Here is a 72089-nt window from a genome sequence, read left to right on the forward strand (position 1 = left end):
ATGGCGCGGGGGTTCCGGGGCCGGAAGCGGAACAAAGGAGGTCCGGGGGGGGAGAGAGGCCAGCCCGCCGATCGGTGAGCCCCGATCGCGGGCCAGACCCCATCGGAGGCCCCCCCCCCCGGTGAAGGAGCGCTTTTCCCCGCCCCGCAGGCCACCCCCCGACCCTATGTGCAGAGTTCCCGCCGGCAGCGACCAGGGGTGATCGGCGCCGGCGGGACTCTGCCGTTTCCACACGGCCGCTCGGCCCATCCGGGCTGGAGAATGGGCGGCCCCGCCGATTCCAGCGGCCCGCGGCCGGCACCGCACCAAACGCGCCGGCGCAAATGGCGCCGATTCTCCGCACCTCGGAGAATCGCGCGCGGGCGTTGGGGTGGCGTGGCGCTGCTGCGGCGATTCTCCGGCACGGCGCGGGGCTCGGAGAATCGCGCCCTGACCCTCATCTATGCCTTTGTTACCTCTAAGCATGACCAATTCAATACTCTCCCAGCTCACTTCCCACCTTGCACCCCTTGCTGAATTAGAGAAGCTGGGAGCACAGTCTCTGGCCCTATTGAGCCATTTTCGTTCTTCTTGCAAGTTAAGTTAGACAGTCTACTCCAGACACTTGCTGCAGCCAGAATACGTTGCCCCTTTAATTCGCACAGAATTAGGCCCCCTGCTGAGGCAAGCAGCCACTTAACAGCACAGTTTAGCAGGCTGCGATCATTAATTCAGCAGGAAGGACGATGTTTGCAATGGACGAACACGGGTTATACAGGCATCACGACCTGCCTGTCTGTTTTTCGGGCTCGTCCAATTTTTCCCTCTGAATTAGCAATGGAACAAAGAAACTAACAAACTTCCTTGGAACATCTATTGGGAATATATGTTGATTGTCGATTACCTAACAGGTTTCCCACTGTATTAACAGATAAGAAAGGTATTGCATTGTTAATGATAATTAGGCATCATTGTCAGATATGGATATCAGGAAGGAGCGAGGAACATGTAATTGTCAGAACTGGAATGGAAATAGGGGAATGCTGAAAATCCAAAGCAAATTAGTCAGTTCTGTGAAGGGAAAAAAACTTAATAGATCTTCTGTCGAACACTCACTCAACATTGAATGATAGCCAAGCGTTTTAATAGATTAAGAAGCAAAAGTAGGTGAAATGGGAAAGACAATGACAAAACAACAGATCATTCAAAGGATGTGAATGGGTTAAACCTGCTTCTCAGGCAAGTAGGAAATTGTTAGCTGATATAATAAATCACCTCTACGAGGGGCTGGGATTTATTTCAGCAAACTAGTGAATGCGTAAATGGCCAGGAATAACGACAGAACAACCAACCAAAAATGATGGCAGGATGGAGGATTTTTTTTTTAAATACCACAAAATGGCTTGTGTGGAATAGTGCAGGTAGATCAACTCTCAGAGGTCAGGGTGGGAAAGAGTGGTGGAATGCCAGAGGCAGAATGGAGGAATTTGGCAATGTGGTCACCTAACCAACATTTAAAGTTGTTACGATCCCAGGTGATATTACAGGGGGAAGATCCCAGAATGGAACCCTGGCTCAAAAGACCAAACTTTTACTTTCTTTCGAATGCATGGAGGAAAAAAGTCACATAACTGTCAATTAGCTTTTAACACCAAACAAAATTATTAAGCATTAAGTTTGACTATAATACAAAACTCCTTCATTCCTGCTTATCTTCACTAAAGTACATAGATTTCAAGGATAACACAGGTTACATAATATAGGTTATACTATAATGTTCTCAATAAACATACAGTCCCTGTAACCCAACAGGCTAACTGAGGTCAAATACACCCCACTCTGAAACAAAGTGGCAGATGCCACTCAATCGATTTTCCGTGGGTCTCTCCTCAATTTCCCCCCCCCAGGTGATTGCCCCAAAAATGTTTCCAAACTCTACTCTCAAAAAGTCATGCTTTGAAATCTTTCAAGCCATGTTGTTCCTCAGCTATTTTAGTCAAGGATACATTTCCAGTTTTTCCAACTGTCCTTTCAGGCCAGGCTTGCTTTCATGTGTTTAATACAGGTATACAGGGCCTCGGTGAGACTGCACCTGGAGTATTACATGCAATTTTGGTCTCCCTACCTAAGAAAAGATATACTTGCCACAGAGGGAGTGCAGCGGATAGCCACTAAGCTGATAGCGGGTTGGCGGGATTGTCCTATGATGAAAGATTGATTTGACTGGGCCTGTATCACTAGAGTTCAGAAGGAGGAGAGGAGATCAGATTGAAGTACATAAAGTTCTAACACGGCTGGACAGACTAGATGAAGGGAGGATGTTTTCCTTGGTCAACTAGGGGACACAGTCTCAGGATACGGTGTAGACCAATCATGACTGGGATGAGGAAAGTTTTCTTCACTCAAAGGGTAGTGAACCTGTAGAATTCTCTACCACAGAAAGCTGTGAAGGCTAAGTCACTGAATGCATTTAAGAAAGAGATAGATACTTATTTTTAGATTTTAATGGCATCAAAGGGTATGGGGAGAAAGTGGGAATATGGCTTTGAGATAGTGGATCAGCCATGATCATATTAAATGGTGGAACAGGCTCAAAGGGCCGAATGGCCCACTCCTGCTCTTTGTTTCTCTGTTGAGCAAAGATCCACCACCAGGTTTTCTAACTCTCCTGTCCGTATTCCTTTACCTTGAATTATTTTAAGCTTTTACACAACTCTCAGATACTCGGTCCCCATCTGAAATTCCAAGTTGGAAGTAAGGACCCATGCTTTTTTATTGCTTCAGATATGTGGCTTTTCTGAAGCCAACCTCATGAACTCTTCTCTTCCCAGGTCTGACTTTAACTTCAATGAACAGTACCCTGTTCCAATGGCAGTTCCTCTTTGTTCCTTTTTTGCTTCAATATTCCTGGTTTCTGGAACCAAATGTCCTTTAGCTTCCCTGGAGCTTGTTTTTGTACACACTATTTCGAACAGAGCTGAGAGCTGTTCCCCCACTCGCTTCCTACCTCCAACTGCCTGGATCCAATTAAACACTAAAACTCAAAAGCTCTTCTCCCTAAAAGTGGCCCCTGGTTGCTAAGCAACAGCTCATTCTTTCCCCAAGCTTGTGTTTACTTTTCCCATCGTAAACTCTCTCTCAGCACAACAGAAATGCAGTTTGAACTGAAACCAAAATCCCCATTCATGCAAGTAACTTTGTTTAACATTAAACTAACTAAAGTTGTACCCTTTCCTACACAAAATGCTAAATTAAACCCACTTCAATCTATACCTTATTTCTTATATTTAACAGTACAAATATAGACTTAAACCAATCTCTGTTTTCTGACAAAGTCTTGATGCAAAGGAAGGTGTTCCTCATGCGGTGGTTACTGCGACATGAGAAGTTCACAGAAGTTGCTGTTTCACAAGAAAGGAAAACTGGGGGCACTAGGCCTTTGGAGTAGAGTAAACCTTTAACTTTTCAACCCACAATTCTTGAGCTTGTTGCGTTTACCAACACTATTTTTCACAATTCCCCAGCTGCTCTGTCAGGTAGAGCTAAATCTCCCACGTCACCAGAGAATCCCTACAGTGCAGAAGGAGGCCATTCAGCTGATTGGGTCTGCATTGACCCTCTGAAAGGGCAGCCCCACCGAGGCCCAATCCCCTGCCCCACCCCCGAGATCCCACCAACTTGTTGATCCCTGGACACTAAGGGGCAATTTTAGCGTGGACAATCCACCTAACCTGCACATGGGCAGCACGACAGCACAGTGGTTAGCACTGTTGCGTCACAGCTCCAGGGTCCCAGGTTCGATTCCCGGCTTGGGTCACTGTCTGTGCGGAGTCTGCACGTTGTCTGCGTGGGTTTCCTCCGGGTGCTCCGGATTCCTCCCACAAGTCCCAAAAGAAGTGCTGTTAGGTGAATTGGACATTCTGAATTCTCCCTCTGTGTAGAACAGGTGCCGGAATGTGGCGACTAGGGAATTTTCACAATAACTTCATTGCAGTGTTGATGTAAGCCTACTTGTGACAATAAAAGATTATTATTATCTGTGGGAGGAAACCGGAGCACCCAGAAGAAACCCACGCAGACACAGGGAGAATGTGCAAACTCCACACAGACAGTCATCCGAGGCTGGAATCGAACCGGGGACCCTGGCGCTACGAGACAGCATTACTAACCACTGTGCCACCCATAACTTCAAAGAAAAGCAGAGGAGTTCTCCCTGGTATCCTGGCTAATGATAAATCCTTCAATGAACATCACAAAAACAGATTATCTGGAGACTTCTGGTGACGTGGATGTGCTGAGCAGTCGTTCACAAGAACACAGCAAAATACACTTTTGACCAAATTAAGTCTGGAAAATGGGACTCATTCAGCCCCTCACCCAGAAAGACAACAGGGAGGAAAAGAATGCCAGGACGCAGTAGCTCGAGAGGCCTCAGGGAAGCCAGAAACTGCGGAAAAGGGCAGGAGCAGCGAGCTAGCGGGTCGGCGGACCCACGTGGTGAGGGGTCACCTGCCACCCGCGAGAGAGGGAGACCGCTGACCCGATAGCAGGCTTCCTCCCCCGCCCCTCCCCCAACCGCCCCCCCAACCCCCACCTCCCCAACCCCCACCACCCCAACCCCTGCCCCCCAACCCCTGCCTCCCAAGCCCTGCCCCCCCAATCCCCGCCCCCCCAACCCCTGCCCCCCCAACACCCGCCCCCCCAACCCCCGCCCCCTCCAACCCCCGCTCCCCCAATCCCCTACCCCCCCAACCCCTGCCCCCATAACCCCCGCCCCCCAACACTCCGTCCCCCAACCCCCGCCCCCCCAACCCCTGCCCCCCAACCCCCGCCCCCCAACTCCCGCCACCCCAACCCCTGTCCCCCGCCCCCCCAACCCCTGCCCCCAATCCCTGCCCCGCCCAACTCCCGCCCCTCCAACCCCTGCTCCCCCAACCCCCGACCCCCCAACCCCAGCCCCCATAACCCCTGCCACCCAACCCCCCGTCCCCCCAACCCCCGCCCCCAACCCCTGCCCCCAACCCCCCAACCCCCACCCCCCCAAACCCTGCCCCCCAGCCCCTGCCCCCCCAACCCCCGTCCCCCCAACCCCACCCCCCTACCCCTGCCCCCCAACCCCCCACCGCCCCAACCCCCCGCCCCCCAACCCCCGCCCCCCCAACACCCGCCCCCCAACCCCTGCCCCTCAACCCCTGCCCCCCAACCCCTGCCCCCCAACCCCTGCCCCCCCAACCCCTGCCCCCCCAACCCCCACCCCCCCAACCCCCACCCCCCAACCCCTGCCCCCCAGAGCGAGTGTAGGAACGGGGGGGGGCAGAGCAATTCCGGGGAGCGGGCCACCATAGGAAGAGCTAGGGACGGAAACCGAATGGGGACTCTGGAGCGAAGCACTGAGCAGGGCCAACTCCACCCCCTCCAGCGCAAGGCTCAGCCTCATGCAGCTCAAAGCGTTTCGAAGAGCACACTTGACCAGAACCCAAATAAGCAGGTTCTTCCCGGAGGTGGAGGATAAATGTGAGCGGTGCCAGGGAGGAATACAGGGACCAGAGGGCCCAACACAAGGCCACACGAAAGAGAATCCTCAAAAGCAGGCTGGCAACAGGGTGTGAAGAGAGGAGAAGAAGGGATGGCAGGCCGAGCGACAGGGAGAGGGAAGGGAGGAGGGCACTGCCCACAGATAAACACCGGAAAACCACCCGCGGTGAAGTAATGGGCCAAGGAAAGGACCCTAAAACAGCTAAAGAAGGGAGGTGGGTGGGAGGGAGGGGTGGGGGTGGAGTGGGGGGGTATGATACCGAAAAAGAACAACTTGTAAATTATAACCGTCTCACCTATCTTTACCGAACGTACAGTGGGAAAATGTAAAACCTTAATGAAAATATTTTTTATAAAACAGATTATCTGGTCATTATGGCATTGCTGTTTGTGGGAGCTTGCTGTGCACAAATTGGCTGCTGCGTTTACTATGTTACAACAGTGATCAAGTTACAAAGAGTATTTCATTAGCCGCCAGGTACTTTGGGATGTCCTGTGGTCACGTAAGATGCTCCATAAACGCATCTTTATTTTACAAAATTTTTATTATATGTTTCGCTGCAATTATTCGCAATTTAAATATTGCAAAATGAAGAATTATCATAGGAAATAATAGCAGGGCCATTCAAAGCACCCTGTAATTTTGCAAACTGGTAATCTGTCCAATACACTGAAATAACTCAAACCATTTCACAGATTTATACATCTGCTAACATCCTTACAAGCACATTGCAAAGCCGTGCTTAACAAGTGAGGTGAAATGTGAAACCCATTAACAGCAGCTTAGAAAGCCAATTATGCTTCGGCAAGCATACAACACTGGCACAGATAGATATAATGGGTTGGGTACATTTAAACTGCACAAGTGAGAGTGTGTCTGAAAATGTCACGGTCAGAGGGACACAATATAGTTAATTGAAGTCATTCAGAGAAGCACAGTTATCATGTTATCGACTCTTATCATTATATCAGTGAGGATGTCATCTCCATTATGTCTCTGGGGACCTGTACAATTTCCGACTGAAAATAGAGAGATGCCTGAGAGCTTTGAAAAATGCAGATGAAAATTTCACAATCTTTCTGTATGGAATGCCAGACTGGTGTGAAGACGTATGGTTATGGTGTTTCAAGAATCTTTCAAAATATCCAGATAGTTCGGGTGGCACGGTGGCGCAGTGGTTAGCACTGCTGCCTCACGGCACCAAAGACCCGGGTCCAATCCCAGTCCCGGGTCACTGTCCGTGTGGAGTTTGCACATTCTCCCCGTGTCTGCGTGGGTCTCACCCCCACAACCCAAAGATGTGCAGGGTAGGTGGATTGGCCACGCTAAATTGCCCCTTAGTTGGACACAAAATTCCAGATAATCATTTATTTTTGCCAGAAGATACACATTTGCAAGCCTCTCGCTCCAATCAGCCCAAACCAGTAGCCATGCTCCACTCGAGTCTCCGCCCATCTTTCCTGACCTAACCCTGTCAGAATATTCCCTATTCCCTTCTCCAACATATAGCTCAGTGGGCTAGACAGCTGGTTTGTGATGCAGAACAAGGCCGGCAGCGCGGGTTCAATTCCTGTACCGGCTTACCTGAACAGGTGCCGGAATGTGATGACTAGGGGCTTTTCACAATAACTTCATACTTGTGATGATATAAGATTATCTTATCTTATCAATTATCCAGCCTCCCCTAAAATACTATTCACCTCAGCCACTACCTGTGGTAGTGAGTTCCACATTCTCACCATTCTCTGGGTAAAAAAGCTTCTTATGAATTCCCTCTTCCCTAAAAGGTTATCGGGTGAGGCAGGAATATGGAGCTGAGGTTACAACCAGATCAGCCATGATCTTATTGAATGGTGGAGCGGGCTTGAATGACCTACTCCTGCTCCCAATTTGTATGTTGGATTTCTTGGTGATTATCTTATACTGATGGACTTCAGTTACGCTCTTCCCCACAACAGGAAGTGAGCTGGATTCTCCGCCGCCCGCCGCAGCTAGCGGGAGTTCCCAATTGGGCGGAAAATCCAGCAGCAGGGAAAAAATGGGATTGCCGAACGTTTCCGTCCTCCAGTCCTCCGTTGGCATCGGGATTGAGGTCCGCACACCGCGCCAGCGGGAGGATGTAAATGGGTCATCAAGACTCATTGGCATCCAATTAACCGGCTGGGCACCAAATACTTTGTGCCCTCCTGATTTTCCGACTCTCTGAGCTGCGAATCACCTGGGCAATGATTGGTGTAGGTGTACCTGACACAATGGGTCTCACAGTGGGACAAGGGGGTAACTCTTTCAGGGAGTTGCCCCCAAAGTCCATTGAAAGGCCACCCTACCCCCCACCAGACACCCCAACCGACCACACCCCCACTAGAGACCACCTAATTAGAGACCCCCCCAGAGATCCCCTGAATAAAGAGACCCCCCCAGAGACCCCCTAATTAAAGTGAGACTCCCAGAGACACCCCAAATAAAGAGACCCCCCCACAGAGACCCCCAAAAAGAGCGACTCCCATCGGGAAGCCCGCCAGAAGAGGGACCCCTGTCTAGAGGATGCCCGGAAGAGAGATCCCTGTGTGGAAGCTAGAAAGTAGTCCAGACAGAGGCAGTGAAAAAAAATCACTGCTTTAAAACCTACCTTTATAACACACCTGCTGGTTCAGGCAGAGGAAGCAGCACCTGTAAATTCCTGGAAAGAGAAAACCAGTCAGCTGGTTTAAACCCCCTCAGATCTTTGATCTCCAAGCCAGTCATTCATTTCTCTTTGATATTGATTTTACTAGGCTGTGATTGTCAGCATCCACACACCACAGCTGTCAGCATGGTTCCAGTCATCTCCCTTCAAGCTTGAGTGATTTTGAAGTAGCCAGCTGTGAAACTAACAGCAATGTTAAGAAACATCAAGCTTTGATTGACAGCTCCTGGACCACATCAAAGAGAGTTAAGTGCTTTCTGTTAGTTCCACTGTTGACTACTTCAAAGTCACTCAAGCATGAAGGGAGATGTATGGAGAGGATGGAGTTTGGAATGGCCGGAAGAAACAATGGCTTCAGTCTTTTCAATATTTAATTGGAGTAAATGTCTACTCAACTGGCATAGATAATTTGACAAAGGTGATTGCAATGATTGAGATCAGAAGAGCTCTCCTGTCTCCACAAAATGATTCTTTTAAAGAAAAGTTTGTTTCGTAAAAAATTGTCTTTCATTGGCAACCACAGAGGTTACTGCAGTGACCATGCAGCTTAGTCATGACATTGGCCCTGCTCATTGCTGTCAAATTATCTGTCTTAGGCAACAGCCCTAAATCAATGCCATTGATTTCTCTTCCTCCCATTCTACACTGTGACATAAACTTTCAATCGATGTCTGAATTCCGTCCATCTCCCTGAAGGCAGAAGGGAAAAACATTGCATCAGTTCGACAGCTCCTGTATCGATTCCATCACCCACCAAAACCACAGCTATCACATCTATCACATACAGATCCTCATCCACCCCATTCACCCAGGCACCCATTAATACTATCGTGATTACATTCATTTCACATCCTCAACCAATTTCCTTGGGGTGGGAAGAACAGAGGGAAGGAGGGAGTATTTGTGCCTTGCCCCTTACACACAGGACATCCCAAAGTGCTTCCCATACAAGGTTAGTTTGGACTGCAGTCTGGGAGATTAAAACCCCATCGTACATGCCTTCGCAATGCGTCCTTGAGTCACCGAGGAAATACAATTTGTTATGGAGAAGGAACTCTCCTATTCAACTTGAAATCAAATTAAATGAAAAATGAAAATCGCTTATTGTCACAAGTAGGCTTCAATGAAGTTACTGTGAAAAGCCCCTAGTCGCCACATTCCGGCGCCTGTTCGGGGAGGCTGTTACGGGAATTGAACCGTGCTGCTGGCCTGCCTTGGTCTGCTTTCAGACAATTTTTCATGAATCTTCTCTGTCGTGTAATCAGTGTGAAGGCCAATCACAGCTGGGGTTTCGCCATTATTTGCGGTGTGTGCTGAAAGGTGTAAAATCAATATTAGAAAGAGACGTCACTGCTTACGGTCTTCTGTGCAATATCGCATCTACTTTGCATCCAACTGGCAACCAGCATTAGTTTTGCCTCTTGCTTCTGTAGATTAAAGGGAGTCCAAGGATATGGGGCAGCACGGTAGCATTGTGGATAGCACAATTGCTTCACAGCTCCAGGGTCCCATGTTCGATTCAGGCTTGGGTCACTGTCTGTGCGGAGTCTGCACATCCTCCCCGTGTGTGCGTGGATTTCCTCCGGGCGCTCCGGTTTTCTCCCACAGTCCAAAGGTGTGCAGGTTAGGTGGATTGGTCAAGATAAATTGCCCTTAGTGTCCAAAATTGCCCTTAGTGTTGGGTGGGGTTACTGGGTTATGGGGATAGGGTGGAGGTGTTGACCTTGGGCAGGGTGCTCTTTCCAAGAGCCGGTGCAGACTCGATGGGACGAATGGCCTCCTTCTGCACTGATTTCTATGATAATCTATGATTTGTTTATTTTTAAATTTACTTCAGGACAAAAATTTATCATTCTCATAACTCCTGCTATATTACATTTAAGTGCATGTTTGTGGCGTTATAGAGAATTATTGAGGCCTCGGAATTTCACTGAAAACACATTTTGTCCGTGAATTGGTTTGATCGAGTAAATAAGGAGGAACTGCCTCCAGTGGTAGAAGTGTCAGTAAACCAGAGGACACTGGTCTAAGGTGATTGGCGAGCGACGTGAGGAAACCTTTTTTCTTTTAGAACAGCAAGTTGGGAGGGACGGTAGCACAGTGGTTAGCTTCACAGAGTCCCCAATTCCTGACTTGGGTCACTATCTGTGCGGAGTCTGCATGTTCCCCCCCGTGGCTGCGTGGGTTTCCTCCGTGTGCTCCGGTTTCCTCCCACAAGTCCCAAAAGACTGCTTGTTAGGTGAATTGGACATTCTGAATTCTCCCTCAGTGTACCCGAACAGAATGTGTTGACTAGGGGCTTTTCACAGTAACTTCATTGCAGTGTTAATGTAAGCCTACTTGTGCCAATAAAGATTTTGTTTTGTTGGAATGTGGAATACATAACCTGAGAGGGCGGTAGGAGCAGACGCAAAGGTAACTTTAGTACAGGTAAATTCTAAAGAGTAGCAATAGGAAGAGAAGAGAGTAAGTACTTGACGGAAAATCATTTATAGAGCTATGTATGGGGTGGAGTACGATTAATTGGAAAGCCCAACTAAAGGGCCAGTACAGGCAGCTTGGGCCGAATAGCCTCCTTGTGTGCTGTATGATTAGATAAGGCCTGTCACCCTGCACCAATCAGCAAATCAGACAGGAGGGCAACACGGTGCTGCAGTTGTTAGCACTGGGACAACGGCGCTGAGGACCAGGGTTCGAATCCCGGCTCTGGGTCACTGTCCTTGTGGAGTTTGCACATTCTCCTGGTGTCTGCGTGGATTTCGCCCTCACAACCCAAAAGATGTGCAGGTTAGCTGGATTGGCCACGCTAAATTGCCCCTTAATTGGAAATAAATTATAATTGGGTACTCTAAATTTATTTTAAAAAGCAACGCAGACAGGGAAAAGTAACAAAATCCTTCATCAGTATCGGTGGTAAAGGCAAAATCTGATGTGCATTCGCGTTTAGTTGGCAAAGGAAATACATGCTTATATAAATCCTACCTAACTCCCTTCAAATTGAGCAAGATAGGAGATCCTTCCTAAGATTTTGTCTATTACCATGAGGACATCAAAAAAAAGTACAGCAAGCCCCAAGAGTGAGAGAATAATCTGAAAGGATGCATATGTAATCATTTAGACAATTCTGTCTACCTTGCTGCAAAGGTCTATGATATATAACACCTTTCACAGCAGAAGTGTAAAAATGTGCCAGTAATTTTGTTCAGGTTTGTCAGTGCAGGCAATGATTAGGCCTTAATTGATCTAATTAGTTCATTCTCTCCGGGGAACATACTGTCCTCAGCAGTGTAACCGACAATTTTACATGGCTCCTATTTGTTTCTAAGTTTGTATGGATTGATATCAGACAGGAATGAAACTAATACAAATCCAGAGTATTTGTTCATTATCTACACTTTGCAGCCATGTAATCCTTCAATTCAGTTCTAAATCCAGCGATGCATTTCAAGATTATTGTAACCTGGATAGGATGATTGGTGGGTTTTTTTTAGCTGTAGACACACTCGTGGTAACCAAGCTAAAATTGCAAGGCAATGCAACGCAGACCTGGAAGATTCCTGGATCTTCTCCCATCGTAACCTCTCTGCTTCTCGATACACATACGGCAGCTCATTGGAAGCAGCTCCGAGGAAGATTAAGGGTGTTTAGTGTGTGCTGTGTGTTGTGTTCTCTATTTTGCTTTACCTGGATGACTCGGTTGCATCGTGTTGAATAAAGAACACAAAGCTTTGTTAACGAACAAAGCTATAAACTTAATGATACCAATCAATCCAGTCGAAACGGTAGTTAACAAGAACTGTGGTTTTAATCAGCTAGAATGTGCCCACCAGTAGCTCCTCCCACACTGAGAGGCTGTCCCGGATCGATGGGTTGTATACCTTCTCAGAGGGGCGGAGCCAACAACAACATCAACGCAACAACAGTAACAGTGAGTAAATACAATAATATATACAACAGCCATACGTGGCCCACCACATTCACCCCCTGTTAAAAAAAAGTCCAGCGGGGGTGAAGTGGACTCACAGGTTCAGTCTCACAGGAGGGTGGATTGTCCGCTGTGAACGTCGCAGTGTCGGCGTTGGCGTCGAGACCTTCGACTCCGGGAGCACGTCATCCTCACAACAGGGTCCCGGACAGGGTGACGGCGCAGGGCCGGTGCTAATGGACCCCGGATGAGTTGATGGGGTAGATGGGGAGGTAGAAGGAAGTGGTGAGGTGATGGTGGGCGCAGGGGTACCAGTTGATGGGGTAGGTGGGGAGGTAGAAGGAAGCGGTGAGGTGATGGTGGGCGCAGGATACCAGTTGATGGGGTAGGTGGGGAGGTAGAAGGAAGCGGTGAGGTGATGGAGGGTGCAGGGGTACCAGTTGATGGGGTAGGGTAGGAGGTAGAAGGAAGCGGTGAGGTGATGGTGGGCGCAGGATACCAGTTGATGGGGTAGGTGGGGAGGTAGAAGGAAGTGGTGAGGTGATGGTGGGCGCAGGGGTACCAGTTGATGGGGTATGTGGGGAGGTAGAAGGAAGCGGTGAGGTGATGGTGGGTGCAGGGGTACCCGCGGGGGCCAGGTCCCTGAGGGAGACTGTGTCCTGCCGCCCGTCGCGGTGTGTCACGTATGCGTACTGAGGGTTCGCATGGAGGAGGTGAACCCTCTCGACCAAGGGGTCGGCCTTATGGCTCCTCACAGCTTCCGGAGGAATACCAGCCCAGGAGTCGTGAGCCAGGTGGGAAGCGAGACCCCGGAGATCGACGTCCTGGGAAAGAGAAAGAGACAGTCGTGACGGGTCTCGATAGTGGCAGTAAACAGTGACCGGATGGAGTGGAGCGCGTCAGGGAGGACCTCCTGCCAGCGGGCGACTGGGAGACTTCTAGACCGTAGGGCCAGAAGGACGGCCTTCCAGACCGTAGCATTCTCCCTCTCCACCTGCCCGTTTCCCCTGGGGTTGCAGCTGGTAGTCCTGCTCGAGGCGATGCCCTTACTGAGCAGGTACTGACGCAGCTCATCGCTCATGAATGAGGATCCCCGATCGCTGTGAATATAAGTGGGGAAACTGCGTGGTCGGATGGGAAGGCATCCAGGCTCTGGAAGGCCACTTCCAGCGAGGTAGCCAGCTTCACAGTCTCCTCGAGGTCGAGGGGCCCCTTTTCTAGAAGCCGCTGCCGGATGCAGCTGGACCGGACACCTGCCACATAGGTGTCCCGGACCATCAGCGCCGCGTTATATACCTTCTCAGAGGGGCGGAGCCACAGGCGGAGCCAACAACAACATCAACGCAACAACAGTAACAGTGAGTAAATACAATAAGATATACAACAGCCATACGTGGCCCACCACACTTAATTACACTACTAACTAAGATTTGTTCACATTCCCAAAGTAGAAGGTTTCTATATTGAACTATGCTATCTCTAACTGCAGAACTCTCAAGTACACAACTGCTCTCTCTCTCTTATGCCTCACTATCTTCTGTCTGCTGCTCTTCAACTTCATCATCATTATCTGACCCATCCCTTATACACTTATGGGACTAGCTTCCTCTAGTGGCTGTCTGTATACATTTCATTAACTCTTGCATTGCCTTCATTTATGATAATACCACACTGTTTATGCTCAAATGACCCCCAAATAGGAGTTGCTGTGGAGTGAATGCGCACATTGTGTCCTGTTTGCTGTGGTCACGTCATTATCAGGATTATTCACACCTTGTGGACAGCACAGTGAGAAGAATATTTGTGTACAGGTGAACCTTAAAGGGAAGCGGACTGTTTGACAGTGATAGACAAACAAAAGGCAGCCAAGCTGGGTAGCAGGTGCACACCAGTCACCTCTTGGTACCCACAGTTGCATGCAAATACGCCTGCCTCCCACAGACGCATGCACAGGGCTCACTAACAGAACCTGTTACCTATGGCAATGGGATTCCCCTGACTGGCCAGGGAGCCAGTAGCAGAAAAGGTAAGGTGGTAATGGTAAGCTGGACCAGCATAAGTAGTGCTTTATATTGATAACAGTTCAGTTTCAGCTTACTAAACCCTGTCTGCACACTTGCACCATCCTTAAAATTTGGATCTGTCAATCTGTGGCCAAACGCTCAGGATTTAGGTAAATTACCGCAGGAGGACAATAGTTTAGATTGGGGAACAGAGGTATGTCAGATAGCAGATTGAAGAAATTAAGAAGGGTGTCCGACCTTCGGCTGTTGAAGCAAAGATAACATAGATACAAAGAAAATAGAAGCAGGAGTAGGCCATTCAGCCCTTCGAGCTAGCTCTGCCATTCAACATGATCAACGCCATACTCCAACTCTCTCCCGAGACCCCTTGGCATCCTTCGGGCTGGATTCTCCGTTTCTGGGACTATGTCCCTCATGCCGTCGGGAAAACTGTGGTCTTTTACACCGGGAAAACTGGCGTCAAAAGGCCACAGATTCCCCATTTTGCTGGGGGCTAGCAGGCAGCTGTCGTACAACTCGCAGCTCCAGTTGCCAATACGCCCCCCCCCCCCCGCACTTTCGGATCAGGGGCCTCGCATGCGCATGGCGGCGGCCTCCAGGGACCGCGTTATGCTCCATAGCGGACTCAGCCTACGGACCTGGACTGGCCGAAAAAGTGCACCACATCGGCCGCTCGCGTGTTAGAACCACGGCGTCGGGAATTCAGCCGGTCAGGAACGGAGCATCGTGCGGCGGGCCTCAGGCAATGGCCTCAGGCGGCGGATACTCGGCGCGGCGTACTCCACAAGTACGCCGATTATTGGGGGGGCGGAGAATTGCGAAACCGGCGCCTGTCCTGTTTTCGTGCCCCAAAACGGATTCTCCGCCCTGTCACCAAACGTGATTTTGGCGCGGGGGGTGGGGGGGGGGGGGGGGGGGGGGGGGGGCAGAGAATCAAGCCCCTAGAGTCTAGGGGCGGGATTCTCCGCTATCCGGGGGGGCGGGCTGAACCGGTGCCTTCAGGGGCTAGGCCGGCGCCGGCAGGGTGGCGCCGCGCCAACCGGCGCTAAAGGGCCTCCGCCGGCCGGCGCGAGTTGCCGCATGTGCGGCAGTGCCAACTTGATCTGGTGTGATCCCAGCGCATGCGCAGGGCGGCTCTTCTCTGCACCAGTCATGGCGCGGCCGGCGCAGAGGGAAAGAGTGCCCCCCACGGCACAGGCCCGCCCGCAGTTCGGTGAGCCCTGATCGCGGGCCAGGTCACCGCCCCCCCCCCGTGGACTCCGCAGGCTGCCCGCAGAGCCACGTCCCGCCGGTAAGGACCTTGTCTGATTTACGCCGGCAGGACTGGCCAAAAACGGGCGGCCACTCGGCCCATCGCGGAGCGGGGAATCGGCGGGAGGGGGGGGGGGTCACTGCCAATGGCCCCCGACCGGCGCGACCCGATTCCCGCCCTCGCCGAAAAACCGACTGCGGAGAATCAGGCAGCAGGGTCGGGGCGGGATTGACGCCGTCCCCCCAGCAATTCTCCGGCCCGCGGCGGGGGGGGTCAGAGAATCCCATCCTAGATCTACCTATTTCCTCCTCAAGTATATTGGCTGACTTGGCCTCCACACCCTTCTGTGGTAGAGAACTCCACAGATTCAGCACCCTCTGAGTGAAGACATTTCTCCTCACCTCAGCCCTAAATGACCTATCCTGTATTTTGAAACTGTGACCCCTTTTTCTGGACACTTTACTTAGAATGCATCCAGTCTGTCCGGCCCTGTCAGAATTTTACATGTTTCAATTAGATGCCCTCTCATTCGTCTATATTCCAGTGAATAATAATAATAATCTTCATTGTCACAAGTAGGCTTACATTAACACTGCAATGAAGTTACTGTGAAAAGCCCCTAGTCGCCACATTCCGGCGCCTGTTCCGGTACACGGAGGCAGAATTCCAATCCACCTAACCTGCACATCTTTGGACTGTGGGAGGAAACCGGAGCACCCGGAGGAAACCCACGCACACACGGGGAGGATGTGCAGACTCCGCACAGACAGTGACCCAAGCCGGGAATCGAAACTGGGACCCTGGAGCTGTGAAGCAAAAGTGCTAACCACTGTGCTGCTGTGCTGCCCACCTGGCAGGCCCAGTTGACCCAATCTCTCCCCACACAAAACTCCTGCCAACCCTGGAATCAGTCTGATGAACCTTCACTGCACTCTCTCTATGGTAAGTATATCCTTTCTTAGAATACAAAACCAATACTGCACACAAATCTCCAGGTGTGTTCTCACCAAGGGCCTGTACAGCAGCAGTAAGACATCCTTGCTCCTGTACTCTAGTCCACTACAATGAAGGCCAACAGACCATTCGCCTTCCTGCACGTTTGTTCTTAGTGACTGGTGTACTAGGAAACACAGGTCCCCCTGCACATCAACATTCCCCAATCTATCGCCATTTAAATAGTACTCTGCCATTCTGTTTCTCCTACCAAAGTGGATAACTTCACATCTATCTACATTATACTGCATCAGCCATGTATTTGGTGCCATGTATTGGGGCAGCGCGGTGGCACAGTGGTTAGCACGGCTGTCTCACAGCACCAGGGGCCCGGGATCAATTCCGGCCTTGGGTCACTGTCTGTGCGGAGTTTGCACTTTCTCCCCGTGTCTGCGTGGGTTTCCTCCGGGTGCTCCGGTGTCCTCCCACAGCCTAAAGATGTGCAGGTTAGGTGGATTGGCCACGCTAAATTTAGATTTAGATTTATTGTCACGTGTACCAAGGTACAGTGAAAAGTATTGTTCTGTGTACAGTCCAGGCAGATTATTCCATACAGCAAAAACATAGGACGTACATAAATACACAATGTAAATACATAGTCATGGACATCGGATGAAGCATTCGGAGTGTAGTACTATTCCGGAGAAGCTATGTGTAAAGAGATCAGTTCAGTCCATAAGAGGGTCAGCCAGGAGTCTGGTAACAGCGGGGAAGAAGCTGCTTTTGAACCCGGTCGAGTGTTTTCTCAGACTTTTGTATCTCCTGTCTGGTGGAAGAGGTTGGAAGAGAGAATAACCCAGGTGGGAGGGGTCTTTGATTATGCTGCCCGCCTTCCCAAGGCAGCGAAAGGTGTAGACAGAATCAATGGATATCAGATGGATTTGCGTGATGGACTGGGCGATGTTTACGACTCTCTGTAGTTTCTTACGGTCTTGGGCCGAGCAGTTGCCACACCAGGCTGTGATGCAGCCCGATAGGATGCTTTCTATGGTGCATCTCAAAAAATTGGTAAAAGTCAATGTGGACATGCCGAATTTCCTTAGTTTCCTGAGGAAGTATAGGCGCTGTTGTGCTTTCTTGGTCGTAGCTTCGACAGGAATGGACCAGGACAGATTATTGGTGGTGTGCACCAATCTTTGAAGCTGTCAACCATCTCCACCTCGGCACCATTGATGCAGACAGGGCAGAAATTCACCTTTAGTGTCCAAGGATGCGTAGATGGGGTTGTGGGTATAGGGGCGGGCGAGTGCAGACTTAATGGGCTGAATGGCCTCCTTCTGCAGTGTAGGAATTCTATGGTTCTATATGCCCACTCACTCAACTTGTCTAAAACACTTTAAAGCCTCTATTTAAAAAAATATTTTTATTCGATTATTTTCATTTCATACACAATACAAAGACAAAGCAACACAACCAATCAGAAAAGCAACTCGCCGATCCCGCCTACCACCTCACCAAACCCTAGCCCTATCCCTCCCAAAACATCTAACTCCTCCCCCTTCCTCCCCACCACCCCCACCCCTTAGCAACCAACAGTGACCAGCTCTTTGAAATAGAAAATAAACAGCTGCCATCTTCGATAAGACCCCTTAATTGTTCCCCTCACGGTGTACTAGACTTTCTCGAGGTTTAGGAACTCCATCAGATCTCCCAGCCACACTGAGGCACTGGGTGGAGAAGCTGACCTCCATCCCATCATCACTTGCCTCTCGGCAATCAGCCAGGCAAAGGTCAGGACATCGGTCCCGCGCCCGTCTGCAGTCCCGGCCAGTCCGACACCCCAAATATGGTCACCAAGGGCCAGGGCTCCAGCTCAGAATCGGCGACATGGTGCTAAAGGAGAAGACCCAGAATCCCACAAGCTTGGAACACGACCAGAACATGTGGCCATGGTTGGCCGGACCCCCTGCACAGCGCTCGCACTTATCCTCCACCCCTGCAAAGCATCGACTCATCTGGGACCTAGTCAGGTGAGTCCTATACACCACTTTCAGTTGCACTAAGCCAAGCCTTGAACACGAGGATGTGGAGTTTACCCTTCGCAGGGCCTCACATCACACCTCCTCATGCAACAGTGACACCAATTCTTCCCCACACGTGGCCTTAACCCCCTCCACGATACTGAATCCTCCAACATAATCCATCCATAGATACCAGAAGCACTCAATTCCTCCGACTCTGTGAGCAAAAGAACGCTCTCCATTAGCGAGGCTGGCAGCACCATGGGGAATGTCGGGAAGATCGGTTTAGCAAAATTGCAAACTTGGAAATACCTCGACAAGTCAGATCGCTGGAGCCCAAACATCTCCGACAGTTCCTCTAAGCTGACAAACCGGCCCTCCAGGAACAGATCCCCCATCTTTCTACACCTTTCCTCTCCTCTTCTTTTTGGGACGGCACGGTAGCACAGTGGTTAGCAGCTGCTGCCTCACAGCACCAGGGACACATGTTCAATTCCGGCCTCGGGTGACTGTCTGCGTGGAGTATGCACTCTCTCCACGTGTCTGCGTGGGTTTCCTCCGGGCGCTCCGGTTTCCTCCCACAGTCGAAAGGTGTGCAGGTCAAGAGGATTGGTCATGTTAAATTGCCCTTTAGTGTCTAAAGGTTAGGAGGGGTTATGGGGATAGGGTGGGGGAGTGGGCATTGGTGCGGTGCTCTTTCAGATGGTTGGTGCAGACTTGATGGGCCAAATGGTCTCCTTCTGCATTGTAGACATTCTATGCTTCAATGGAGAATGGGAACGAAGCCTTCACTAATTACACAGACCCTCTATGTAACTTTGATTCCATTTGCTCCCGGGTCACTACACCAACCCAACACCTTCTGTGTTCACGGGCCAATAATAATGTATCAGGCTCAGTAGCGCCTAGCCCCCTGGCTGTCCTACTGAAGGACTGTCTTACAAATACTCGCAGTCCTGCCTGCCCATATAAAGGACGTGATCAATTTTTCGACTCCCCCAAAAATGAATTGCGGAAGGAAAACTGACAACACGGGAACAGACACAAAAATCTCGGGAAAATGTTTATTTTGACTGACTCGTCCCTGTCCGCCAAGGACAGAGGAAGATTGTCCCACCTCGGCAAATCAGTCCTGACCCTACCCACTGAGCTCGTATAGTTTAGCTTACGGAGCCAGGCCCAAGCCCGGGCCACCTGAACCCCAGATGCTTAAAGTTCGAACCAGCCACCCGGAACTGCAGCAACCCCAGCACTCAAGCGTGTGATTGCAATGCACTTACCGCTCTTTGACGTGGTTGATGTTTGTAAACATTGGGGTTTTAGCACTTAGAATCACTCATCCATGAAGGGAGATGAATGAATCAAGGTGCAGCTGTTTGGTGGAAGCTGTCAATCAAAGCCCACTACCAGAAATTAATGAATGAATTTCAGCTACAGGATTTAAGGGGTCTCTCTAAGGAGGTCCCTTTTTCTACGTGGGGATGAAAGGGTGCATATATGTTGTTGTTCGGGCTAAGCTGAGGTGCCAGGCATTGTTGATAAACCTGACAACACAGTCAAAGCTCATTCATGAACGTCTGATGTTAGTGTAAATCCAGTGATAACAGATGCAGACTCCTGCGGGTAAATAAAAAAACGAACATTAGTCATCATAAAACATTGGATTTAATCAGCAAATCAATTGCGGAAGGAACTAAGAAGATGCATTGAAGACAATAAAGAATAATAAAGTCCTCCTCAAATTAGATTGTTAACTAAAATTGGCAAGCATCCTCAGCGCCTCTTCTCCACGGATCTTTGTTCAGCAATCTGTACATTACACGGCTAACTGAGCACATACTCCACATGCATGATGCCTTTTCAATAGGGGCAGAGGCCAGAATGTCACGGGGGATAAGTGGCTGAGTATTGTACAGTTTACCAAGCATGATATTTCCAGGTTTTAGCACTAATTCTTTATTTACGATTTAGGATTTGTTTATTGTCACGTGTACCGAGGTACAGTGAAAAGTATTTTTCTGCGAGCAGCTCAAACAGATCATTACTTACATGAAAAGAAAAGAAAAAGAAAATACATAATATGGCAACACAAGGTACACAATGTAACTACATAGACACCGGCATCAGATGAAGCATACAGGAGTGGAGTATTAATCAGATCAGTCCATAAGAGGGTCATTTAGGAGTCTGGTAACAGTGGGGAAGAAGCTGTTTTTGAGTCTGTTCGTGCGTGTTCTCAGACTTTTGTATCTCCTGCCCGATGGAAGAAGTTGGAAGAGTGAGTAAGCTGGGTGGGAGGGGTCTTTGATTATGCTGCCCACTTTCCCCAGGCAGCGGGAGGTGTAGATGGAGTCAATGGCTGGGAGGCAGGTTTGTGTGATGGACTGGGCGGTGTTCACGACTCTCTGAAGTTTCTTGCGGTCTTGGGCCGCACAGTTGCCATACCAGGCTGTGATGCAGCCAGATAGGATGCTTTGTAAAAGTTAGTAAGAGTTGGACATGATTTATTGGTTTTAGCTATAATCTGATTTGACCCTAAAACTAAAAGGCTTGTAAAGATGCCAAATGTAGGAAGATAGGTAAATGTACATTTGCCCCCTCCACCCTGCTGATCTACTTCAATGCCACCTTTCCACATATCTCCATATCTCTTGATGTCTTTCATATCTGGAAGAAATTCCTCCTCATCTCATTCCTAAATGAGCTACCCCATGTTCTGAGACTGCGTCCCCTGGATCTAGACCCCCCCCCCCCCCCCCCCCCCCCAGCCAGGGGGAACATACTTCCTGCATTGACCCTGTCAAACCCTGCAAGAATTCTGTACATTTCAATGAGATCACCTCTCATTCTTCTAAACTCCAGCGAATAAAGGCTCAGTCTATTTAATCTTTCCGAACAGGACATCCCACCCATCCCAGTGATTTGCCTGGTGACCCTCCGTTGCATTCCTTCGCTGGCAAATATATCCTACCTTAGATAAGGAGACCAAAACTGCCCACAATACTCCAGGTATGGTGTCACGAAGGTTCTAACCAATTGAAGCAAGCCAGCTTTATTCCTGAAGTCAAATCCTCTTGCGATAAAGGCCCAACATACCATTTGCCTTTCTAACTGCTTGCTGAACCTGGATAATCGCTTTCAGCAACTCATGAACAAGGACACCCTTCGGACATCAATACTTCCCAACCACTTGCCATTTAGAAAATACTCTCTATTTCTGCCTTCCCAACCAAAATTGATAACTTCACATTTTTCCACATTATTTTCCATCTGCCATGCTCTTGCCACTCACCTGGTCTGTCTAAATCCCCTTGAAGTCTCTTTGCTTCTTCCTCACAGCACACATTCCCACCTACTGTTGTGTCATCAGCAAACTATTACATTTGGTCCCCATACCCAAATTATTGATATAGATTGTGAATATCTGGAGCCCAAGCACTGATCCTTCTGGTACATCACTCGTCACAACCTGCCAACTTGAGAATAACTCACTTATGTCTGCTCTGTTTTTTGTCCCTTAACCAATTCTCATCTATGCCAGTGTATTACCTCCAAGCTGATACTCTCTGATTTTGTTTACTAACCTCTTGTTTGGGACTTTATTGAAAGTCTTCTGAAAATCCAAAAATATCGCATCCACAGGTTCCCCCTTATCTATTTTGCTAGTCAGATCCTCAGAAGTTTTCAACATGTTTGTCAACATGATTTCCCCTCCATAATTTGTTATAACCCGCACAAGACTTATGGGGTGGGAACAATCATGAGTCTCACCGAGTATGAACTCCCCCGTTAAGGGGGCGGGTAGCCCTAAATTAGTCATGGTTAGGAGTTGTATAAAGTCAGCCAAGAATGGAAACGACAGACAGACCTGGTTGGGATCTGCTGTATATTGTAACTAACGTTACGTTAAAATGAACCAAAACTTAATTTGCATCAAACTCGGTTTGGACTCTTTCATGGTGTACAAAACAAATCCATGCCGATTCTGCACAACCCTACCATTATTTTCTCAGTGTTCTGTCATCATATCCTTCATAACGGATTATAATGTTTTCTCTCCCACTGATATCAGGCTAACAGGTCTGTAGTTCCCTACTTTCTCTCTCCCCACTTTCTTAAACAATGGGGTGACATTTTCTACCTTCCAATCTGCAGGAACCACTCCAGAATCTATAGAATTTTGGAATATGATCTTCAATGTATCCACAATTTCTACAGCCACTTCTTTCAGCACCCTGGGATGTAGATCATCGGGTCCAGGAGATTTAGCAACTTTCAGTCCCTTTCATTCCTCAAGCATCACTCTTTTTGCCAATACTAATTTCTTTCAGCCCCTCATTCCCACTGGTCCTTTGGTTCTCTAGTATTTCTGGGAGGTTTTTTGCACCTTCCTGCATGAAGACTGGCACATAGTTTTTTTTTTACTTACTGTGCCATTTCCTAATGCCTCATTAGAAATGCTCCTGTCTCTTTCTGCATTGGACCTGCATTTCGGCTTGCTAATATAGACTTTTTTATGTACCACTTTTTCAGTCGGCTTTATGTTTCTACACTAATTTACCCTCATATTCTATTCTCCCTTTCTGCATCGTCTTTTAGTCCTCCTTTGCTGAATTCTAAAATGCTCCCAATCCCCAGGCTTACTACTTTTTTTGACAACTTTATTCTTCCTTTGATCTAATACAACCTTTAACTTCTCTCATTAGTTGGATCATTTTTCCTTTTGGGTTTTTGTGCCTCAAATGAATGTATATTTGTTGCAAACCACGTATTAATTATTTAAGTGCTAGTCATTGTATATCTACTGTCATACCTTTTGATGTAGCTTCCAAATCTACCACAACCAACTTGTGCCTCATACCTTCATGGTTTCCATTTTTAAGATTTGTGATCCAAGTTTTAGGTAGAACTACGTCACTTTCAAACTTAATGTTATGGTCACTCTTCCCTAAAGCCTCTTTTACAATGAGATTATTATCATTGTACAATAATAGATCAAAAACAGTCCCTCCCCAAGTTGATTCCTAAACATAGAGTTCTAGAAAAACAGTGTGTATACATTCCAGGAATTTGTCCTCCCTGGTATTAGTGCTAATTTAGTTTACCCAGTCTGTATGTAGATTGAAGTACCCTGTGATTACTGTATTACTCTTGTTATATTCTCTGATTTATACCACTGCCTACATTATCACTACTTGTTGGTATCAGTAACTTCCAACAATATTTATTGCCCTTTGCTGTTTTTTAGCTCCACCCAAACTGACTCTTCATTTTGATCTTATGATCTAAGATCCTCTCTCACTAATGTACTAATCTCATCCTTAATCAAGAGTGCTAAGCCACCTCCTTTCCCTTTTTACTTATCCTTCACCCGGCAGTCATATCTCAGTAATGGCAATTAGATCTAACTGTTTACTCTGCTATTTGTGCCATCAATTCATCTCCATTTTTTCAAATTGCTGCATGCATTCAGATAGAGTGCCTTTAACTCTGTTTTGACCCTATTTTATGCCATTTGTTTCAATTGCCTTCCAATTTTATTTACTGCTTTTCTTTCTACCATTACCAGCTTTGCTTCTCTCTTATCTGAATTCATCCTCTGGTTCCCATCTCCCTGCCAAGCTGATTTAAATCCTTCCCAGCAGCACTAGCAAGTCTCCCTGCAAAGACATTGGTCCCGGTCTTACTAAGGTGTAAACTGCCTGCCTTGAAATGTCGCACATGCTCCTGGAACATTCCCAGGAGGTGAAAAAACACCCCATGATGAAGTCTTCAAAGGAAAGAGAAGTAGAGCAAATTGCTGAAACCAGGGAAGATTCTAACTGAACTAAATGCAGTACAGGACTTAGCGTTGATTAAAATTGTGACATATGCTGAGACACTTCAATTGTTTAGAATACTAGGACCTACAGCGCAATCAACAATGAAAGTGGAGCTGCAGGAACAATGATCATGAAAGCTAATCGTGTCTGTGCTCAAGATAATTTCATAGGCATGGTTTATATTACTTTAAACAGATCGATAAACTCCTGCGGATTAGATGCACTAAGGCAGATATATGAATATATTTTACTGGTCTGTTACTTGTTTAATTTTACTTGTTGAATGAACAGCTTAAATCTATTCCATGCAAATTAAAAGAGGGTAATGAATTCAAATTCATTTTAACAGCCTTCAGATAGCTTCAAAAATTGTTGTGCATCATCGATAATTATATTTTATTTCACATTTTCCCATCCTTTGCATATTTAATGTACCAACGATTGATCCAAATATTTTTTTATTAGCTCTTAAATGCTTCTCATTCACCATGTGGTCCTTGTATTCTAAGATTTCTGAAATGCTTATCGTCATGTGTCGAAATACAAAGTACAGGACATCATTAGAAGTAATTATTGACTGCATGTTCTTTCCATGTATGGCTAAAAATTAGCTAATTAATATTCAGGAGCATGCAGGAAATGATGTCTCAAAGATACTGAATCAACACAAAACAAAATCTCTTACATATTAACATATTAAAGCAAACAAAAAAAGATTGTTTGAAACATAAGACTGTTTACTGATCTTAAAGCCACAATGATCTCCACGACCTTTCTTCGTTCATTAACAGGATGTGGGATTTTCTGGCTAGACCAGCATTCATTGCCCATCCGTAATTGCCCTTGAGAAGGTGGTGGTGAGCTGTCTTCTTGAACCGCTGCAGTCCATGTGGTGTAGGTACACCCATATTGCTGTTAGGGAGGGCGTTCCAGGATTTTGACCCAGCGCCAGTGAAGGAACAGCGATATATTTCCAAGTCAGGGTGGTGAGTGACTTGAAAGGGAACTTCCACATGGTGGTGTTCCCACATGTCTGCTGACATTGTCCTTCTAGATGTAGCAGTTGTGGATTCGGAAGGTGCTGTCTAAGGAGCCTTGGTGAGTTGCTGCAGTGCATCTTGTAGATGGTACACACGGCTGCCACTGTGCATCGATGGGGGGTGAGTGAATGTTTGTGAAAGTGTTGCCAATCAAGCGGGTTGCTTTGTCCTGGATGGTATCAAGCTTCTTGAGCGTTGTTGGAGCTGCACTCATCCAGGCAAGTGGAGAGTATTCCACCACACTCCTGACTTGTGCTTTGTAGATGACGGACAGGCTTTGAGGGTCAAAACGTGAGTTACTCTCCGCATGCTCCCTCGCCTCTGACCTGCTCTTGTAACCAAAATATTTATACGGTGAGTCCAGTTCAGTTTCTGGTCAATGGTAACCCCCAGGATCTTAAGTATGGAGGATTCAGTGATGGTAATGCCATTGAATATCATTGGGCAATGGTTAAATTCTCTCTTGTTGGAGATGGTCATTGTCTGGCACTTGTGTGGCGTGAATATTAACTTGCCACTTGTCAAGCCAAGCCTGGTATGGTCCAGGTTTTATTCCATTTAGATATGGACTGCTTCAGCATCTGAGGAAATGGTGCTGAACATTGTGCAGTCAACAGCGAACTTCCCTGCTTCTGGCATCATGATGGAAAGAAAGTCATTGATGAAGCAGCTGATGGTGGTTGAGCCTAGGACACTACTCTGAGGAACTCTTGCAGTGATGTCCTGGGCATATTGAGATTTTATATAATTATTGATGAACAGTTTGCATGGCAGATATAATTTTTGTCTGATCTATCTGTCTTTCCTGGTAGACATAGGTGGCATCCTTACTGAATCGAGGTATATTTACAGACAGAGTGTCAGGGGATAGAAGTTAAATAATGGGTACAACAGTTATTTAGGCAAAAGAAAGTCACTTAATTGCAGCCAGTCTGAGATCAAGAAAAGTAAGAGAGGAATTAGCTCAAGTATTGCAGCTTGTGTGGAAGGTGGGTTCAGTCAAAATTCAAGATCAAAGTGAAAAGATAAATCTGTCTCAAAGGGGATAATCATCACAAAACTTGAGAATGTTAATATATTTATCTAAGAGAAATAAGGTTGAGATTGTTTAAGGACTGAATAGTTTTAATCAGGCTTGTGAACTTGAGCTAATTGATATTTGCTGTTCAAAGCTATTAACTTGTAAGAATCTTAATGTAATCTCACTAATTTATAACCTTAGACACTGCTCATTGCAATAGCTAATATTCAGTATCCATTCGCCCTAATTTACAGTGATATACGGACTTGACTATGTAACCTTGTTACTCGTTTTATTGAGTAAATCTGCTCATTAGTGGTTTGCAACTCGATTGCTAAGCAACTCTGATTGCATTTATGTATGTCTATTAAATGTTCATGGATCCAACTGTAGCTCTAAGTTGTAAGTTATAAAAAGTGTTTAGTGCTGGACCATGATTTGGGTCATTGCTTGAGGATTTGGCAAGAAAGGATTAATGCACTCTTTACAGCAAATTAAGAAACCCCCACTCGATGGTTCAGCAGGGGTGGTTTAGCACAGTGGGCTAAACAGCTGGCTTGTAATGCAGAACAAGGCCAGCAGTGTGGGTTCAATTGCTGTACTGGCCTCCCCAAACAGGCGGCGGAATGTGGCGACTAGGGACTTTTCACAGTAACTTTGTTGAAGCCTACTTGTGACAATAAGCTATTATTATGGTTAGTAAATGAAATTCATTTATTTTTGAGCTGAGTTTAGCTAGGCATCACTCCTGCCCAGATCATGGCTGGGAGGTTAAACTCCCAGATGGGTCTTTGGTGAACAGTGAAAGAGAATAGTAAGGGTTTGTCTATTTCCTCGGTATTCAGTATCATCATCGCGATACTGAGATTCCGATTTTTGTTTTACAAAGATCGCCATAAATGTGAATCGCACCTTCTGGAACTGTTTAGACGTTATTCTGTTTTATTAGCGCCACATAAGAATAACTTGCAGGGGCCCAACCGCCACCAAAAGGTTCGCACTGAATCATCAACAAAATCATTTCAGCCTGATACAAATCATAATTACTCCCGAATGTCAACTTTTACCAGACTAGACAGATGCTATATGTTTACAGTAACTTTAAACACTGGCCCGAAACTTCTTAGCTGTGTTCAAGACCATTTAGCAGGAAGTACTTTTTTTAATAGGCAATTGATACCTACTTTCGACAACTGGGCAGCTTTTTGATCTTGGCATCAAATTTGGCAAGCCCGTTTACTCTTGCAGATGCAGAATAGAGGCTGGAATAGCAAATGTGGAAAGGCAGCATCCCAGACACTTCGCACTTCTCTCCTCACTCTCTGCTCTGGGTGACTGAATGAATGAATGAATGTATCATTCTAACGCCGACCATTTATCTCTGCCAGTTGTTAGTCCTGGCTCGCTGTCGCCTCCCGCCGGTCCCTCTCGGCTCCTGCCCAGTCTCCCGGACCCTCCCTCGGCCTCACTCCTGAGAGTGGCTGATATTTGCAAAACTAAATTTATTTATTTTTTAAACAGAAAAAATGTTAAAGTTGAGATTTGACTTGCCATTAAATGGCCCTCACTGTATTTTGCAACAAAAGCGCGTGTTGGAGCGACTCCCCGAGTCAGTGTGTAGATCCCCTCTCTTATAGTGAGAATGACACTAAAGGGGTGAGCAGATCCTATCAGAGTATCTCTCCCACTCACACTGTGCTGGTGTAGACAGTGGCAAACTCTCAATGAAGACACACACACACAATGGTTAATAATATGAACATATTTCCTAAAATATTATCAGTCCAATGAATCACAAGTCTGGGGCGGGTGGGGGTATTTACATATCGACGTCAGTCCAATGACAAGGAATGTGTGACCAGGTTTGAGACCTGATTAGAGAAAGCGGATTTAACCCTCTCTCCACCCACCCCGGGAGAAACATGAAGGCAGCAGCCGGGAATCCACTCTGCCCCCCAGCAGCTCAGTCACTCTGAGCCCCCTCCCTCCCCTGCCCGCTCCCCTCCTCTCCCTTCTCCCCCCCCCCCATCCTCTCCCTTCCCCCTCCCTCCCTCCCTCCTCCTCTCCCCCTCCCTCCCCCATACTCGCCCACCCCTACCTCCTCCCCTCCACCCCCTGCTCCCCACCCCTTCACCCCCCTCCCCTCCACCCTCTGCTCCCCTTCACCCCCCTCCCCTCCACCCTCTGCTCCCCTTCACCCCCTCCTCCCCTCTCCCCCCTCCTCCCCTCTCCCCCCATCCCTCCAACCCCCACACCTCCTCCCCTGTCTCCCCCCTCCTCCTCCCCTCCTCCTCTCCCTCCCTCTCGTCCTCTCCCCTCACCCCTCCCCTCCCTCCACCCCCTTCCCCTCCCCTTTCCCCTCCCCTCGTCCCCCTCCCCTTCCCCTCCCCCTCCCTCCCCTTCCCCCTCCCCTCCCCGCCCTCCCACGCCTCCCCCTCCCTCCCTCCCCCTCCTCCCCCTCCCTCTCCCCCTCCCTCCCACACCTCCCCTCCCTCCCTTCCACTCCCCCCCCTCCCTCCCTCCCACTCCTCCCCCTTCCCTCCCACTCGTCCCCCCCGCTCCTCCCTCCCTCCCCTCCCCTTTCCCTCCCTCTCTTCTCCCTCCTCCTCCTCCTCGCCTTCCCTCCCTCCTCAGCACCAAATCTTCCCATCCTTTTTCTCCTCCCAATCTGGACTCGTTCGCTGGCGTCACCGACTCAACAACTTCGTTCTCGTGTTTTTTTTCCCCAAACTTCTGCACGTCAATCTCCGCCAAGATAGAGATTGCCTTCCCTCCCCTCCTCTCCTGACTTATAAATAGCGACTCCTGCCAACCAGCAGCGAGTCCATCCCCCCCTCCCCCCTAAAAGAAGCAACTTCACCTCCGAGTGCAGCATCGAGGAGCAGCGCACGAACGGGTAGGATTCTGTCTCCGCTTGTAGTCTCAGTGGGCATTATTGTTGTTGCAAAACTCTAGTGTCGAGGTTACTAAATCAGATTTGTGGAGAGAGAAAAAGCCTTTCTGATATTCTAGAAATATAGAAACCAGCTAGGAAATTGACCTGTCCTGGGGCGACTAGGGAATGTTAACGCGAGGGACATCACTAACTTATTTCCCCCCAATAAATCCTTGTCCATATCCCTCAGCCGCTTGCGGGAGGGGGTGGGGGAGAATGATTTCCACCCCCTGACTGTTTGGCACCAGTCGCACTCCTGCTCTCTTTCTCAAACACTGAGGTTCTCTAGAGGTTTGAGTTAAGACTTATTCCAGAACATGCTCTCCCCGGAGTTAGCAAGTGCATGTTTATTAAGTGGAGTTTGGAGGCTAGCCGCCTTTTCCTTTGGAGCGTTCATTCAAAGCAGAAATTGTTGTGTGGAACGAAATCAGATCAGTGGATTGTTGGGGTTGGGAATTGAGTCCTTTTAAGTGACCCAGTCGAATGTTCAATGAGAATTTGACTGGTCGCCAATCTGTTGGTTCACACTGGGACCACAGTGAGATTTCTTAACGTGTCGCCAATGGTCCAGGTCCCACAAGGGGCGCTTGCGTTAACAGACTGTAACATCCATTTAAATTGTTCAATCAACAGACCAGATTTTCGATTAGTAAATGCCAAATCCAGTAGCAACATTCTGGTACAAACATGTGCAGAAAATATGACGCTGAAAGCTATGTGCAAGCCATCTCCAAATTAGGTGTTGATGGGCTTGCTCAGTGGCGAGCAATGTTTGCAAGAATGGATGAACGAGATCTCAACAGGGCATAAGCTTAATTCCATTCTTCATAGTGAATTGTCCAATTTGTGTAACATTCTGCTTTTGCACACGATCACTGAAAAAGGAAGAGTTGGCTGGAAGTATATGACTCGTAGGGGACGAGCGTGCAATGGTTTAGACACACAGTGAAGACCCACGGTAAGGAAGCCATGCTACCTTCACTTCATGCCTTTGTCTGGTATAACGGAAAGGTCGGTTCTTGCGCCAGTAGATGCAGAGTAAAGGTAGCACAAGAGCTCAATGAATCCTGACCTGTCCTTCCATCGAAAAAAGGCAGCATTGCAGGCAGAGCATTGCATATTGTATAAATGAGGAGAGCAGATGTGAATACTTCCAGCACAAAGGCAAAACACAGAAAACCTGCAATAAAAAAGGGCAAATGCTGGAAATACACAGCAGGGTCTGGAAACATCTGGCCAGAGGGAAATGGAGTTAATATTTAAGGTCAATGTCTTGTACTAAAACTGGAAATATTTAAGAGATGATAAGCAAATCCAGAGGTAGGGTAAAAGTGGAAGCGGGGGGCATCCAGAGGCAAGGTATGGGGGGTGGGGACAAATCCGGTAGGCAGCAGAGCTTAAATGATAAAAGGGATCACGATGGGTGGCAAAAGGAGATGGTAATGGGGCGGCATGGTAGCACAGTGATTAGCACTGTGGCTTCACAGCACCAAGGTCCCAGGTTCGACTCCCGGCTTGGGTCACTGCCTGTGCGGAGTCTGCACGTTCTCCCCGTGTCTGCGTGGGTTTCCTCCGGGTGCTCCGGTTTCCTCCCACAAGTCCCGAAAGACGCGCTGTTAGGTAATTTGGACATTCTGAATTCTCCCTCAGTGTATCCGAACAGGCGTCAGAGTGTGGCGACGAGGGGATTTTCACGGTGGCTTTGTTGCAGTGTTAATGTAAGCCTACTTATGACAATAAAGATTATTATGAAGTAAAGAAACAAAAGATGGGTCTTAAGGAGGTATAAATGGCAACTGCAGAATCGTTCGCAACAGCAAAATAATGGGTCAGTGGTTATCAGGGGAAAGTTGCTGAATTCAGTGTGAAGCGCCTGTGAGATTATATCAAACCTCAGCCTCATTAGAACAGTTCTGGAGGACAGGAGCCAAGACAAGAGTTTGCATATTTTCAAATACATTTATTTCAAAATATAAAACCACTCTTTGCGAATTGTGGTCTTCAGCAGGGCACTAAGGTGTCCAAATATTTACTTTATGGTGAGATATTAGAACGAGGAAGCTGAAGAGAGAAATGTTGTCACATAACTTGAATAAATATTACACTTGCCATAACAGAAGTGCACCGTTATAACCCTGTTGTTTGTGGTTTGCACCACAAATTCTTCAGTTTGTCTGTGCAGAATTGTGCCTGATGTGTATAATTTGCGAATTGTGATCAATGTTGAGGGCCAGAACATTCAAGCGGCAGGTGACCACAAGAGGGGGGGGGGGGGAAGAGACAACACCCTCTATACCCAAATGTTCCACAATGCGATCACCCAATATGAATTTGGTCTGCCCCGTGTAGAGAGCGCATCCTGAGCAGCGAACGCAAACTACGCTAACATTGAAGAGTGTTGGTGAATTGTTGTTTCACTCAAAAGAGTATTTGGGACCCTTAGATTGTGGGGAGGGAGGGGGTGAAAGTACAGGGGTCGCATCTCCTGGGAAGGTGCCTGGAACTGGCATTCCATTTCCCTGTCTGTAAGGTCGAAATTAAGTCGATGTTGCTGTCGACAGACCACAAAAGATGGGTCTTGAGGAGGTATAAATGGCAACTGCAGAATGGTTACCAGCCTCCCCGAACAGGCGCCGGAATGTGGCGACTAGGGGCTTTTCACAGTAACTTCATTTGAAGCCTACTTGTGACAATAAGCGATTTTCATTTCATTACACTTTATGTCATTCCAATGACAGATTGAAATGGACAACTTGGACTGAGTTGACTATTAATAATAACAACACTTATTGTCACAAGTAGGCTTCAATGCAGTTACTGTGAAATGCCCCTAGTCGCCACATTCCGGCGCCTGTTCGGGGAGGCTGGAACCCGCGCTGCTGGTCTTGTTCTGCATTATAAGCCAGCTGTCTTAGCCCACTGTGCTAAACCAGCCCCAGATTACCAAAGACTCAGAGAAGGAAGGGAGGATGCTGGTTGACTTTGCTGGGTCAGTGGTGGTGTGGAAGGAGCTCTGGGAGTAGGAGGCTGTGAAGAGAGGGTGGGTGATTGAGCGAGGAGTGGCCCGCTTGCTCCGTGGGTTATCATAGAATTTACAGAGCAGAAGGAGGCCATTAGGCCCATCGCGTTTGCACCGGCTCTATGGAAAAGTTAACAGGGCGTCAGAGAAAGAAAAGTTCTTTTAGTGTGTGAGAAGCAGTCAACTCAACCCCGACCCATCGTTGCTTGAGAATTTTGACAGGGTGGCGATCGGATGAGTGATCCTTGTTTTTTTGGGGGAGGCATAGTCAAGTCTGTTTTACCCACTGGCCGTGCAGCTCATCTCCATCTGCACTGTCTTCTGTTATTGGCGGGTTTTAAGTGATAGCAGAGCTGCTGCGTAACTTCTTCACTGCAAGATCAATTTTCAAAAAAGACCTGTGGGGATGAGAGAGACCATTCGGTCCATCTTGTCATAAAACTGCTGTCCCGTATATACCAGGAGGTCATATGAAAGAACCCTGGAGTGTACCGCACAGGAGTTCCATTAGCTGGGTATTATGAACTCACGAACTACACACATGCCAAGTTAGAAGTTGGGAGGCGTTCATCCAGGTTCACAATCTGAACTATTGTTAGTTGCTGGTTAACAATATACAGAAGCTCCGGTCTGAGCTAATCTCAACCGATGAGTTTATCATTAGTTTTGCAATGAAAATCCACACACCCAATGAAGGTCAGAATAGTGAGAGGACTCCCCACTTTATAATCCAATAGCCTGCGTCTATTTTCCAAATATATAAGCGCTTTATGAAATGGTCACTTTCTAATAATTATTAGTAAAACCCAGTTAACTTCAGCCAAGCGCAATATGTTCAATCGACTTTACTAATTGCAGCAAATTCCGTTTGTTTCTCTCCCGAACGGGATTTATTTGTCACGGGGTTGTTGGGAAGTCTCTTTATTTTACGGTGGGTTAATAATTTCTCAAAACCCTGTCAAACGATTCATTTCCAAAGCAGCTGACGAACAAGCAGGAGGAACTCAGAACAGGCGGTCTGTCCACAGCAACATCGACTTAATTTCGACCTTACAGACGGGGAAATGAAATGCCAGTTCCAGGCACCTTCCCAGGAGATGCGACCCCTGTACTTTCACCCCCTCCCTCCCCACAATCTAAGGGTCCCAAATACTCCTTCGAGTGCAACAGCAATTCACCAACACTCTTCAATGTTAGCGTAGCTGGCGTTCGCTGCTCAGGATGCGCGCTCTACACGGGGTAGACCAAATTCATATTGGGTGATCGCATTGTGGAACATTTGGGTATAGAGGGTGTTGTCTCTCCCCCCCCCCCCCCCCCCCCTCCCCCCAGGCTTGTGGTCACCTGCCGCTTGAATGTTCTGACGTTAAGAAATCTCACTGTGGTCCCAGTGGTTTTTCAATTTTAAAGAGCAGAATATTGTACAAATCCGTCCCGAAGATTGTAATGACAGTTAAGGTTGGGTACTGGGAGTGGTGCTGGAGCAGTGTAATTTATTCTGCATTTAACTGACATCGCTCATTGTTCATACCCTTTTGCTGAAAATATTGCAATCCCTTGTGTTACTATTTCTCACCTTGACGAAGAGAAAGACAGAGAAAACTTACTAAAAATACAGCCAGCCCTATAGTGTAAGGTCACCTTCAAGGATTGAGTCAAACTGATAAATACAAACAGAGGCACTTGGCCCAGAAATTAGGACAGTAAGATCTAAACTCAACTCTACCTTCAAGCAACAATTCAGGTTTTAAAAATGTCTCGATCTTTCTGGTGCAGTGTTTATAAACTGCTGTGGCCAGCGACATAGTCCCGGATGACAAAAAATATTTGTAGCAAATACTGAGAAAGTTAAATTAGTTACTCATTAAATGTTGGCTGTTATTGGACATTATGTGCTATGTATATGAATGCTTCCCACTTGGATTCCTCCCACAAGTCCCCAAAAACATGCTGTTAGGTAATTTGGACATTCTGAATTCTCCCTCCGGGCTATTCACAGTTACTTCATTGCAGTATTAATGTAATCCTACTTGTAATTAAATGAATTCATTTACTAATAATCTTTTAGTGTCACAAGTAGGCTTACATTAACACTGCAATGAAGTTACTGTGAAAATCCCCTAGTCAACACACTCCGGCGCTTGTTCGGGTACACGAGGGAGAATTCAGAATGTCCAATTCACCTAACAAGCACGTCGTCCGGGACTTGTGGGAGGAAACTGGAGCACCCGGAGGAAACCCACGCAGACACGGAGAACGTGCAGACTCCACACAGACACTGACCCAAGCCAGGATCGAACCTGGGACCCTGGCGCTGTGAAGCAACAATGCTAACCACTGTGCTACCGTGCCACCCGTGTAACAATAAAGATTATTATAATAGAATAAGTGTTTGAAAACATTTTGACTGCTTAAGGCTGATGTATACCTAATCGAAGAGACCAGATTTCACCGCAGCTTGTTCACTTTCCCTTTCATTGCAGCTATGAACAGTGGAATCTGTGTGTGTGTGTTTCTCGTGGTCCTCTCCTCGGGCTGCATTGGCAGACTCATCAATGGGTCTGACGATGGTAGTCCAATCGGAAGTGAGCTGAAGCAAAGCGTCGACATGCACCAAAGGCAGGTTCGGGAAGCCCAGTCCAGCGACCAGGTGAAACCCTTCCACAGCAGTGAGCAAAGAGCAAACTTGGGAGCCCTGCTCACACAATACCTTCAGCAAGTCAGGAAAGGTGAGCGACACCGACTGCACAGTCAAACTGCCAAATGTACCGTGAAGCTTAATAGTTCCACATTTTCTGCAATTACTTACTGAATGCAAGTGATTTAACATATAAATGATTGAATCTTTGTGCATTTTACCATAATCACTAGATTGATGTGGGTATCTTTACATCCATCAACAAAACTCAATGGCTCAGAACATCCAGTAACGCAGATCATGGGAGACTGGACATACCCCAAAAGATGGACCTAGAGATTCCTTGGCAATCCTGATGTAATGATTGTGTGGGAATTGTTCAGGAAGTTTGGAGTTCCCAATGGGCAATTACCATCCTTTCAGAACCCTCTGAAAAATACTCCAACTCTTGGGATAATAGAATTCTACAGTGCAGAAGAGGCCCTTCGGCCCATCGAGTCTGCACCGGCACATTGAAAGACCCTGACCAACCCACCTAATCCCATTTCATAGAATTTACAGTGCAGAAGGAGGCCACCCGGCCCATCGAGTCTGCACCGGCTCTTGGAAAGAGCACCCTACCCAAGGTCAACACCTCCACCCCATCCCCACAACCCAGCAACCCCACCCAACACTAAGGGCAATTTTGGACACTAAGGGCAATTTATCACGGCCAATCCACCTAACCTGCACATCTTTGGGCTGTGGGAGGAAACCGGAGCACCCGGAGGAAACCCACGCACACACGGGGAGGATGTGCAGACTCCGCACAGACAGTGACCCAAGCCGGAATCGAACCTGGGACCCTGGAGCTGTGAAGCAATTGTGCTATCCACAGTGCTACCGTGCTGCCCTTATGCCAGCGCTACCCAATGCCAGCGCTTGGCCCATAGCCTTGAATGTTATGACGTGCCAAGTACTCATCCAGGTGCTTTTTAAAGGGTGTGAGGCAACCTGCCTCTACCATCGTCCTAGGCAGTGCCTTCCAGACCGTCACCACTTTTTGGGTAAAAAAGTCTTCTCTACTCCATCGAAAACACCCCAAGCCTATCCAACCTCTCTTTATAACTTAAATGTTCCATCCAAGGTATAATTTTGGTGCATCCTCTCTACACCCCTTCCATCCTTCCTATAATGTGACGACCAGAATTGCACACCGTACTCCAGCTGTGGCCTCACCAAAGGTCTATACAACTCCAACATGAGTTGTATATTCTTTTGTAATCTATACCCCGATTGATAAAAGTGAGTGTCCCACAAGCCTTTTTCACCATCCTATTAACTTGCAATTCTGCCTTCAGAGATCTATGGCCAAGGTCCCTTTGTTCTTCAGAACTTCCCAGCGTCAGGGCATTCATTGAATATTTCCCTGTCAAATGACTCCTTCCAAATTGTATCACCTCACACTTTTCAGTGTTAAATTCCATCTGCCACGTATCTGTCTATTTGACCATCCCGTCTATATCTTCCCATAATCCAAGACACTCAACCTCACTGTTAATCACCCGGCTAATTTTTGTGTCATCCGCAAACTTACTAATCCTACCCCCCACATAGTCATCTATGTTATTTTTATAAATGACAAACAATAGGGGGTCAAGCACAGATCCCAGTGGTACACAACTGGTCAACGGCGTCCAGGCACTAAAGCAACCATCTATCATCACCCCCGGCTCCTAATGTTCAGCCAATCATGAATCCACCTTATCAAATCACCCTGTATCCCATATGCATTTGCCTTCTTAATAATTCTTCCATGTGGATCCTTTGCTGAAATCCATGTAAACTACATCAACTGCAGTACCCTTATCTACACACTTGATTACATGCTCAAAAAATTCAGTCATGACCTGCTTCTGACAAAGCCATGCTGACCATCCCTGATCAAACTTTGCCTCTCCAAGTGGCGATAGATTCCCTTCTTCAGAATATTCTCCAGGAGCTTCCAACCACTGATGGGAGACTTACTGGTCTGTAGTTCCCTGGCTTGTCTCTACAACATTTCTGAAATAGTGGAACCACATTAGCTGTTCTCCAATCCTCTGGCACCTCCCCCGAGGCCAGAGAGGAATTAAAAATTTGGGTCAGAGCCCCTGTAATCTCCTCCCTCGCCTCCCACAGCATCCTGGGACACAATTCATCTGGACCTGGAGATTTGTCCACTTGTAAGCCGAACAATGCCCCCAATACCTTGTCACTCCCTAGGACAGTTGGCTCAACAACCTCACAGTCTCTCTCCGAGTTCCATAACTACCTCCTCATTCTCTTGGGTGAAGACAGATGTGAAATATTCGTTCAACACCCTGCCAATGTCCTCTGCTCCACCCACAGATTTCACCCATGGTCCCTAATGGGCCCTACTCTTTCCCTGATTCTCCTCTTCCCATTGATGTACTTATAGAATATCTTGGGATTTTTCCTACTTTACCAGCCAGAGCTTTCTCATATCTCTTTGCTGTCCTAATTGATTTATTTTTTTAAAATAAATTTAGAATACCCAATTCATTTTTTCCAATTAAGGGGCAATTTAGCATGGCCAATCCACCTACCCTGCACATCTTTTGGGTTGTGGGGGCGAAACACACGCAAACACGGGGAGAATGTGCAAACTCCACATGGACAGTGACCCAGAGCCAAGATCGAACCTGGGACCTCGGCACCGTGAAGAAGCAATGCTAACCACTGCGTCACCGTGCTGCCCCCTAATTGATTTCTTAAGCTCCATCTTGCACTTTCTGTACTCCACTAATGCCTCTGCAGACTTGCTCTCCTTATACTTGTTAAAAGTCTCTCTTTTCCTTCTCATCAGATCTTGAATGTCTCTGGTCATCCATGGTTCTTTCGGTTTGTTACGCCTTCCTATCACCCTATATTGGGCCTGTACCCTCCCTATTTCATCTTTGAACGCTCCCCCCTCCACTGCTCTTCTGTAGATTTCCCCACAAGTAACTCTTTCCAGTCTACCTTGGCCAGATCCTGCTAATTTTGCCTTATTTTGTTAAAACCAACTCTCCCCCAATGCAAAACCTTTATTTACAACTTGTCTATTTCTTTGACAATAACCAACTTAAATTGCACCATGTTGTGGTCACTATCACTAAAATGCTCCCCCACCATCACATCAATCATCTGTCTGGCTTCATTTCCCAGAACTAGGTCCAGCAGTGCACCGTTCCTTGTTGGATCCTTTACATATTGACTTAAAAAGTTATTCTGTATACATTTTAAGAACTCTACTCTATCTAAGCCCTTAACATGATGGTTATCCCAATTAATTTTGGGAAAGTTGAAATCCCCTAATATAATTACCCTCTTATTTTTACACACCTCCGCGAATTGCGCACATATTTGCTCCTCAATTTCCTGCTGACTATCTGGAGGTCTGTAATAAACACCTAGCAACGTAGCTGTCCATCTTTTATTCCTAAGTTCTACCCAGAAAGCTTCATTTGATGCCTTCTCCAAGATATCATCTCTCCTCACTGCAGTAATGGCCTCTTTAACTAATAATGCAATGCCTCCTCCTCTTTTACCCCCTCCTCTGTCTTGCCTGAAGATTCTATATCCCGGGATGTTGAGCTGTCAATCCTGCCCCTCACTCAATCATGTCTCTGTAATAGCTATTATATTATAATTACACGTGTCAATCATTGCCCTTAATTCATCCGTTTTACTTTTATTACTCCTGGCATTAAAGTGGACGCCATCCAGCCTTGTCTTACTCCCTTGAAGCTTACTACCGCTATATTCCCTCTGACCTGGTTCCTTTTCTATGTTATACTGTGTCCCTATTCTGCTATCAGTCTGCGTCCCCACCTGCTGCCAAACTAGTTTAAACTTTTCCCAACAGCACTAGCAAACCCGTCAGCAAGGATGTTAGTCCCCCTCTGGTTTAGATGCAGACTGTCCCACTTCTACAGATCCCGCCTTCGCCAACAACAGTCCCAATGGTCCAGCAATCTAAAACCCTCCCTTCTGCACCAACTCTTAAGACACGCATTCATCTATGCTATTCTCCTATTCCTGTACTCACTAACATGTGGCACTGGGAGTAATCCAGAGATTACAACTTGAGAGGTCCTACTCTTTAATCTATTGCCTAACTCCCTGAATTCTTGATGCAAGACCTCATCCCTCTTTCTACCTATGTCATTGATACCACCATGTACCATGATCTCTGATTTATCTCCCTCCCCCTTCAGGATGCCCTGCAGCTGTTCAGTGACATCCCGGACCCTGGCGCCAATGAGGCAACAGACCATCCTGGAGTCTTTTTCAAGACCACAAAAGTGACTATCTGAGCCCTGACTATGGAGTCCCCTATGACTATTGCTCTTCTGCTCTTTGACCCTCCCTGCTGAACAACAGAGCCAGCCATGGTGCCACTGCTCTGGTTGCTGCTATTGTTTTCCCCTGATAGGGCATCCCCTCCCAACAGTATCAATAATGGTCTATTTGTTCGAGAGGGGGACAGCCACGAGGGATTCCTGCACTGACTGCCTGCCCTTTCTAGTAGTCACCCATCTGCCTGCCTGCACCTTGTGCGTGACCACGTCTCTATAACTCCTGTCTGTCACACTTTCCTACATGGCTATGTGTTTGTAGCTTTGGTACAGCAATGCCCTTTCTTCGCATTATCAGCTTCTTCAGGTAACCCTGTGCCCAATCACTTGAAGGCAGGGTCAGTTATTCAGAGCAATTGTTGGGGCACCTTTGGTGGTTGGGGGCTTTAGTCTGACAGATGATAACACCTGTTGCATGAACAACCTTATTGGGGGAGGTAGTGTTCTGTGCTTCCCTCAGTGCATGCGCTGGAGAAGACTGCAATATCTTTATTTTTCTCTGGAATCTTCCACCATCACCAAACCCCCCCTCTCCCCCCCCCCCCCTCCCCACCCCAAAACCAAAGCTGTGGGTGTCTCAGAAGTAGCAGCTGTCAGTGAAAATGATCTGCTTCAGCTCCGTGTGCAAGTAATGGTGGGTCACCCCCCCCCACCCCCCCACCCCCCCCACCCCCACCCCCCCCACCCCCACCCCCCCACCCCCCCCCCCCCACCCCCCCCCCCACCCCCACCCCCCCACCCCACCCCCCCCACCCACCCCCCCCCCCCCCCCCCCACCCACCCCCCCCCCCCCACCCCCCCCCCCCCCACCCCCCCCCCACCCCCCCACCCCCACAGTGAAACATTGGTTAATTCAAATCCAGGTTATTTTATGGGTGATTAGGCCTCTGACGTTGCTCCAGGGGGCGGACGTTGACACTTTGAATTGATGATCTCAGTGTCTGGTCTAGGGTATTTGCCTTGATCATCGGAGAAGCACTACAGGAGGGTTGGTTAGCCCAGTTGTTGAGAATGTGTGATTCAGAACAATGCCAACAGTCAGGGTTCGATTCCCATTCTGGCTGAGGCAGGCCACAGGCCTCCATGCCCCTGAAACTGAGAGTGGAAGGCAATGGCAAGCCTCTACTGATGAAAATGGCCCAGGATGAAGCACCAGCAGACAGAAAAGCCAAGAACCTGCCTTTGGGCAGGGCAGGTGTTACACTAATGAAAAAACATCGGAATATTACTGAGAACAACAATGTTTTAGACTTTGATGCAGAAATGTTTCACCAGTAGGCAGGGGTCGGTGTATAATTCCAATGTTTGCCCTTACCCCCTTGTAAGTTGACGTTCCACACTGTCTATTTTTGCCTGTTTTTCTGGCCCTCCTTTCGATGTTTAGGGAAGTATGGAACTGATATCTTGTCATCGAAAATTATAGAAATCCCTTTTTTTTGTATGTTTGTCCAGATTAGGACAGCTGGGCAATATTTCCTGACGGATCCAACTCCCATCTCTGTCATGTGCTGGGACATCTCAAAAAGGAACAAATTGTTTGAGGCCTAGGATTAATCTGACCCATTCCAAAAGGTTGGAGACCTTTACTTCAAACATTGGCAACAAAAAGTCCAACGTAAGGAGTCAATAAAAGCCGTCACAACGGGACAAGTCCTGTATGATTGGAGGAGCACATGCATTTTGCTTATTTTCAATGCCTTCATGACATTTTAAGGTGCCCATTTTACCGTGTAAATGCATTGATTGCCACTCTAGAAGCCACAGTATCCAAGCACACAGGGTGTCTGCTTGAACAGGCATAAGGTTTGTTGAATATATTAAGACCCCCCTCTTCCAAGTTTGCCATAAAATAGGTGGAGTATAGCCACATATTTTACAGGGTCTTACAGTGGCATATCCAGTGGTCCTAAAAGGGGCAGAGTTGGATACCAGCAATGAAAATGCAAGTTACCTTCCTTTTAATTACACACATTAATGTGAAGCCAGTTGGCATTATGAGTGCTCCTCTTGACTTCACAACATTTGTGCGGGCTCAAACTTCTCCCTGCCTCTGGTTCACCGCCCCAACAGACCCCACCCCAAGCTCACCTGCCAAGCCTTGTGTACAATCAGAGAAATCTACACAAGAATTCCCGTCATGTCTGCCCCAGCCGAGAAAAAGCTATCCAGCCTAATCCAGTACTTCAAATGCATATCCATGTACATTAAATAAAAATGTTGTGAGGATTTCTGTCTCTTCAACCCTTTGAGGCAGTGAATTCCAGACCCCCACCACTGTCTGGGTAAAATTATTTCCCCTCAATGTCCTCCTATTGCTTCTTTGAAGAGCAGCTTGCCAGTTGAACCAGCTGAGGTTGCTGAGGTGCCAACTAATGCAGTGAGATGCCAAATTAGTGTTTGTAGTCCACTAGTTTATGTGGATGAGGCCTAGCGATTTTCACCTAGCCTTAGTTGAAGTCTTCAAGTACGCGCGCCTTTTGTGAAATCCATTTTGCGCCAGTTTCCAGTCTTATAGCCTATTCTATGGCCACAGAAACTAATGACCTTATCATTCAAAAGCATGGTCATAGAGTTTCACAGCACAGCAAGTCACTGGCCATCAAGCACCTAGCTATTCTAATCCCACTTTCCAGCACTGGGTCTGGAGCCTTGTAATCTATGACGTTTCAAGTGCTCATCTAAATGTTTCTTAAATGTTGTGAGGGTTCCCGATTCGTCTACCCTTTCGGTCAGTGAGTTCCAGATATCCACCACCCTCTGGGGGAAAAGGTTTTTCCTCAAATCTTCTCAAATCTCCTGCCTCTTATCTTAAAACTATGTCTCCTGGAAATTGACTCCTCTATTAAGAGGTAAATTATCTTCCTATTTACCTTATCCATGTCCCTCATAATTTTGTACACCTCAATGAGGTCTCCCCTCAGCCTTCTCTGCTCGAAGGAAAACAACCCCAGCCTATCCAGCCTCTCTTCGTAGCTGAAACGCCCCAGCCCAGGTGACATCCCGATGAATCTCCTCTGCAACCTCTCTCGTGCAATCACATCTTTCCTATAGTGTGGTGACCAGAAATGCACACAGTACTCTAGCTGTGGTGGAGGATGCAGAACAAAAGAAGGAGCATGGTCTGAGTATCCACTAGACACTTGCTTAAAATCTGGGCTGGATGGAAGTTCAATGAGGGAGATGGTCCAGATCACTCAGTTACATCTCTAAAAGTCTACCTACAGCAAGGTATCATCATGGTGAACAAGGTTCCTGTCTGTTGATTCTCCCTTTCTCCTTTTTAACCAAATACAGAAGTTTTCATTTCCCTTCCCTGTAATAGAATCACCATGACATAATGTGTTGTGAAGTCATTTGCTTTCATTAAATTAAAACAACAATCATGCTTGATATGAAATTCTACTGTCGTTTTCAAAGTATATTTGCAATCAAAAAGCTTTCACATTTCAATGATAAAAGAGTAGCTTGTTTCTGTTGAACACTAAATATGTAATTGAATAACAATTGCGCCATCTGGTTAGGACAAAGTAATTCTTATTTTATACATTAGCAAATTGTGAATGCAATTCTCCGGAACATAAGTGCATGACTAATCTGCTGGATATTTATGATAACATGCAAAGTCATGAAGTAATTGGATATTTTCTCCTTGGAAGTATTGGCAATAGGTGCTTCCACAATTCTAGTTTGTAGAAGTTGTTATTAAATGTAGACAAGAATACCGTTTTGGAGAAGATGGGCACTTTTTATATTCCAACAAAAATGTTAATTTAAAAAAACAATCCTGCATCATTTAAAGATCTGACAGGCTGTTTAGGAGAATTCTGACTCTACGTGCCTTTGAAATACAGACAATTCAAAATTAAGTTAAACTAGAAAAGTTGTAGTGGACAGAAAAAGTTATATTATCTATAAATCAGTAGCATTTCAAGTTTAAATAAGCAGGTAAATCACAGGAATAAACGTCAGTTTTACAGGCACATGGAGTATATTCAACACAGGAGTTAAGTCCAGACCTAAGATGAAGAGGATGGCTTAATCACTGAAAGAATTCTAATTCATAGTCCGCCAATCGAAAATAGATACTGCTTATTGTCAACTGGGTAGCAGCATACAAACAAGAGGTTTAACTGCTTAATCTGCATGCATTCGATTTGAGATAACTGTTGATGGAAAAAAAGGACAAATTGCGACCTTGACCATACACATTACTGACAAGGGTTTAGATTTTTTCATGCCTCTGGTCAACCATGTACTTTGGAACACGGCTGCTCTGTCTACCGATGTAAGCCGTCGGGAAAATTTATGTTTCTAAGCTCCATAACGCGTCTCATATTCCTGAAGGTAAGATTAAAACAAGCTGTGAATCTAGTTTTCACAATAGTTGTTGGTAGACGAAATCCATCACGCATAAAATCTAGAAGTTGGTCAATGTCTCAGACCATCCTCCTCTCCCTGTGACTACCTGCCCCTGTTGAAAAGTGTGTGCAGTACGGTGTATGGAGTTAGAATGTTGACTCTCAAAATATAGCACATTTTATGAAATATTTGACCAGTTCTTCCAGTCTTTTCTCCCTCCGACAAAATACTCCATTTATTACACCACCTCTAACCACAAGTTTGAAGAGTGATCTGCTTCATCTAACCACTTGCTTCTCTATTTGCCTTCTCTATTTCATTTTCAATTTTGGAGTCCTGGGCCCTGCGACCATCACCAAATTCTCAAATAGAAAGCGAATGCCTACTAGGCTTGGGTCGCTGCGAATGTGCTTTTTAAATACACCAATGGATTATCCCATCTCGATTACAGTGTTTCAACCTCAGAAAAATCATCCCTTCCCCTTTATTTTGATTACAGTGGTTTGCGTTGCGAATTCACTGTACAAGGGCAACCTGGGTCTTATCACCCTGACATGGGGTTTTGGAGTTCTCACTTGCTGTATTAGCAATATGTATTTGTGCATCGGGTCATTTTTAAGAAAGGATCTTTCAGAGCTAACTTAGATACTCAAGATTAGATATACCTGTGTTGTGACAAGAAATGTTTCATCACTGACACCTGCCTGATTTTAACTGTAAGTGAATGGGTTTTAATTAAGTTAAAACCTAGTCTCATCTTCAACAGACACTCTGATGCAAGATACAGCACAGTTAGATTAAACCAATACAACATCTTCTACAGCACGGTAGCATTGTGGATAGCACAATTGCTTCACAGTTCCAGGGTCCCAGGTTCGATTCCGGCTTGGGTCACTGCCTGTGCGGAGTCTGCACATCCTCCCCATGTGTGCATGGGTTTCCTCCGGGTGCTCCGGTTTCCTCCCACAGTCCAAAGATGTGCAGGTTAGGCCATGATAAATTGCCCTTAGTGTCCAAAATTGCCCTTAGTGTTGGGTGGGGTTACTGGGTTATGGGGATAGGGTGGAGGTGTGGACCTTGGGTAGGGTGCTCTTTCCAAGAGCCGGTGCAGGCTCGATGGGCGGAATGGTCTCCTTCTGCACTGTAAATTCTATGAAGCATTGCCTTTCATTCCCCAGGATGCATCTCTTACAGTTTCCGATCAAGACTATTGATTTGAGTCACGTTGTGAGCAGTTTTATGCAGTGAATTCAAGACTAACTAGGGATATGGTTGAGACTCTTAAATTATTTCAGGCAGTAACCTTCCTGCTAACCAATAGATCCTTCTATCCCTTTGCTAGGAGCTGGATTTGAACCCACGTCCCAGTGGCATAAATCTACTGAACTGTTGTCCCCTCAGACTTCCCCAGCTCTTCTGTTTGCCTCGATGACTCAGGACCGAGATGAGAAATTTCTTCACCTCAAACGGTTGTGAATAGTTGCATTTCTTCGTTCCAGAGAACGGTGGATGCTCATTCATCGAGCGTCTTCAAGACGGAGGTTGATAGGTGCCAGGCTGGCTCAGTGGTTAGCACTGCTGCCTCATCGTGCCAGGGGCCCCCCGAGTTCAATTCCAGCCTCGGGTGACTGTGTGGAGTCTGCACGATCTCCCCGTGTCTGCGTGGGTTTCCTCCGGGTGCTCCGGTTTCCTCCCACAGTCCAAAGATGTGCAGGTTAGGCCATGATAAATTGCCCTTAGTGTCCAAAATTGCCCTTAGTGTTGGGTGGGGTTACTGGGTTATGGGGATAGGGTGGAGGTGTGGACCTTGGGTAGGGTGCTCTTTCCAAGAGCCGGTGCAGGCTCGATGGGCGGAATGGTCTCCTTCTGCACTGTAAATTCTATGAAGCATTGCCTTTCATTCCCCAGGATGCATCTCTTACAGTTTCCGATCAAGACTATTGATTTGAGTCACGTTGTGAGCAGTTTTATGCAGTGAATTCAAGACTAACTAGGGATATGGTTGAGACTCTTAAATTATTTCAGGCAGTAACCTTCCTGCTAACCAATAGATCCTTCTATCCCTTTGCTAGGAGCTGGATTTGAACCCACGTCCCAGTGGCATAAATCTACTGAACTGTTGTCCCCTCAGACTTCCCCAGCTCTTCTGTTTGCCTCGATGACTCAGGACCGAGATGAGAAATTTCTTCACCTCAAACGGTTGTGAATAGTTGCATTTCTTCGTTCCAGAGAACGGTGGATGCTCATTCATCGAGCGTCTTCAAGACGGAGGTTGATAGGTGCCAGGCTGGCTCAGTGGTTAGCACTGCTGCCTCATCGTGCCAGGGGCCCCCCGAGTTCAATTCCAGCCTCGGGTGACTGTGTGGAGTCTGCACGATCTCCCCGTGTCTGCGTGGGTTTCCTCCGGGTGCTCCAGTTTCCTTCCACAGTCCAAAGATGTGCAGGTTAGGTGGATTGGCCATGATAAATTGTCCTTTAGTGTCCAACGATGGGCATGTTAGGTGGGGTTTCAGGGATAGTGCGGGCAGTGGGCCTGGGTAGGATGTTCTTTCAGAGGGTTGGTGCAGATTCGATGGGCTGAATGACCTCCTTCTGCACTGCAGGGATTCTATGTAAGGATTCTATGATTTCTGGGTGCCAAGGGATTACGCCAAGGGGCTGTTTAGCACAAGGCTAAGTTGCTGGCTTTGAAAGCAGACCAAGGCAGGCCAGCAGCACGGTTCAATTCCCGTACCAGCCTCACCGAACAGGCGCCGGAATGTGGCGACTAGGGGCTTTTCACAGTAACTTCATTTGAAGCCTACTTGTGCCAATAAGCGATTTTCATTTCATGGGGAATAATGCGGGAATGTGGAGTTGAGGTGGAACCTCCGCCTTGATCCTGGTGAGTGATGAAGCAGGTTCGAAGAACCAATTGGTCTATTTCTTACGTTGTTAAACTGAATGAAATTGAGATTAAATACAACATATTGCAGATCTAATTTCATTGTTTGTCTGCTCCAGGGTCTTTGGGTAGAGGCACCCCGGTGGGATCCAAATTGCAGAACCTGGATCCCAATCACAGGATAAGTGATCGCGATTATGTGGGATGGATGGATTTCGGTCGACGCAGTGCTGAAGAATATGAATACGCAGCGTAAAAAAAACCCACAAACACACCCCCCCCCCACTTCTGTACAAAAGAAAAACTTTAATTTGGTGTCTTAAAAATTAGTGTTTTAAATTCTATTTATTATGGTACTTAATGTGAATTTGTTTGTGAGATTGTATGATGCAATACATATATGCAGGGTTTTGCAGAATCGTCTGGCTCAGCCCAGTTTCTTATGAATACTAATGATACAAGATTGAAATAATTCAGCATCTCATCTGTCAACGTTTCGTACATCACAATAAAAGAAGCAAAACAGAAACTTTGTTCACTGTTTTAATTATCTATTATGAAGAAAATGGATACAAAGGATTAATTGTCATGCTCAAAGGTGGGGGTTATTAGTCCTGGAAATGGGCGGCACAGTGACGCAGTGGTTAGCACTACTGCCTCACGGCGCCGAGGACCCGGGTTCGATCCTGGCCCCGGTCACTCTCCATGTGGAGTTTGCGCATTCCCATGAGTTGCAAAGAAACTCCAAAAATGCCTTTTCCTTGGATTAGTGCTGCCTTCACATTCCCTACTATAATACTCAGGTCTTCCCCAAAAAAACATTAGGATCCTGCCCCAAAAATATGTTCCATCTTATTTTCCTTCTTAATATTTATTAATCTATATCCTGTGATATCTGGATACCTTCCCATAGTGACAATTTTGCCAGATCTCTTTGGCCCCATTCCCAACTGTGGGTGCAGTGATAACCTGCTACTTACTCATTCTCACCAAGTACCTCAGTGGCTATAGGAACTTTCTCTACCGTATGCATATTTGACCAACTTTTACCATGCCCCTCACAACAGTCAGCCTCCAGTGATCAAAGCTGGGTGATGGCTGTCTGTCAGTTGGCAATGTCAATGCCCCCATCTTCATATTCTACTTGCAGGTCTCCTTGTACTTGGCACGTGATTGGCAAAGGCATCAAAAGTGATATGACAAAAGTATTTTCCACACAGTGAATGGGTAAGGTCTGGAATGCACTGCCAAGAGAACAAAGCGGCCAAAGACTACACTGCGCAGGTACGAGCGGCGGCTGACCATACTCCGCATGTGCGACGACACGCCGAGCGGCACGACATCGACTTGATGATGTGCCCCAACTGCGGCACCGCCCATTTAAAGCAGCAATGCCCTGCAAGAGGCAGGCGATGTCTCAACTGCACGAAGCTTGGCCATTATGCGGCTTTGTGTAGATCTGCACCTCCGACAGGGGACCAGCGATACCAGTTGCAACGCAGACGAGTTCGAAGTGTGCAGCAGGGGCTGCTCGACTTGGAATCGTGTCCCGTCACCGATCCGGAGGACGACTGTTCCGGTCATTCATGTACCTGACCTGGATCACCTTCCAGTGCTGCAAAAGATGGAGCAGATCAGAACCCGGCAGAAGCTGACATATGATGCTCACGCTACTGATCTGCCGGTGCTCTCTCTGAAGGACGCTGTTCGCATCAAGTTGCCTGGTGGAGGCTGGTCAGCTCCAGCTGTTGTTGTTCGACAGGCTGCTCCCAGGTTGTTCGTGGTTCGCATGGCGGATGGTGCAACAGAAGGGCACGACGCAAATTTGCCTGCCCACCACCGGATCTCACATTCCCAGACGTCGTTCTGCCCTATCCGGACACCTCGCTCCATGAGGCCACCAATCTGGCTGCATGCCAACCGGTCAAGACACCATCATCTCCGCCTCCACGTCTCAGGCGGTCCACAAGAATCCGATGACAGCCTCAACGACTGGACTTATAAATAGTTCCTTTGTATATATGCTGTTATGTTTCTGCACGCTAGACACCTTACATATACATCCACTCACCAATTGCTGTATATAGTTACTCTTGTAAATATGTCGTTTCTGCTCGAAACAGCCAACACATTTTTTAAAAAAGGGGGGGGATGTCATAATATGCACCCATGCACATCATGAGGTAAAAGCAGGCAGTGACAGACACCCAGGTGAGCCAATCAATATACAGAACAGAACAGGACACCACAGGGGGTCTTCCAACTATAAAACACACGAGGCATCAGCACTCTCTTTTTCCACTGGTGACAACTGTAGTGATAGTCAGGGTGTACAAATCATTCAATACCTTCTACACGTGGATCAGAGCTAGCCTGGTCTAGATAGTTAATGTTAGTTTACTTAGAGTAGTAGAGAGTCAACCCACAGGCAGTTGTGTGCTTCGTTACTGAAGTTCAATAAATCTTATATTGAACCAACGCCCATGTTCAGTGTATACTTGATCAGTTAACTGCATCGTGTGCAGTCCGTGTTACCCCAGGGTGAACAACATGACACCTAGCACATGGAGAGGTTGCATTCACTCTCTTCAGAGCCTCCTCCCATAACACAGCCTCCACGTCCCTCCCGAGCTCTTCCTCCAACTTCCCCTATCTGGGCTCCCTCCCAATCCATTAATTCCTTATAAATCTCTCACACCTTACCCTCCTGTTTTCGACACCACCTTGTCCTGCAGCCCCGGGGGCGGCAGGTCAGGAAAAGACAACACCTGCCTCCTAACATAATCCCACACCTGTAAGTACCGGAACCCATTCCCGCTGGGCAGCAAATATTCCTCTTCCAATTCCTCGGGGCTCGAAAAGATGCCCCGCACAAATAGGTTCCCAAACCTTTGAATCCCCGCCCACAGCCTCCCCTTGAACCCCACGTCCAACACCCCCGATGCAAATTTATGAACCCCACAAATCGGTGCCCAGACCGAGGCACCCAATAAATCAGGTGCTGTCGACACTGCCCCCAGACCCTTAGGGCCGCCACCACCACCGGGCCCGTGGCGTACCTGGCCGGCGCGAACAGCAGAGGCGCTATCAACAATGCCCCTGAGCTAGCGTCCTTACAAGAGGCTGCCTCCATCCATTCCCACACCAACCCCTCCCCGACTACTCACTTCCTAACCATGGCTATATTAGTTGCCCAGTAGTAGTTCATTAAATTTGGCAAGGCCAGCCCGCCCCCCCCCCCCCCCACCCCCCTCCCCCCCGCCCCCAATACACATCCTGTTCCAGCAGCACTTTCTTTACTGTGGGGATTTTTTCCCTGCGCACACAAACCATGAAATCAGGGCATTAATTTTCCTGAGAAAGGTCTTTGGTATAAAAGTCAGGAGGTTCTGAATAAAAACCTTGGAAGCACCGTTGCTTTCATGTTCTGCACCCGCCAGCGGGAGTACGCCCCATCTCTTAAAATCCCCCTTCATCTGCTCTACTAACCATGCTAGATTCAATTTGTGTATTTGTTCCCATCTCTGAGCCACCTAGATGTCCAGGTACCTAAAGTCCGTCCCCACCACTTTAAATGGTAGCCCGTCCAACCTCCCCCTCCTGTCCCCTTGCTTGGATCGGGAAGACCTCACTGATCCCCATGTTTCAAGTATACCCGGAAAACCAGCCAAATTCCTCTAAGATGTTCAAAATACCTCCAATGCCTCCTAGTGGGTCTGAAACATAAAGCAACAGATCGTCCGGATAAAGCAAAACCCTACGCTCCGCCCCCCCCCCCAACCCGCACTATCCCTTTCCAACTCCTTGGCGCTTGAAGCGTCATTGCCAATGGCGCTATCGCCAAGGCAAAAGGTAACGGGGAGAGTAGGCATCCCTGCCTTGCCCCACGATGCAATCCAAAATACCCCAAACTCACCCGATTCATCATAACACTCGCTTCCGGCGCCCTGTATAATAGCCGAACCAAATCCACAAACCCCTGCCCAAACCTGGATGTATCCTCTCTGTCTGACTGGGAGTGTGCAAAGCTCACTGGGGTGACAATAAATAATCTCTATTCTTAAAATCACCAAGAAAACCTGCCGTTGGAACCTATTTTAAATGAGGGGAAGTCACTCTTGGGGGTACGAAAACACACACAGCTTGCACACAAATATCCTGCTTACAAACTGGACATCCTGTCCCTAATGCACTCTATCCGGGAAGTGGAGGAATAACCAAATTTCTTAATTTCATTCCACCAAGAAACAAATGGAAATGTGCTCCACACTTCTAAAGTACAAGGTTAGACCTTGGCGATAGGCCAGACGCTGAATGGCACAATGAGGCCAGTACCGACAACTCAAACCCTGAGTGAGAAACAGAGGAAAGGATGAGAAACTCAGGAACAAAAATCGAACTAAATTTAGTTATACAATTATAATAATACTCCCGAGAGAAGCTTCAAGCGCAAATTTAGGTTTTCAAATTGTTTATTGATCAGTGCTACATGATTGAATCTATAGTTGAGCCGGAGCATCAAGCTCGAAAGGATGATTCATGAGAATGATTGAGAGTCAAAAAGGGATATCCTCTCATTGTTACGACATCCTGGGCTAGTGTGTGGTCAATTCCAGCCCTTCAGACCCCGGAGTCCCAACATAAGTGAATTGATCAATAATCTGTGTATTTTCCGTAGATCTCTGACATTGTACGCTCCAATGAGTTACAGGCACCAGATTTATAAGTAAAACATTTTTTAAAAAAAACATTTTTTATAACAAAGTAAAAGGTGAATATATAATGATAAGAATGGAACTATGGTCTGCTAATTTAACTATTCCCCAAACCCCGTCCCACCCTCCACCCACACACAAGACAAACATATAATGGGTGTAGAGAAAGGGGCGGCATGGTGGCACAGTGGTTAACATTGCTGCTTCACAGAGACAGGGACCCGGGTTTGATTCCGGCCTTGGGTGACTGTGTGGAGTTTGCATGTTCTCCCCGTGTCTGCGTGGGTTTCCTACAGGTGCCCCGGTTTCCTACCACAGTCCAAAGATGTGCAGGTTAGGTGGATGGGCCATGCTAAATTGTTCCTTAGTGTTCAGGGATGTGAAGATTAGATGGGGATAGGGCAGGGGAGTGGGCCTAGGTAGGGTGCTCTTTCAGAGGTTTGGTGCAGACGCGATGGGCCGAATGACCTCCTTCTGTACTATGGGGATTCTATGGTTCTTCGGAAAGGATTGAAAATAAAAGGGATCATAGGCTGAGATGGTTCTTTGCTGCCACGGTAGCCGTCTTTGTAGACAGCGATCTTCTAATGATGGTCTTCAACTAGAACCGGCAGGCTGTAGAATTCTCTCTGAGGAGTCACTTTCACTTCAGCCACAGCTCTGTCCAATTCCAGCTTGCATCCACCAGATGGACTATCAGCCTGACTGAGTTAAAACTACAGTTCTGAGCAGGAGGGCTTTAATTGGGCTTTTAAACAGGCCCTTTCTTTGTTCTGAACCCTCAGGAAGATTCCAACATGGGAGAGAGAATTTGAAGCACTGGCTTCGGGATAGAAATGTTTCCTTGCTCACAGCTCCTCGCATAGGTCACGGTCACAGGCTAGCTGGAAGCATTTGCATCGCCATGCCTTTTAAACAGAGTTTTACACGTTCACCGACCTGGCTGGAGATACTTAAGGCAAAAGTTATTTCCCCAGGTTGGCTGGAAGCATTCAAATAACCAGGCCAAATTCTGCACAGAACTGAGAGCCAGAATGGAGCTGGCCTGGGTTTTCAGAATCTTCCAGCAACTCTCTGTCAAGATCGACCAATCCAAAATAAGAACAGAAGATGTCCTGGAATCTTAGAGACACCGATTAGCTGCTGGCCAAGTCCATCAAAATTACATCACGGGCTATGCCACAGAGCATCAAGGGGAGTCCTGGGCCAGTACATTAGACCAGGTGCGTTTTCAGTTTGACCAAAGTCTGCAGTTTAAAACAAAATCTGAAATGTTGCAGGATAGGGCTTCCTATCAAAAAAATTAAGAACAGACAAGGACCTAACAAGCCCCTTACATCATAAAATATATCACATTGATATGTAGTTAAACAAATACTCAATACAATTTTCATTAACTATATATTGTTTATATTCATTCATAGGATATGGGAGTCGCTTGCTAGGTCAGCATTTATTGTTCATTCCTGATTACCCTTAAAAAGGTGGTTGTGAGCTTCCTTGAACCGCTGCAGTCCCTGTGGTGTAGGTACACCCACAGTGTTGTTAGGGAGAGAGTTCCAGGATTTTGACCCAGTGACAATGAAAGCGTGGCGTAGAATCATGGAATTTACAGTGCATTCAGCCCATCGAGTCTGCACCGTCCTTTGAAAAGAGCACTCCACTTAAGCCCACACCCCCACCCCATCACTGTAACCCAATAACCCCACCTAACTTTTTGGACATGAAGGGGCAATTTAGCATAGCCAATCAACTTAACCTGCAAATCTTTGGACTGTGGGAGGAAACCCACACAGTCACGGGGAGAACGTACAAACTCTACACAGTCACACAAGGCCAGAATTGAACCCAGGAACCTGGAGCTGTGAGGCAGCAGTGCTAACCACTGTGCCACTGCTTGGAGGAGAACCAGCAGACCGTGGGGTTCTCCTGTATCTATTATCCTTGTTCTTGACGTGGTAGAGGTCATGGTTTGGAAGGTGCTGTTCAAGGAGCTTTGGTGAGTTGCTGCAATACATCTTGCAGATGGTACACACGGCTGCCAGTGTATGCCGGTGGTGGAGGGAGTGAATGTTTAAGGTGCTGGCATGGGGTGCCAATCAAGCCGGCTACTTTGTCCTGAATGGTGTTGAGCTTCTTGAGTGTTGCTGGGTGGCACGGTAGCACAGTGGTTAACACCATTGCTTCAGAGCGCCAGTGTCCCAGGTTCGATTCCCGGCTTGGGTCACTGTCTGTGTGGAGTGTGCACGTTCTCCCCTGTCTGCGTGGGTTTTCTCCGGGTGCTCCGCTTCCCTCCCACAAGTCCCGAAAGACGTGCTTGTTAGGTAATTTGGGCATTCTGAATTCTCCCTCAAGTGTACCCGAACAGGCGCCGGAGTGTGGCGACTAGGGGATTTTCACAGTAACTTCATTGCAGTGTTAATGTAAGCTTATTTGTGACACTAATAAAGATTATTATTATTATGGAGCTGGTCTCATCCGGGCAAGCGGAGAATATTCCATCACACTCTTGACTTGTGCCGTGTAGATGGTGAACAGTTTGAAGTGTCAGGAGGTGAGTTACTCGCTGTAGGATTCCCAGACTTTGACCTGCTCTGGTAACCACTGTATTTATATGGTTATAATTTGTATGACGACAACATAGATTAGCTCACTAATCTAATCAATGCCTCATTTATACAGCCTGATATTGTACATTTTACTGAGTCTAAAATAAGCTCCAGTTTAACAGATAGCCACAGCTCGCTGGTGAACTTGGTGAGTTGCCACTCCCATCTGAGTTAATTGATACATCCTTGAACAAAAGCAGTGGTCAGGCTGTCAGCTTCTTAGTGTGGACCTGGAGGTGCTTAAATAACTGTTTACCCCGTTTGGCTCCGGGTTGAGGTGCCCATGTGGTGCCTGACCCGACCTGCCACGACAGCGCCCACCTCTCCCACTGGGGGGGTGCTGAAAGTCTGGAGCTGTCAGCCCTGTGATTGGGGCTTGGCAGTATTGGGGGGTTCACTTCGAGGCCGCCTCAAGGGAAAAATAGCTCCACCCTTTCCGGCTCCCGGCATGTGTTGGCTGGAGACCCCATTTAGTCCCGCCATCCCGGTCCTGAAGCCCGTGGGAAAATCCTGCCCAATGTTGCAACCCAAAGTATGGGCAGAGCAGAGCCAGGTGATCCATACCACGTTCCGCTGAAGCACCTCCTACCCTCTGAACTCACAACGCGACATGGAGATGGCAGTAATCACTCCTCTTGGCCGGGTCTCCAGAATTCACGGGGAGGCCGACGAGACACAATTCAAAAAGGGACAAAAATTTCATATTGTAAGAGGAAGTCTTGTGGCGCAGTGGGTAGCAATCCCACCCCCCCCTCCCCCTTTCTAAGGCAGGTTTGAATCCCACTCCAGGATTTGACGGCCAAGGAAGGAACATTTCTAATGTAGCTAAACAGGTCGAATATCAACCCGCAAATCTTTGCAACACACGCTCCTAGCAGGCAGTAAGAGCGGGGGAGATTCCATGGGACGGACAGGAATTTGGAGCCTCCGCCAACACCATCCACAGCTCCAGGCTCCTCCACGTGCAGCTTCTTACACAGTAGAGCAGACTCAAAGGGGCTGAATGGTCTCATCCTGTTCCTTAGGCTATGGACTATGTCGCTTTTTCAATATTTTGCGCTGAAGTATTAGATAAAATTTAATTATAATCGCAAACAACCTCATCTTGGCCCGTTGTACCATGTTTGGTTTTGGATTTGGTAAAAAAAAATGTGAATCCTATTCTTATACTATTTAGAAAAGTACAAATTATTAGTCATACATAAGCATTGGATACAAGTGCGCAGTGCAACAGTCCTGTCACCTTAGTTTGCAGATTGTCTGTGAAAATAGCGATCCTCATATATTGTACAAATTCTGGTAACCAGCGAAGATCAGGTGAGAGAGTGCACTCTGCTGGCCATCTAGATGGTACTACATTTAAGAGCCGTCTTCGCTCCATTAAGGAAAATCAGCAATGCTGTAATTTGGCTGTTTAGAATTAAACGTGCAATGTCTAGGTTTATTTCAAAAATCAGCGCAAAGTTTATTCAAGGAAGACAGATCAAGCTGCCAAACAGGAGTTTGCAAAGTGAAAAAAAAAAGATCAAACAACCCTATAAAAATATTTTATGAACATGGCAGAGCAGGCTCGATGGGCCGAATGGCCCAATTCTGCTCCTCTGTCTTATGGTGTTCTATGAATTGGTTCCAAACAGGAGGCTATGACATGGAATGTTACAGAGTGTTGGGAGGGAGACTGCGGGAAGAAAGAGAGGAGATAAAGAGAAAGAAAAAATGGTCAGAGTGAAGAGAATTAATTACATTTCTTAAAGATCACAATAGGGGCAAGGAACATAGGGAGTAGGATCAGGAGTAAGACCTTCGGCTCCTCAAGCCTGCTCCACAATTCAACTCGATCATAGCTTCTTCGACTGAGGCGAAAGACGGCTACAAATTTTTCCAATGCAAGTTCAGAAAAATCGATTATTAAAAAAACCCCAAAACTTTGAACAAACAAACTCTGGATCAAGAGAAGCAAAATACTAGTTAATAACTGCAAAATTCATTCTAGCTGCCAGGTGCCACTGTGCAGATCCATCTCTTCACCCCACATAGAAAACTCTGCCAGTTGAACTGAATGTATTTATAATAAGAATAATCTTTTTTAGTGTCACAAGTAGACTCAAGTTAACACTGCAATGAAGTTACTGTGAAAATCCCCTAGTCACCACACTCCGGCGCCTGTTCAGGTACACAGAGGGAGAATTAAGAATGACCAATTCACATAACAGCAAGTCTTTCGGGACTTGTGGGAGGAAACCGGAGCACCCGGAGGAAACCCGCGCAGACACGGGGAGAACGTGCAGACTCCGCACAGCCAGTGACCCAAGCCGGGAATCGAACCCAGGTCTTTCTCCAGCCTCTCACGTATTGACCATAATCAATTAAACACAATAATAATAATCTTTATTGTCACAAGTAGGCTTACATTAACACTGCAATGAAGTTATACCCTTTTGCGTAGAATTAATAAGAAGAGGATTATGTTGGCCAAAGACTGAAAACAGGCGTTATATGGGTGCCCTGCTAATAAGGCAGACCTGTTTGAAAGTGCAAATTTAGTTTGCAATGTTCATGCTAATGGCTGATCATTGTGATATAAATACACCAGACTCTAAAATTGACAACTGCTGCTTCAGCCCTCGAGGTTTGATGAGACGCAATTTTCCTGAAGCTGTATCTGCAGCCTACACCACCCACTTCCACTGAACATGTGCGATGGACTGGTTGGCACGCAATGACAGACATCAGGACTGCTTGGAATCAAGTGAGAAGGTACACATGTTCTCAGAAATGGCACTGAAAGCCCCAGAGAAGGAAGGTCCTGTGGTTGAGAGATGGGGGAGGTTCAGATGGGTGATGGAAGGAGTCTACCTCATGCTCCTGTGTTTCACTCCTGCAGGAGCTGGCCTCATGTCCTCTTCCCCGTCCTCCTGCCAAACAGGCAAACCCCCAGCAAAATGTTGATTGACGAAACACTCCCTCTCTTCTGGTGACTCCTAAATGTTGTCCCCAGTGAGGTCGAACAGCACAATCCCGACTTGTACTCGGTGAAACCCTCAAGAGGATTTTCTGAGTAAATAGTGTTGGTAAAGTCTTAAAGTCTGTGTCTTTCAAAACTCCTCTTCAACCCTCTGCACCAAGTGAACTAGACATGGTGATTTACCTTGAAGCAGCATTCACAATCCTCTGCAGCGACTAGTATACTTTTGTGATGATTTGAGAGTAGGTAGAGGGGTAGATGGAGTAGGATGCAGCATTGGAGGAAGGCAGAGCGACGTGAATAGTGAGGGATACAAAGATTCAGAGCTAGCCTGCATGAGATGGGGAGGGGAGGCATGAGTATGGGTAGGACAGCATGTAGAGAGTAATAAAAATACAATTCAATTACCAGTGGCCATAGTAATCTATTGTTTGATGCTGCATAAAGTGCGCAATGATTTATTTGACTTACCATCGTGAAAACACCCTGTATATACCAATCCTTATATTATAAAAAGTAACTTCACGTATGCACAAATTCTAACAGCAATGCTGAGAGAGAAAATCAATGATTTGTGTGTTCCAGTTTTATCCCCACATTAATCATATCCGTCACTTTCCGTTTTTCGTTCACTCACTCCCATCATTCTGTCTGGTTGTTACATTCTTATTGTCATAGGAGCAGGCCATTCAGCCCATCGAGCCTACTCCATCATTCAATAAGATTGTGACTGATCATCCAATGCCCTTCCGCCCACCTCCCGACTATCTTCCTATCCTTTTATGTCATCTGCAGTTATAAATCTGCCAATCTCTACTTTATACACATCCAATGACTGAGCTTTCACGGCACACTGCGGTGGAGAATTCCAAAGATTAACAACCCTCTGAATAAGAAAAATAAGGTCCTTTGCCTTATTTTGAAACTGTGTCCCCAGGTTCTCAATGTCCCAACCAGGGGAAACATCTTGCGCGGGATGCTCCGTTTTGCCGGTAGACCGGGGGTTTCCCGACGGCGTGGGGCTGCCCCACAATGGGAAACCCCATTTACCGGCCGACGTAACGGAGAATCCCACCGGCGGGTCGATGCAGAAAGGTGGCGCGGCTGGACGGAGAATCCAGCCCCTTATCGGCACTTAGCCTGTCAAAGTATTTTGTAGGTTTCAATAAGATCGCCTCCCATTCTTGGAAACTCTAGACTAATACAGGCCTAGTTACCCCAATCTCTCTGCTTTGGACAGTTCCACCTTGTGGTAGCCAACTGGATACAGCCTGCCAACTCGAGAATGACCCATTTATTCCTACTCTCTGTTTCCTGCCTGTAACCAATTCTTAATCTGTGCTGGTATATTACCTCCTGTCCAATGCGCTCTAATTTGCTAACCAACCTCCTGTGGGGTACTTTATCAAAAGTCTTATGAAATTCCTGACTCCCCTTTATCAGACCTGTTACTAACGCCCTCAAAAACCCCAAACAGGTCCGTCAAACATCATTTCCCATTCATAGGTCCATCCCAAACAGATCATCATTATCGAAGTGTTCATTTATCCCATCCTTCAGAATGGATGCAGCCATCTTCCCTACTACTGATGTACAAGTCTATAGGCTGCGATTCTCCGAGCCTCCGCGGTGAAATCGCGCTCGGCCCGAGGGCGGAGAATGGGGCGTCAGACCCGCGATCAGGTCCGATGCCGGGACGCGATTCTCCGCGGTCGACCGGACGAGTTCCTGCCGCTGTCGTTCACGTCTGGTTCTACCCAGCGGGAGCTCGACGTGCGGTGGCTTTCCTGGTGATCAGTCTCCGGCAGGGGCGGAGGGGCCTCCACAATGGCGCGTGTGATCGGGGGGGGTGGGGGGGGGCCCACCTCCTTCCGTGCAGGCCCCTGTGTGGGCCGCCATGTTGCACAGGGCCGGCGCGAAGGCGGCCGCCGCACGCATGCGCGGAACCACGTCCGGCAGTGCAGGGCCGCATATCAGCAGCGGGAGCTGCGTGGAGCTCTCCAACGTCGTGCTGCCCCCCTGTGGGACACAGAATCACTGGGCCAAGAGGCCCATTGGCGCCTGGTGTTTACCCCAGCATCGACACTTCGCCACCGTTTTGAAGAATCCCGCCCATAGTTCCCCGTTTTCTCTCTCCCGCCCTTCTTAGTGAGGTGACATTTGCTACCTTCCAATCCTCAGGAACCATACCCGAATCGTTAGAATTTTGGACGGTGATCACCAACACATCCATTATAGCAATAGCAACCTCTTTCAACTCTCTGGGGTGTAGAATATCACGTCCTTTAGCTCCATGAGTTACTCTCCAATATTACCTTCTTACTAATATTAATTTCCTTCAATTCCTCATGCTCCCCATACCCTCTGATCTCTAATCCTGGGAGATTTATTGTACCTTTCCCAGTGAAGACAGACACAAAGTAATCATTTAATTTCCCTGTTCTCCATTATAAATTCCCCTGACTGCCTGTGACCCACAAATATCTTCCCCAAACATTTATTTTTAACGTAGGGAAGGTTGTGGCATAATGGTGCTGTCACTGGCCTGGTAGCCCAGGAAACCAGGGCAATACTCTGGTGACTTGGGCTCGAATCCCACCACAGCAGAGGGCGAAATTTGAATTCAAGCAAACTCTAATGAAGACCTTGCTAATTGTTGTAAAAAAAACCTCTGGTTCTGCTGAATTCTGCCATCCTTCCCTGACCTACATGCGACCCCAGCAATGTGGATGACTCCTAACTGTTCTCTTATGCAAGCCACTCAGTTCAAGGGCCATGAGGGATGCCCAGTCAGCGACGTCCACATCCCATGAATAATTTTTTTTTTTAAACAATGAAGCTTTTTGCAGCGAATCTTTACATATTTTGCTAGTTTACATTCATATCCAATTACCATTTTCTTGGATCTCATTGGCTGCATTCTAACATGTTTCCAATTGTCAGGTTTACCACTATGGCAACTTTATAAACCTTTTCTTTTAATCTTACACAATCCTCAACTTCCTTTGTGTCACGTGAGAGTACCTTTAAGAAATGGGTGTTTATAAAATAGCTTTAGTGGATGTACCTTTAAGAAATGGGTGTTTATCAAATAGCTGTAGTGGATGTACCTTTAAGAAATGGGTATTTATCAGTGATGTCAGAGTGTGGATGGAGCTGGGCTGTCTGTCTGCTTTTACTTTCGCTTTGGGCTTGCCGTTACAGGGTGTGTTTAGTTTTGTTTTAGATTTGGAGAAGCTGCAGCCACAGCTGTGTATGAATCTCTGCAAGCTAAAGAATGTTCATTCGGTGATTTCAAAGTGATAACTGCTCTCAGTCGAGAAGTTAAACCTGATGTATTTCTGTAAAAAGGGTTCTTTTTTGTCTCATGGATGTTGTAAGGAAAGATTAAGAGTTACTTATAGAGTACTGTATTCTTTGGGGGATTTATTGGTGTTAATAGTTGTTAAGATGTTTACTGTGGGTTTAGAAAGTGTTAACTGGATTCATAAATAAACATTGTTTTAATTTAAAAGTACTTTAACGCTTTGTTGCATTACACCTGTAAGGTAGGCCCATGTGCTCCCCATAACCGCAATCTATTAAAAGTTGTGGGTCAGGTGAACTCCATGATACAGTTTGGGGTTCTCTAAACCCTGGCCCGTAACACTTTGTAAGACAATGTTGATTGGTTTTTCCTTTTGTTTTTTACTTGTTCATGGGATGTGGACATTGCAGGCTGTGCCAGCATTTATTGTCTATCCCTAATTGCCCTTGAGGGGGGCAGCAAAGAATCAACCACATTGCTATGGGTCTGGAGTCACATGTAGGCCAGACCAGGTAAGGACAGCAGATTTCCTGTCCTAAAGGACATTAGTGAACCAGGTGAGTTTTTATGATAATCGGCAATGGTTCCATGGTCATGCTTAGACTTTTAATTCCAGATGTCACCATCTGCAGTGGTAGGATTTGAACCCTGGATCCTCAGAGCATCACTCTTGGTCTCTGGCTTACTAGTCAAGTGACAATGCCACAACGCCACACTGTTAACTATGTTAAGGGGCTGGTTTAGCACAGTGGGCGAAACAGCTGGCTTATAATGCAGAGCTTGTAATGCAGACCAAGACCAGCAGCGCGGGTTCAATTCCCGTACCGGCCTCCCCGAACAGGTGCCGGAATGTGGTGACTAGGGGCTTTTCACAGTAACTTCATTGAAGCCTGCTTGTGACAATAAGCGATTACTATTATCATTATGTACCCACCATACCAGTGGTGGGTCAACTGTGGCCCTTCTGGGTTCCAAGTGCGGCCCACGAGACATTTTGTTCACCATTGCCTGCGTGCAGGGTTGCCACATTCCGCTCATTTCTGCCCACTCCGTTATTTCCGACCGGTGAAGTAAAACACATGTAAAGCGAGGACAAGTGAGGTGCATGCTGGTTACTCACAACATTGACTGTGAAAGCCTCTGCGTTCAAATTGTAAATATTTCTTTTGTTTTTACCATTTGAAGTTGATGACAGTTCTATTTATATAAATAATTCAGCATTTTCTATAGCTTGTTAAGAAATACCAAGCGTGTATTAAATGTAATCTTATTCATGGGGTCATGGTTAGCGAGGAAGCCCTATTTCAATCTTGCAGCCACTGAGGTGAAGGAGGGACATTTACGCACCCCACTCACTAACCAAGTGTTCTCCAAACTTTTTTTCCGGGGACCCATTTTTACCAACCGGCCAAACTTCGTGACCCACGCTGGCCAACCTTCGCGACCCACGCCGGCCGACCTCCGCGACTCACCATTTTCTCTTACCTTGTTTGCTGCTGACAAAAAAGGAGGAAATGGTTCTGGGTCCCTTTGGCCCTCGTACACGCTCCTCCAATGGAACCTGTTGGATGAAGGTGAGGCCTTCAGGTGTCGGAAAGTATGGAGTCTCCATCTGTCCAAAGTTCTGAATTTTCTTCCTGTAAAACTTTATCAAATAAACCACCCTCCCCCGAACTTGTAATAAAAAATAAAATGAGTAAAATAAATGAAAAAAATTAATAAACCCCCCCCCCAGACTTGTAAAAAAAAAGAATAAAATAAATGAAAAAAATGAATAAACCCCGACCTTGTAAAAAAAAAAAAAAATTTTTTTTTAAATTAAATGAATAAAATAAATGAATAAAAACCCCAACAGAACTTGTAAAGCAAAAAGCTGCTACCGTTTAAAAAAAATGAGTAGTCGCACTGCGCATGTGTGCCAATCATCGTGCGCGCATGCGCCATGCGGGCAAATTAATTTTTTTAACAAGTTCGCGCCCGCTTGCAGCCGGCGTTATGAAAAGCCAGCTGCTGTGCTGGCATTTACTCGATCGGGAGCGCCACGGACAACGGCTCCGTGACCCACCCTCAGGTCAAGCCCCCGACTTTGAAGAACACTGCACTAACCCATGATGGTTACCCACCACTGCATCATATGCTTAATGTATTTCCTCAATCCACCTCAGCCAATTTTCCCTTCATACTGACCTTTGTTCAAATTTAACACCCTGGCTTCAGATTTAAACACCACACCTTCAAACAGTGTAAAATTCCATCATATTATGGTCACTCTTCCCGAGATTCTTTTACAAGATTACTTAGCCCTTTTTCATTACATAATACTAGGTCTAAAATAATCTGGGGCGTGATTCTCCGACCCCCCACCGGGTCAGAGAATCGCCGGGGGCTGGCGTGAATCCCTTCCCCGCCGTGTCCCGAATTCTCCGCCACCAGAGATTTGGCAGGGCCGAAGTCCCGCCGCTGTCAACCCTCGTCCGCCGGCGTGGATTAAACCTCCTTTTGAACGGCGGGTCAAGGTGGTGCGGGTAGGCTCCGGGGTCCTGGGGGGGTGGGGCGCGGGGGCGATCTGGCCCCGGGGGTTGCCCCCTCAGTGGCCTGGCCCGCGATCGGGGCCCACCGATCCGCGGGCAGGCCTGTGCCGTGGGGGCACTCTTTTTCTTCCGCCTTCACCATGGTCTTCACTATGGCGGAGGTGGAAGAGACCCTGCGCATGCGCGGGGATGCCGTGAGCGGCCGTTGACGCTCCCTCGCATGCGTCACCCGGCGAAGACCTTTCGGCGCCAGATGGCGTGGCGCAAAAGGCCTTTCCTGCCTGCTAGCCCCTCAAGGTGAGGGCTTGGCCCCTAAAGGTGCAGAGAATTCCCCACCCTTGGGGCGGCCCAACGCCGTAGTGGTTCCCGCCACTCCATTATGCCGGAACCCCCCGCCCCGCTGGGTAGGGGAGAATCCCACCCCTCGGAATACTGGTCTAGGAAACACTCCATAACACACTCCAGAAATTTGTCTTTCACAGTATTAATTTAATAATTTTAATAATCTTTATTGTCACAAGTAGGCTTACATTAACACTGCAATGAAGTTTCCGTGAAAAGCCCCTAGTCACCACACTACGGCATCTGTTCGGGTGCACAGAGGGAGAATTTAGAATGTCCAATTCACATAACAAGCATGTCTTCCTGGACTTGTGGGAGGAAACCGGAGCACCCGGAGGAAACCCGCGCAGACACGGGGAGAACGTGACCCAAGCCGGGAATCGAACCGGAGACCCTGTGAAGCAACAGTGCTAACCACTGTGCTACCGTGCCGAGCATTAGTGCTCATTCAGTTTACCATTTAAATATAGACTGAAATCGCCCATGATTACCGTATTAGCCATGTTACATGCTTCTTTAATCTCCTGATTAATACTATCCCCCTCACTACCACCACTGTTTGGTGGCCTATAAACAACCTCTCCACCCAAAAATTTGCATATTTTATTCTTCTGATCAGAGATCTCCCTTACGAATGTACTGATCCCGTCCCTTTTCAGCGCAACACCACCTCCTTTACTTTTGTCTGTCCTTCCGAAATGTCGAATATCCTTGAATATTCCGTTCCCAGTCTTAGTCACCCTGTAGCCATGTTTCCGCAATGGCAATTCGACCATACTCATTCACCTCCTATTTGTGCCTTCAAGATCGACCTTATTGCTAAAGCTGCATGCAATCAGGCAGATTGTCCTTAACTTGGTCTTTCTGACATAATTCCATATTCTAAGCTTAGTTGAAACCGGCCATTCCTTTCGATTTCATTTGCCGCTTTTCTACTTCCTGTTACCAGTTTTATTTCCTCCAAACTGAAACTACCCCTCAGGTTCCCACCCCTCTGAAAAGCTAGTTTACACCCTCTCCAACAGCACCAGCAAACTCCCTGTGAGCACATCAGACCTGTGTGTAACCCAGGCATTGTCAAACTCGGGGGCGCGCCCCGCAGGTGGGGCGCGGGCGGGTGTCGGGTCGCAGAGCCATCCTTCGCGGCGCTCCCAATGGTGCATATCTGCGCGCAACAGCCGGCGGTTAATAACGCCGGCTGCAAGCGGCCTTCAAAATGGCCACGAACATGTAAAAAAAATGCAGCCGCACTACCTATGCGTGCCGGATCATCGGCGCGCATGCGCAGTGCGACCGCTTTTTTAAAAAATGGTCGCAGCTTTTTATTTTACATGTTCGGGGGGGCTTTATTCATTCATTTTATTTTTATTTTTTTTCATTTATTTTTTTACAAGTTCGGGGGGGGGGGTTTATTTGATAAAATATTACAGGAGAAAAATGCAGAACTTTGGACAGATGGAGACTCCATACTTTCTGACACCAGAAGGCTTCACCTTCATCCAACAGGATCCATTGGAGGAGCGTGTACGAGGGCCAAAGGGACCCAAAACCATTTCCTCCATTTTTGTCATCAGCAAACGAGGTAAGAGAAAATGGTGAGTCGCGCAGGTCGGCCGGCGTGGGTCGCGAAGGTTGGCCGGTTGGTAAAAATGGGTCCCCGGAAAAAGTTTGAAGAACACTGGTGTAACCTATCCACCTTGTACAGGCCCAGCCTGCCCCAGAACTGGTTCCAATGCCTCAGAAATCTGATGCACTCCCACCTACAACAATTTTCCAGCCATGTGTTCAATCACTCGATCCGCTTATTCCTATGCTCACTAGCACATGGCACGGAACATACCGCTTTTGGGTCCTGCTTTTTAACCTCTTTCATGATCCCTTTATATCTGCTTTCAGGACCTCGTCCCTCTTCCTACCTATGTTGTTGACAGTAATGTGGCCGACGAACTCTGGCTGTCCACCCTCCCCAAGAAGGATGTCCTGCAGCCACTCTAGGACATCCTTGATCCTGGCACCAGGAAAGCAACGCACCATCCTACTTACTGCCGCACCTGCCTGATCCCCTAACTATCAAATCCTGCACTCTTCTGCCTTCCCTTCTGTGTAGCCGGGCCACCCATGGGTGCCAAAGACTTGTTTGTGGCTGGAATCTTCTGAGGAACCATCTCCCTCATCATTATCCGAAGTGGAAAACAGATTTGCACTGTCTGCCCGATTCTTTTACGACTTGCCTGGTGGTCACCCGTTCCCTCTCTGCCCATATGCTCCGAACCTGTAATGATACCACCCTCCCCAAAACATGTAATCCACGCAGCTGCCTGCCTTGCGGAGGCATCACCGTGACCCCAGGCATCGCTGGAGTTCCGAGCTCAGGCTTCAAGGTGGCAAGTGTGTTCATCTAGGATACATGGTGCTTCTGTGACTTCCCACATAATGCAGGATGTGCATTCCATTCGACCAAGCTGCGCTGCCATACCGTAACTTTAAAAACTATTTATTACAATTGGAATAATTAGAATAACTTACCAGTTACCCGGTCAGCTTCTTCCCCTGTACTGAAGTTAAGAGCCAGTTTCTGGGGGCTGAAAAAAGGTAGGAAAAAATAAAAAGGGGACACCTTCTTCCCATCTTCTCCGAACTTCCTCACTTGCCAGCTCACACCCTTAAAAAGGCCCTGTTAAAAACTGGAAATCCCAGGAATGGGACTGGGAATCGGGTCCTGGCTGCCAATATTAAAAGGTCCACAGAGTCTCCCGACACCCATGAAAATCCAGTCAATCAATATGGACAAGGATTAATATTTCCAGGAATGCATCACAATGTCAGTGACATCTTAGAATAATTTTACCGAATCATTTGGTTTAAAGCCATATGAAAGTACTGCTTAAAAATTAATTTCTTAAATACCCAGTGGAGGGCGGCACTGTGGTCAGCACTGCTGCCTCACGGCGCTGAGGTCCCAGGTTCGATCCCGGCTCTGGGTCACTGTCCCTGTGGAGTTTGCACATTCTCCCCGTGTTGGCGTGGGTTTTGCCCCCACAACCCGAAAGATGTGCAGGATAGGTGGATTGGCCAGCTTAAATTGCCCCTTAATTGGAAAAAAAAGAATTGGATACTCTAAATTTAAAAATAAATTAAATACCCAGTGGGTGTTAGAAAGTGGGCTGCGATATGTCAAATTTATTCACTGTGATGTTAATTGCAAGTCACAATTTTTAGACATAAAAAGAAAAGGTACCAATGCTGGATTGAAGTAAAAACAAAAAATACAGGAAACGGAAAGACGGGTCAACATCCTGAATAGGAATCGTCCATCAAAGCACACTATTCCAATAGTTACACTTACGAAAATAGTGGTGATGTTAGTTACAATCACACTCTGTCTCCTCCTCTTGCCTTAATGGCAAAATTGTTTCAGTTCAATACTGAGAGTGTTTCAGCTCGTTTGATGGACTCCTGCTTCCCCTTTGCCCCATTTTTCATTCCACTTAAGAACTTTGACCTTTGTCAGGTTGTGATTCACAAGCCACCCACAGTTTCCTAGTCACCCCCTTGGACATCGCCCAGTGGAGGCCCACTTTCCCCACATGTAAGTTCAGGCTGCACAAGGCCTTTTTTTTACCAATGGTTGGGACAGAGGACAATGAAGGAAAGACCAGACCTTCACTCAAGAGTACTCTGAACCACTTCCGGTTGCGGCTATGCCTAGGTAGGTTGCATGTTCAGCAGCTCCCGCCAGGAACGGACTTTTGGGCTCTTCAGAGGGGCCCCAACGACAATTGTTCGACGGCTTCCAGTGTTCGAAGGTGACAGCAAGGTCCCCCCAACAGTATATGGATTGGACCAGGAGTGGAGCGGTTAAAAAAGTGATCCTGGTGCAGCGGAAAGTGCGAGGGAGGAAAAGCAAGATGGCGGCGGGTGGAGACCAAGCAGCGTGGGCGCAGTGGTTGCAGGAGCAGGAGTTTCTTAAACGCTGCTTTGAGGAGCTGAGGACAGAAATGCTGGCGCCAATGAAGGCGGCGATTGAGAAGCTTGTGGGGACCCAGAAGACCCAAGGGGCGGCGATCCGGGAGGTGCGACAAAAAGCCTCTGAGAATGAGGATGAAGGTGGAGGCGCACGAGGCGCTGCACAAGAGGTGGGCGGAAAAATTTGAGGACCTGGAGAATAGGTCGAGGAGGAAGAATCTTCGGATTCTGGGTCTCCCTGAAGGAGTGGAGGAGCCCGATGCCGGGGCATACGTGAGCACGATGCTCAATTCGCTGATGGGCGCGGGAGCTTTCCCGAGGCCCCTGGAGCTGGATGGGGCTCATCGGGTCGTGTCAAGGAGACCCAAAGCCAACGAGCCGCCAAGGGCTGTAGTGGTGAGGTTCCACCGCTTTATGGACAGAGAGAGAGTCCTGAGATGGGCCAAAAAAGAGCGTGCAGCAGGTGGGAGAACACGGAGATCCGAATTTACCAGGACTGGAGTGCGGAGGTGACTAAGAAGAGGGACGGTTTTAACCGGGCTAAGGCGATGCTCCATTGGAAGGGGTTGAAGTTCGGGATGTTGCAGCCAGCGCGATTGTGGGTCACGTGGCAAGATCGGCACCACTATTTTGAAACGCCTGATGAGGCATGGAACTTGATCCAGACTGAAAAGTTGGACTCAAACTGAGGGTTTGTCGTGGGGGGCTGTTTACTCTGTTTACTACATTTGGGGAATGTTTTTTTTATTTTGGTGCTGGGTGGGGATGGGTGAATGGATTTGATGTGGGGGCTGTGGGAGAGTGGGGGCGTCGGTGTTGGAGGAGCAGGGCCCCGCGTGGGAAGAGGGGGGGTGGAGGCCCGGGGATGGGGAATTGGGGTAAGGCCGCAAAAAGGAGCTGCGCCAGAGGGGGTGGGGCCGGCTCAGGAAAGCACGGGCTTTTTTCCCGCCTTAGGGAAGGATGGGCGCAGGGCCGGGGGGGGGGGGGGGGGGGGGGGGGCAGGGCGATGCTGGAGAGGAGCGCACACTGACTGCCAAGGGGTGGGGGGATTTTCACACTGGGGGGTCGATGGAATGGCGGGAGAGGCCGGGGTCAGCCTGCGTCAGCTGACTTATGGGAGTGTCATGGGGGGAGCAAAATGGCTAGATGAGGATATAGCGGGGGGGGGAGAAGGGGGGGGAGAACTGGGTTGCTGCTGCATAGGCCAAAGGGGAACTGGAAGTAGGAGAGGTAGTCGGGGCAGGAGTCTACCGCCTGGGGGACTGGAGGGCACGTGGCTGGCCTAGAAAAGGGAGATGGCTAGTTGGCAGGGGAAGGGGGGGGGGGGGGGGGGGCGGCGGGGACCGGTAGCCCCCCGCTCCGGCTGATAACCTGGAATGTGAGGGGCCTGAACGGGCCAGTCAAGAGGGCCCGGGTGTTTGCGCCCTTAAAGGGACTGAAGGCAGACGTGGTTATGCTCCAGGAGACACATCTGAAGGTGGCAGATCAGGTTAGGCTGAGAAAGGGATGGGTCGGGCAGGTCTTTCATTCAGGGCTGGATGCGAAGAACAGAGGGGTTGCAAAACTGGTGGGGAAGCGGGTGTCGTTCGTGGCACTGAATATTGTAGTGGATAATGGAAGTCGATATGTGATGGTGAGTGGTAAGTTGCAGGGGTTGGGGGTGGTACTGGTGAACGTATATGCCCCGAATTGGGGTGATGCCGGATTTATGAAACGCATGCTAGGTCGGATTCCGGATCTGGAGGTAGGAAGCTTAATAATGGGCGGAGGAGGGGGAAGAGAGACTGCAACACGGTGCTGGACCCAGCACTGGACCGTTCTAGGTCCAGGACGGGTAAGAGGCCTGCTGCGGCCAAGGTGCTCAGGGGGTTTATGGACCAGATGGGGGGAGTGGATCCATGGAGGTTTGTCAGGCCACTGGACAGGGAATGTTCCTTCTTTTCCCACGTCCATAGAGCCTACTCCCGGATAGACTTTTTCATTTTGAGTGGGGCGCTAATCCTGAAAGTGGAGGGAACAGAATATTCGGCCACAGCCATCTCGGACCACGCCCCGCATTGTGTGGAGCGGGAGTTGGGGGAGGAGAGGGACCAGCGCCCGATGTGGCGCCTCGATGTAGGACTGGTGGCGGATGAGGGTGTGTGTAGGCGTGTATTGAAAGACACTTGGACGCCAACGACAAAGAGGAAGTGCAGGTGGGGGTAGTCTGGGAGGCGTTGAAGGCGGTGGTCAGGGGAGAGCTAATCTCCATTAGGGCCCACAGGGAGGAGAGGGGAGGGCGAGGGAGAGGTTGGTGGGGGAGATTTTAAGGGTAGACAGGAGGTATGCAGAGGCCCCCGAGGAGGGGCTAATTAGGGAGCGACAGAACCTCCAGTCGGAGTTCGACCTGTTGACCACGGGGAAAGCAGAGGCACAGTGGAGGAAAGCGCAGGGGGCGATGTATGAGTATGGGGAGAAGGCGAGTCGGATGCTGGCACATCAGCTTCATAAGAGTGAGGCAGCGAGGGAGATTGGTGGAGTCAGGGATAGAGGGGGGAATCCGTTGCGGAGTGCAGTGAGAATAAACAAGGTATTTAGGGACTTCTATGGGGATCTGTACAGGTCTGAGCCCCCAGAGGGGAAGATGGGGATGCGACGATTCCTGGATCAGCTGAGGTTCCCGAGGGTGGAGGAGCAGGAGGTGGCTGGTTTGGGGGCGCCGATTGGGCTGGAGGAGCTGGTTAAAGGATTGGGGAGCATGCAGGCGGGGAAGGCCCCGGGGCCGGATGGGTTCCCGGTTGAATTTTACAGGAAATACGAGGACCTGCTGGGCCTGTTGCTAGTGAGGACTTTTAATAAGGCGAGGGAGGGGGAAACTTGCCCCCGACAATGTCCAGGGCACTGATTTTTTTGATCGTGAAGCGGGACAAGGATCCATTGCAATGTGGGTCTTCTAGACCGATCTCGCTCCTCAATGTTGACGCTAAGTTGCTGGCGAAGGTGCTGGCTATGAGAATTGAGGACTGTCTCCCGGGGGTGATTCATGAGGACCAGGCGGGATTTGTGAAGGGGAGGCAGTTAAATACAAATGTGCAGAGGCTCCTCAATGTGATTATGATGCCCTCAGTGGAGGGGGAAGCGGAGGTAGTGGCAGCTATGGACGCGGAGAAGGCCTTTGATTGGGTGGAGTGGAAGTATCTTTGGGAAATGTTGCGGAGGTTTGGGTTTGGGGAGGGGTTCATCAGTTGGGTTAGGCTGCTATGTAGAGCCCCAGTGGCGAGCGTGGCTACGAACCGGCGGAGGTCCGTGTACCTTCGGCTGTACCGGGGGACAAGGCAGGGGTGCCCCTTATCCCCCTTGTTATTTGCACTGGCAATTGAGCCGCTGGCCATGGCACTGAGGGAGTCCAGGAAATGGAGGGGATTGGTCTTGGGGGGGGGGGGGTGGCGGAATACCGGGTGTCGTTGTATGCCGATGACCTGTTGCTGTATGTTGCAGATCCAGTGGAGGGGATGGTGGAGGTCATGCGGATCCTTTGGGAGTTTGGGGACTTTTCGGGGTATAAACTCAACGTAGGGAAGAGTGAGCTCTTTGTGGTGCATTCAGTGGACCAGGGAAGGGGGATAGACGAGCTTCCGCTGAAGAGGGCGGAAAGGAGCTTTTGGTACCTAGGGATCCAAGTAGCTAGTAGTTGGGGGGGCCCTGCACAAGCTCAACTTGACGCGGTTGCTGGAGCAGATGGAGGAGGATTTTAAAAGATGTGATATGCTGCCACTCTTACTAGCGGGTATGATGCAGTCGGTCAAAATGACGGTCCTCCCGAGGTTTCTCTTTGTGTTCCAATGCCTTCCCATTTTGATCCCCAAGGCCTTTTTCAAACGGGTAAGCAGGAGCATCATAGGATTTGTGTGGGCGAATAAGACCCCGAGGGTGAGGAGTATTTCTGGAACATAGCAGGGACAGGGGGGGGGGGCTTGCGCTGCCGAATTTGTGTGGTTATTATTGGTCTGCCAATGTGGCGATGATCCGTAAGTGGGTAACGGAGGGAGAGGGGGCGGCGTGGAAGAGGCTAGAGATGGCGTCCTGTGTGGTCACGAGCCTGAGGGTGCTGGTGACGGCACCGCTGCCGCTCTCGCCGACAAGGTACACTACGAGTCCGGTGGTGGCAGCGACGCTGAAGATCTGGGGGCAGTGGAGGCGACACAGGGGCGAGGTGGGAGCCTCGGTTTGGTCACCGATTCGGGAAGGATGGATGGGGGGTTTCGGAGCTGGCATCGGGCAGGAATTAGAAGAATGGGGGACCTGTTCATCGATGGGACGTTTGCGAGCCTAGGAGCGCTGGAGGAGAAGTTTGAGCTACCCCCGGGAAACGCTTTCAGGTACATGCAAGTGAGGGCATTTGTGAGGCGGCAGGTGAGGGAATTCCCGCAGCTTCCGGCACGTGGGATTCAGGACAGGGCCATTTCGGGTATATGGGTTGGAGAAGGCAAGGTTTTGGCGATTTACCAGGAACTGAAGGAAGAGGAGGAGGCCTCGCTGGAGGAGTTAAAGGGCAAGTGGGAGGAGGAGCTTGGGGAGGAGATAGATGAGGGTCTGTGGGCTGATGCCCTGAGTAGGGTTAATTCCTCATCCTCTTGCGCCAGGCTCAGCCTAATACAGTTCAAAGTTACTCACAGAGCGCATATGACAGGGGCGAGGCTGAGTAGGTTCTTTGGGGTGGAGGACAGATGTGGGAGGTGCTCGGGGGGGCCCAGCAAACCACGTCCATATGTTCTGGTCGTGCCCGGAGCTGGATGGGTTTTGGAGGGGTTTTGCGAGGACTATGTCCAAGGTGGTGAACGCCCGGGTCAAGCCGAGCTGGGGATTGGCATTATTTGGGGTATCGGACGAGCCGGGAGTGCAGGAGGCGAAAGAGGCCGGTATTCTGGCCTTTGCGTCCCTGGTAGCCTGGCGGAGGATTTTGCTACTATGGAAAGATGCGAAGCCCCCTAGTGTGGAAGCTTGGATCAGTGACATGGCAGGGTTCATCAAGCTGGAGAGGATAAAGTTTGCATTGCGAGGGTCTGTACAAGGGTTCCTCAGGCGGTGGCAACCGTTCCTAGACTATCTCCCGGAGCGTTAGGAGGTCAGCAGCAGCAGCAGCCCAGGGGCGGGGGGAGGCGTTTGGGTGAAGGTTTTTTTTTTTCCTATTTGTGCTTTTAGATATTATATGGGGGGTT

General features: G+C 48.0%; 1 protein-coding gene across 1 annotated transcript; it reads left to right on the plus strand.

Annotated features, from left to right (window-relative positions):
* Positions 1 to 28838: 28838 nt before the first annotated feature.
* On the plus strand, positions 28839 to 46985 carry LOC140425586 (cholecystokinin-like). Its single transcript, XM_072510050.1, has 3 exons — positions 28839 to 29135; positions 34677 to 34922; positions 46576 to 46985. The coding sequence occupies exons 2-3, from the start codon at positions 34679 to 34681 to the stop codon at positions 46710 to 46712; spliced, it is 381 nt and encodes a 126-aa protein (XP_072366151.1). The 5' UTR covers positions 28839 to 29135; positions 34677 to 34678; the 3' UTR covers positions 46713 to 46985.
* Positions 46986 to 72089: the final 25104 nt, after the last annotated feature.

This window comes from Scyliorhinus torazame, chromosome 6, assembly GCF_047496885.1.
Source record: "Scyliorhinus torazame isolate Kashiwa2021f chromosome 6, sScyTor2.1, whole genome shotgun sequence".
Lineage (NCBI taxonomy): Eukaryota > Metazoa > Chordata > Chondrichthyes > Carcharhiniformes > Scyliorhinidae > Scyliorhinus > Scyliorhinus torazame.

Coding starts and splice junctions, on each gene's coding strand:
- LOC140425586 (XM_072510050.1), top strand. CDS start 34,679: ATGAACAGTGGAATCTGTGTGTGTGTGTTTCTCGTGGTCCTCTCCTCG. Junction 34,923..46,575: donor CCTTCAGCAAGTCAGGAAAG/GTGAGCGACACC, acceptor TGTCTGCTCCAG/GGTCTTTGGGTAGAGGCACC.